The 72089-nt window shown below is 48.7% G+C and overlaps 1 long non-coding RNA gene across 3 annotated transcripts; it reads right to left on the bottom strand.

Annotated features, from left to right (window-relative positions):
* Positions 1–19247: 19247 nt before the first annotated feature.
* Positions 19248–54796, bottom strand: LOC113841112 (uncharacterized). Of its 3 annotated transcripts, none has more exons than XR_005266506.2 (5): positions 29482–29700; positions 29226–29395; positions 28968–29110; positions 28572–28699; positions 19248–19475 (listed from the first exon to the last, which is right to left on the bottom strand). It is a non-coding gene; the product is annotated as an uncharacterized lncRNA (long non-coding RNA). The 3 variants fall into 3 exon arrangements; XR_005266505.1 differs by lacking the exon at positions 19248–19475 and adding an exon at positions 26741–27205; XR_005266507.2 differs by lacking the exons at positions 19248–19475; positions 29482–29700 and adding an exon at positions 54577–54796 and having other exon boundaries at positions 28309–28699.
* Positions 54797–72089: the final 17293 nt, after the last annotated feature.

Raw genomic sequence — 72089 nt, forward strand, 5'->3', positions numbered from 1 at the left:
CAATAAAAGTTCCAAAGACTTTGAGTCACCCTAAAATATTTTTCCCATTGCTTAGATTGTCATAGTTTAATACGTTTGGATCTTAGGCATTATGAAACTGAGAGACTGAATATAGATTTCTCCATGAAATTTGTATGTAGACAAGTATGCGTTTCGCCATCACCCAGCTGCTACATTTCTTCTTTATAAAATATTGCTGCAATGTTGTCTGCTAAAAGTAGATGTAGAGGCTGATGTCAAATTAGGTGGTTCTCTGATATGATTTGTAAGTCTGCAGTTTCTGTAACTCATTAGGAAACAGCTCAAGGAAGTAAGATTCATTCAAAATGTAATTGAAATTCTTTTTTTCTCCAGGGAAGGTCTCTAAAAGAAACAATTCAGTCTTTACCAGTCAGTCCTGATCATTTACTTAAAAGAAGCTTACATTTTATTTCCTGCAGGTTTGGTTCAGTAACACACTGGAAATAGAATAGTATGAGAAACACCACTCCTGTGGTGATAACTTTTGAAGAAAGTCTGACTATGGAAAATCTATTCTGTCAAATGAAGAAGATTTCTGCTATAGTTCACTTTTTTTTTTTTTGGTAGAAATATCATTATCCAATAAAAATAATTTTAATATTTAATATTAAAATATACCGAAAGCAATGTACATAAAAGTCATTACATTCTACACTTTTAAATGCTCACCAGTGTAAGAGATTCATGTTCTCAAACTCCAATATGAACAGCTTCTGCAATCAACTCAGACAAATCCATTTGTGGTCATTAGTTTCAGTAGTCACCATTAAAATCCAGGAAACACTGGATGTGTTTAAAATATGAGATGGTTATTAAAGTTGTTGATACTATTTTTCAGATTGAAATAAGGAAGCTTGTATAACTGCTCTTGGACAATGTCCAAAAATAGCTCTTAGATAAATCTATACTTAAAGAAATGTCAAAGAAATGGAAAGAAAGCCTATTGTCCAAATTACTACTTACTGCTGCTTATTTCTACTGCTGAGCATAGGACTTTACTAAAGCTGCAGCTGCTCAATGCAAGATCCTCAAAAAGAGGTCAATTTTATATCTTTTAGACAAAATAAGAGAAAGTTAATTCTAGTGTGTCCAGCTGAATGTCTCTGTCCTTTTTCCAAAACACAGCATTCAAAGATACCTTTCAAATCCCTGAAAAATTCCTTTGTAAGGAATTTTGCATCTTTCACTACATTTTCAGTTCCTTAAATTAGACTTTTTTTCTCAAATCCTTCTCTAGTTTCTCTTACTTGTAGAAATTCTTTCTTCTGGTGTAGATGACAGTAAGACATCTATTTCCCAAGCATTAGGTTCATTTGACCAGATAAATATCTGGTCCCTAAATGTTTATGACCAAAGACTTCATTACGTGAATTAAATTTGAAAAACAACTTCATTATGTATTAATTTGTTGCTAAGTAAGAGGAATTAATTCTTTCAGAAGCAATTAAATACTTGCAAATACAAGGTGATAGTGTCAGTTCAGAGTCAATGCGTGATTAAGCCTCATGAAAGCCCAGCATTGCTTTCCCAGCAAGTACCTAGTTAAGATACAGTTTAATGTTGTTTGAAGTGTCCCAAAGCATAAGAAAGTAGTAGAAAATCATAAAAAAGCATTAGAAGTAGATACTCTTGTTGTAGCCCACAGCACAAATTATAATTAGTTTTTCACTGAACTGCTTCACAGAATTAATTATTAGCACATCAGCACCCAAACTGCTACTCAGAACAGTTTCTTAATGCCAATGGCTATTTTGTGTTGTTTAAAAAAATAGACTGTGTAAGAGAAAATTGCAGAGATGTAGAGTAGTAGAAGTATATGCAAGAAAGAAAGGCTTTCCAAATTGTTCCACTCTTGCCTTCGACTTTTTCATGACTCACTGTTCTACCAGCCCATCAATTTTCAGACCCATCACTGTCACATATTTCATCTAAAGTTTCCTACAGGGTTGAGAAAATAGAATAACTTAAAACTCTATGTCATTTTACCTGGGAGATGGGTTAGTCTCCTGTGGGATTGTGATTTCTGAACAAAGTCTGTTTCTGCTGCAGTCAGTCCAAGTGCTGCTTTGTTCCACGTTTACTTTCCTGCAGAAGGGCTCTCTGTGTTTGTGCATTCAGCACGGATTGGCTGTCAAGCCTAGATGTATATACATGTATATATTTGACCTTAATGTTCCTGTTCACTCACATTAACAGATCATCATCTTTACTGTGGAGACAGGTTTTGTCTCTTAATTACTGGTAATTTATCAAGTGTCCTACCAGTTTCCTCTTGCTCTCTGACCAGAACAAGAGACTTGACTTACCTGTTTTACCTTAAGGTGCTGGAAATCAACAGCAACGTTTCCACTAGACAGCTGGTTGGGCACATTTTGAAAAGGGCAAATAAGGTACTCCAACAAATTAACAGATGGTATGATTAGACTGATTCCAGTGTGTTTGGACCTGTTTGGAGGGATTGTCTTAATCAAAATGGCTTGATTCTGAGCAGCACAGCAGTCTGCTCACTCCAAAGTCCTAACGGTGAGGCAAACTTGTGCAACTTGTTACTTGTGCTTCAAGTAACAAGGCTGAGTGGGCAAGCTAATAGCCTATAACAGCAGTTCTTCTTGCAGTGATCAAACTGTCTTCTATAAATGGATTGTAGTTGTGTGTTTTGCCTTAACAACAGCATATAATGCGAAACTGAGAATTTAAAGATGGATGGGGTGATCTCTCTTTCGCATGTTAATATTACAAATCAATGACAATTTTACTATAGACATTCTAAAAGTCCCCCACAAGTCAATATGACATCTCACATGGAGACAATTATGAAAAGTTAAACATTAAAATGTGTTTAAAAAGAGAAGTACACTCAACACTGTGTGAAGAGTACATGGCAGTATTTCTGTCTAGAAAGAGAACAGAACATGAAACTGGTTAGTACAGGACAGTTAAGTTAATGAAAACAGAATTGTTGTCAATACTTTTATTTCTCCTGAGAAACTAACAATACAGTCCACCAGAGCCTGACATTAAAGAGTTTAATCATGTGGACTGTAACTCTGCTGAGATATTATACAGGATACAGCGGTGTATGGAAAACAGGCATTCTTTGCCCTAACAGAAAAAAAAAAGACATTTAAAAAGACATTTAAAAAGACATTAAAAGACATTTTTTTCCTTAAAGGAAAAGACCCCAGCTGCTTAGCATCTGAAAGGTCAAAGCTGGCTACAGAACAGGAGATTTGAGCATGTGGGACCCAGATTTGCTCACGGGCTAAACAAAAGTATAACTTTAGGGAAAAAACACCCTCTTCTAGAAAAAGCATCCAAATTCTGCAAAGGAGAGAAAAGACAGTGCAAGCAACACAATTCAATTCTTCTGTAAAGATCTGAATATTCATTCTGGTAGTTTTGGAGTGAGAATCAAGACTGGGATGTCAGTAATTCTGTACACCTCCAAAAAGTCTATGCAATTGCTGAAATTGCCGGACCTGTATAAATGCTTTGTACAGTTTTGTTGACCAGGAAAATGCATTTTGGCATCTTGCAAGCAATAAAAACTATTTATTTAGATTCCTGAAGAAAGAAAGAAAGATGTTATTGACAAAAATTATGATTAAAACAAAACTTGTTTTTCAAACAGAGATTTGCATGTTCCAGAGAATATGTGACCAAACTGAAAGTCAGAATGCCCTTGGGGAGTTGTTCCTGTTGCTGTGGAGAAAAGTTTAGTTCATGCCCTGTCTCACAGGTGCTGCTCTCTCTGCAGTCAGGGCACAGGTCTGTCTGCCTTTCTGGCTGGCTTGCAGATTGTTTGCCAGCATGTGTCCCCTTTGCTGGAAGGCTGCTTTCTTTGCCACAGGTTTCTGCCTGTAGGTATTCCTTGTATGCCACAAAGAGGTCTGTGGGAGACTTTCAATTCCAGCTTCCAATGTCTGGAAATCTGCAGGGGGAATTTTGAGTTTCCTTCTCCACTTTCTGAAGAAGGCAAGAAATGCTGAGATGATGGAAAAGAATGGACCAATGAGGGGAAACATTCTGTGGCCACTGCTTTTGCATCATGCTAAGTTTTTCATTGTTTACTGACAAAGGTATTGTTTATATTCTCCTTTGTTTTGATAATTACTTGAAGAGAATGATTCCAGATAGCTCCTCCTGAATTTTTTTTGGTAGAGTTACAGTTTCTGTCTATGCTTTGGAGAATGGAATATCCTTGTAAAAGGCAATCTATGTTAGGTTGTTGGCATACTTAGAGTAACCATCCATTAAACTTGTGTATTTTTTCTCTGTACCTGCACAGATATGGAAACCAATAAACTAGCTTCCCTGCAGAACAACTGTCACAAATTAATAAACCTCGCCTTCAGAGTGCTGGACAGCAGTTTCCTTCTGCATGCTTAAAAAGCTTTTCTATCTATTCTCTTCCAAATGAGAGCAGTGATTATACATTACAACACCATGCCAGACAAGCCCTATAAGATACAAAAGGCAGCTTTCAAACCTAGTTCTGCTTTACCTTTGCCACCAGAATTGCACTGCACTGTCAAATTAGCTTTGCAGTAGTAACTGGAGTGTTTTTGCTGTTGTGAGGATAGAGTGCCTTTGCATCTAGGTGTTTCCAAGTGATATGCCAGTGATGCAGTGACAGATTTTGTGTAGGGGTTTCTTGATGTGAGAGTATTGCTGTGGTGGTTTTCAGATCAGAACTTGATGATGGCTGTGAGTCATTGTAGAAAAAATGATTTTGTTTTGTGATGGCTTCTCTCTGAGAGGCAAAAAGGAATGTAGAAGGCTAGCCTAGTATGATGGATGAACACTGGATGCTTTTTTAGGTGATTGTTAGGTGCAGCACAGAGTGCAAGGCTGAGGTTGTGTACTGCAATAACATTGGTGTGGAAAGTTAATTGAGGATTGGCTTCAAAGTGACCCAGAAACTTGAGATCTACCTGGCTGCTTGAATCTCTTTTCTCCTGCCTCCTTGGGCTGAGGAGGGCGGGGTGTTGTTGTGGACCATAGTAGGCTTGAACCGCTGTGAACAAACGAGAGCATAATGAATTTAGAAAAGGTTTAGTCTCGAGCTATAATACCCCCTAAAAAGAGAGCAACTACTCCTCTGCCTGGAGCAGAGCCACTTCAGTTGTTCCCTGGCTGAAACACAGGGCTCATTTCACTCAGTGGCACTATAAATTCCCCTGTACGAGGTTTCATGTTATTTTACTTATGGTGCTATAATGTAATAAAAGCTTGGGTAGATGTGGGGGTTGTCTTAGTTAACCAAAATGAATGGGACAACGCCTGTAAAGTCTGTGGTGAAAATATGACAACAGCCTCCTCATGACCTGGGAGAGAGATTTCTTGTACTCATTTCCTCACAAGTACTGTGCAGAATAAAAGTTTTTAAACAACACATGTCTATGTCTCTAAGTTTGGGAAGACATAGTAAAATCCCCACAGAGGGCTATTGCATGTTGTAGATGCACTACAACACTATCAGGAATTTAAGAGTCAGTTTAAAACAAAGGAAGCAAACTTGCTATTACATGTTACTTTCATTGCATTATATCCACTGCATGTCACTAAACTCAGAATTGCAAAGAAAGATTAAGGGAATTCCAGTGTTGACAGACTTTGCTTTGCAGAGGAGGAGGTGCCTCTGCCATGATGACAGTGCATGTGTTCATGTACTAAAATAAAGAGCTGGAGGGGGGGATCATGACTGCAGGAAATTTATGCTAGTGATAAGCTTATGCTAATTTCTTATACTGTTCTATGTAGTTGGTTATTTGATCATTTGAGCCTATTCATTTTCTAATTTAATATTGTGTTTGTCCAGGATATGATCATTGTGATGTTTCATTTACAGTTACAGTAATACATCTTTCACAATTGTATCTGTTTAAAAAGAGAAAAGGAACAAGAAAAAGAGAAAAAAAAATAAAAGGAAAAAGAGAAAGAACAAAAGAAGGAGAAAGAAGAAGAAGAAGAAGAGGAAGAAGAAGAAGGAGAAGAAGAAGAAGAAGAAGAAGAAGAAGAAGAAGAAGAAGAAGAAGAAGAAGAAGAAGAAGAAGAAGAAGAAGAAGAAGAAGGAGAAGAAGAAGAAGAAGAAAAGAAAGAAGAAGAAGAAAAGAAAGAAGAAGATGATGTCTACCCAGGGTTGGTTTATCAAGTAATAACACAGGTCACAAACAACAACAGTAAGTTCAAAGCCATTAATAAAAACATTCCTTCTGGGTATTTAGAGGAGTTTTAATAATTAACAAATATTAATGGAGATGAAAAATGTTCCAAAGTCAGACTGGAAGCCTTCCTACATTTCTTTCCATTAGCAGTGAAGAAATAAGCGAACTTCTTCCCATATCTACAAAGGATCCATTCAGGGGAAATATCTGTAAACCTGACACCATATGTCTTGAAGGTTTACAGATCCAAAAATTGGCCAGTATGTGTCACCAGTGAAGACAGTATATTTCCCTTTCCCTTTCCCTTTCCCTTTCCCTTTCCCTTTCCCTTGCCCTTGCCCTTGCCCTTGCCCTTGCCCTTGCCCTTGCCCTTGCCCTTGCCCTTGCCCTTGCCCTTCCCCTTCCCCGTTCCCTTTGCCTTTGCCTTTGCCTTTGCCTCCTTCTCCCTCTCCCTGGTGGTTATATTGCAAAAGCTCCAAAACCTGCATGTTAAATTACAAAGTTAGTGGGGGTAGTTAGTGGAAAAAGTGATAAAAAACCTAGTGGTAGATTGCCAGACTACTGGCTTAGCTCTATCGGCTTTATTTTCCTTGTAAATCAAATAGGGAATAACACCACTGTCTAACAAATCAGTTCCAGAAAAGAGAGTCAAGAAAACAATACACAAGAAGGCTTGTCTCACAGCAGGGTCTGCATTTGCTGCTGCTGTATTTAGCTCCTTTGACTAAAGGGTTAGCTGGCTCTTGTTATTTTTCTGCTGCTGTTGCTGTTTCTCAAATTAGGCTGACAGCTCAGTTTCCACAGTCTACATCTTTTCATGCTGAGAAGCTCAGTAAAATGGTCCAAAAATTGTACTGCCCATGCAATGGGTCAAAAGTCATCTGAAAGCATTTGATCTCAAAACATGAATAGAATGGAATGTCATTTGTGTTTCCATGCCCCAGAAAAATCACTGAAGATAAATACACAGAAAGACAACCATGAAAGAGTCTGAACAGATCTGTAATATTTTATGTGAACAATATTTTTTGCAATTTAATAGGCTTTAATAGAAAAGCAAGATTTCTGATGGAAACCATAAAAGCGACTTTAAAACACTTTAATGAACTGTTTTCTGCTGTCCCATTTGAAACCCTGCTCTCCTGGCTAGGAGAACTGAAATGGAAGGGAAAGGCATATTACCTTGTGCAACTGCTACTATCCAGTGCCTGAAACAATCAGCATGAGAACTGTGTTATCATCAGCCTTTATGGTGTACCATCCTCGTTTTCAAACAAGGACACTATTTCTCTCATAGATATTCCCAAACTATGTCTGAAGTATTCAGAGCACTAAATGGTAGTCTGAAAACAGATGCTTTTTAAAACTTGACAACTATCAGACAGCTTAATGTAATGTCTGTCATGCTGACATGGTGACAATCATTGTCCTTGCTGTTCTCATTTCTCTCTTGTACTCATGATCGAAAATATGATCAGGAAAGGGTCAGCTTTGGTTTTGCATACATGTATGTGCTGCATCCAGCACACTCTGTGTTGTATAATTGTTATAGTAATGACACCAAGTGATTCCTCCTCCCCATTAGTTATGAGATAACGTGTTCTCAAATACTGGTATTTCACAAAGCACCAGAAATGCTACCTTAAGACCTCCATCATGTTCTAGATAGCCTATATCCTCTAAGTGCTATGTTACCACTTGCTGAATGCCTTACAGCTGATTGATGGCAGCTATAACCTTGCTTTCAACAAGCAATGTTTGTTATGTGTTCTTGTAGGTATCAGATGGCCAAGCAGGAGACATTGGTATGGTGTTTTAAAGCCTTCGTTCTATTCTCCCCTGTCACCCAGCAAATTCAAAATCACTTCAGTCTTGCTTGGGCAACCTTTGCCACACAGAAAACATTAATTTCTGGATATTTTAAATCATTAGAACAATCTGAAAATAGCCTTGATGAGGCCCAATGACCGAAGCTGTGCTCACACAAGCCCTCTACTTCCCTCTTCTGTTTGAATATGGGAATCTCAGTTTTATGAGTTTCATGTGATTTTTTTTTTCCTTTTCAATTTTTCCAATGAATATAGTCTTTCAATGGAGAAGTTGTTTGCAGTATGTTATGCAAATGTCTTATTTGGCCTCAGAGGTGACGTATGCAGAATAAAACATGCTCCATAACATATTTCAGATCAATGAGTTGCAGTATAGCATTATTTTTCAGTGGAACAAAAATTTCAAGGCAAGAAAATTAAATATGAGGTAACAGGAAGTATTCCTTCTAGCAGACAACTTATGAACCTATGATTTTGTTCTACTCTGTACTACTGAAAAATAATCATAAAAATATGGGCTCAGTTTTCCATCTTGCATATTCGAACACCGTATAAGTTTTTTCTTAGATCTATGATGTATTAATTTAGGCTTCAGTTTGCACAGAAGTTTATATCTTCTGTTGTCCATGCTAATGATGGGAGGATGGGAACTTGGGCTTGACTCTAGAACCATCCAGCTGACTTGCACAGTGCTCAGAGCTCACAGCAACCTCCTGTGGAAAATAAATAATAATAAAAAAATAAAATCACATATTTATTTATTGTAAAATAAAATACAAAGACACAAAGAGAATAAGTTTGTAACTTGATTCTATGATAGATTCATATACGATTTGACTACTATATAATGCCAGGTCATATTATGATATAATGCCACAGAGTGCAGGTGATGAGTTACTAATGTTGTTTACATTGTAGCTTCTTTGTGTCACATAAATTCTACTTATGAAGTCGAAATATTTTCATTTACTGTAGTAAAAATGACATAACAGAAGTCAAAAAATACAGTTGAAATAGATTTTAAACTTGCTAAACGGAATAATTTCCACAAATGTAATAAAAAAGTTCACAAAGCCAGTTGTTTCCACTTGAAAGACTTAGGTATTGTTAAATCAACTGTTTGCTGTAAAAAACTGGAAATCCTTATATGAAGTATTTTATTCAGCTGCATTACAGAACTTGGGCCAAAGCCTATAAACTGTTTCTCTGTAAAATTTGGTACATCTTAGTGATTAAAACATGTTATAATTATGCTCTACTTTTGCTGTTGATTACTAGCTGAACTCCAATATGATTAAGGATGTCCTGCTATCATCTTCAGGGTTAATTAGTTGTTGGGAGCGATGACAGTAGTTTCATTGCTTAGTCGCTTTAGTGCATAGCTAGGAAAGCATGGTGAAAGGATAAATATGGAACAACTACAAGTAGCACCTCCCCATAAAATTTTCCTGCTTCTCCTCCTCAAAATTTTACAGCTCAGGAACTCCAAAGCAGAAGTGGACACTTTACATCCAGTAGTCCTTAAATTATTTTTGTTCCATGAATGCAACCTTTGTCTTTTTCAGCTCATGTGTACTTTTAGTATCCCCAGCTGCTTGTGACAGATTGTATGAAGAACCACTTCTTTTCATCTGGTTCGACTATATCACCTGCTAGTTTCCCTCAAAGCCATCTGGTGTATCCTATTTGTAAATTGCCATATACCTTAATAAGTTAACAATGCAATAAGTAGCAATACACTGATATAGCAATGGGAATTATGATTTTTCTGTGGTTACTTATGAAATCAAAACTAACACAGGTTCTCAGACTAAGTGACTCTTAGGTTATTATCTGTGATCTCTAAAGTCAAATTAGTCTTATATTCTTTTTAAGACACAGTCATACTTAAAGTGACTTGAAATTTATTTTGATAATCAGTGAAGTGATACCTATGAAAAATCTCTTCAGTGAATACTGAGGCTAAATAGGAAGAGAGACTAACAAGACCACAGCATCAACATCTTTTGATGCTGCAGACTAGCACTAGCAGAATGTGCTAGTCCTTGCTCAACAGGTGTGAAAATCTCTGCCTGCTTCACAAAACTTAATGAAAAAGAAAAATTAATAGAGCACCAAAAATCTATGGAGCAGAGAAAACGTTAAGGAACCCATTTCTTTGGGGTATGTGTGTCAATCATCACAAATAATTTTGGCTATTTTTGTTTATAACAAATGTAGGGCAGAAACTAGAAACTTGATTGTCTTTAAGCAGTTGAGACAATCTTGTCGATAGATTTATTGCATCAGTCACGGCTGATAAACTCACTAATTAATAAAGTTTCATCTTTTTAATCTGCTTTACACGTTTCCATTGTTTCTGTGCTATTATGGTTCATTACATCTTCTTTTCATTCCATTCATTTTATTTTCTTTTTATTTTTCCTTCTTCACATTTAGAAAGACATCTTTTACTCTTTTTTTTTTTGTCCTTTCCAGCATTTGTCTTTGACTCATACTTATTTTTTTTTCAGTACTTTTTATTTTCCTTACCTCTCTTTTATATTTATTCCCAAGTAGTTGTAGTTATCAGTTTCATCTCTCTCTGTAATAGTTAACATTTGTGTAGTGCATTATGATAGTGAAAATATCTATCTTCTTGCCTGGAAGAGCGGAACAATGAAATTGAATCCACAGAAATAACAGGGGTCAGAACTGCAGGCCCTGGAGATTCTTGCTGCCAAGCCAGAGATATTATTGATATTTTATTCTATCCCTGAAGATATGTCCCTCTTTGTAGCCATATTACCAGATATTGAGAAAGAGTTGGCTGATAGGCAGACAGCTGTCTAGGAGCTGAGAGGAAACTTCTCCAGAGTCCTATCAATGGCAACTGAGTCAAAGGTATCACCCACAGCAATTCATTGTCCTGGATTTTCCTCATATTGTGAAGAAACCACTGGCACAGTAAATGACATAGGTGTCTACAGAAAATCAAGAGCTACGAACAGTCTCTGAAGCTGGAAAAAATATCATGGTGATCGATTTGTTAGACCTCCAGTCCTTTTTTATTAACAAGGACATTACATAGGTGAAGAATGCTCATAGAGGGCACTTTGAAAAGCAAACAAAAAGTGTTGAGTATCTGTGGTCCTCTATTTCCCAAAGAAACAGACTTTACTGATCTATTGCAATTCCTGTATCAAAGTACACTTCTTCAAAGAGGTTGGACACTTTCCCTTACAATACTTATTTCCTTGAAGTACTACAGTGGGCAAAGTATTCATGCAAATAGAATCCATTTTATTAAAGATGAAAACCTTCAGTAATGGGCATGTTTTAGGCAGCATGAGTTTAAAGTGTTTATAGTGAAATGTGCTTGTACGTACTGCAATGTAGCTATACACACCAGTAACCTCCAGTATTTCCAGCCCTAGGGAGATGGTTGAAAAATTTGTTAACACAATTGGGTGTTTTCATAAAATGTCATGTCAGACTTTTATCCTAATCTCCCTTTGAACTCAACAGAGAAAAATGTGAGATTTCAGGGAATGCTTTAGGATAACGTTTAACACTTTTGACCTCGCACCTCACGCACACAGTCTCTTTGTCCCCCGCAGGTGGTAGCAACAGGCTCAGGCACTCCCTGCACCTGGAGAACTGCTGCACTTTTGAGCGGGCGGTCAGTCTGGGTGTGTACAGACTTCCTGGAGAGCACTGTGCCTGGAGTACACCATTGCAGCTGAGCTAGCGGTAAACCGCCGTTAGAGGAGGTGTTCGTATGGGCGGGGGGGGGGGCGCTCTGCCCTTCCTGCTCGCCCTGCCTGTGTGAAACTGCTGCGCCACGCCCTTCTGATGCACCATGCCCTGTTTGCCTGCTTCACTAACTGCCGAGCCACTCCCTTCTGACGCGCCACGCCCTGTTTGTCCATCCTGGTCGCTCACGCTCCCCAGGGGCAGCTTATGAAAGGCCGGGGAGGGGGCACTGCTGGCTCTGGCTCTGCCTACGCCTCCTTCTCGCCTCGTTCGCCTCCCTTGCGAGGGCTGCCGTGTTCTGGCGGCTCCCTCGAGTGGGAGCCCTGCCTGTCCGATTCCCCTCTCTGCTACAGAACGCGTCTGCCCCGGAGCCGATCGCCTCGGCAAGTGGCTGCGAAATGGCGGTGGTGCCCGATTTAAATGGCCCGCCACTGACGCTATTGTCTCCGCCTACGCTGCTGGCTCCGCCTACGCCTCCTTCTCGCCTCGTTCACCTCCCTCTCGAGAGCTGCCGGGTTCTGGCGGCTCCCTCGAGTGGGCTCGGTGCCGGAAAAATTAGCCCTGCCTGTCCGATCCCCTGCTCCGCTGCAGAACGCATCTGCCCCGGAGCCGATTACCTCAGCAAGTGGCTCAATATATGTTATATATTCTATGTTTATATAACTTAAGTAATATGGCTATGTTCCTAAGAATATAAGCAAGGTCAACAAAAGCAGGAATTCTGTTGTTGACCTCAGTTAATCTCTGACATCTTCGCTTCAAACAGCTTGTCTCTCTTGAGCGATTTAATAGCAGGAGAACTCTGCCGTATGGAGCTTATTAACCCTGACCTCCTACCAAGTGAAGGAAAGGTTTTTCTGGCTGCATTTTAGCAGAGTTCTTAACAGACTTAGTAATAGTACTTTCCTCAGAGACCCATCCTGAGTCCTAATTAGTTTTTGTAGTACATGTAGAGACAAGTAAATTTAAACTTGCATCTTTTAATTGACAGCTAGGTTGTAATTAGTGATTTTGTTGTCACAGTGTGACAGCACATCAAATAGCATAGCAAAATAGAATATTTGCTTGTACTTCAAGTTTAAACCAACAAGTGCCAAAGGACAGTAAGGAGATTTCAGGCTCACACAATCTGCTTTAAAAGAGATAGCATCAGAAGAAACAAGCTTGAATTCTCTTCTCACACAGTATCTGTCACAGAATCATAGAATATCCAGAGTTGGAAGGGACCCACAAGGATCACCGAGTCCAACTCCTGGCACCACACAAGCCTGCCCAAAATTTCAGATCATATGACTAAGAGCACAATCCAAACACTTCTTAAACTTGGCAGGTTTAGTGCTGACTACGTTCCTGGGGAGCCTGTTCATGTATAGCGGAAGAATTGAACTACACAGTTTTGAGGTTATACTAACTCACCTGGGCCAAATAATATTTTAAATGTTTCCATCCATCTTTATAAATGATCTTGCCACAATATCATTTGGTAGGCATAATTAAAATACATAGATATAAAATATGTTTTGGGTCCTCCACCTTAAATCCTATTTAGAAAAAAAGGTTGCATGTACATTGCACGTTATAGACATAATACATGCTATTTCCTTGACAGCTGTCTTAGAAATATTCCCAGTTCTCATTTTGTATTCAGGAGGCCTTTCTTTTTACCTTCAGATTCTTAGCTAGGCTATTTTAGATAGCTAAACTATCTAGAAAGTGCTTTATTATTATTATTATTATTATTATTATTATTATTATTATTATTATTATTATTATTATTTTATGTCATGTAGGTTTTATACAGAGGAAAAATCCTCTGAGGAGACAAAAATAAATAAATAAATAAATAAGAGGAAGAGAGGAAGTCTGAGAACCAGGATTATGTAGAAAATCTTTAATAAATGTGTGCTAGAGGCTGGTCTTCAAATCTCCAACAACCAAATAAATACGAGGAGTGAGGAAAACAGAGACTAGAGAAGTTGTGTTATTAACCTGTATGGGACTGATGCCTTGTGAGGGCTGAAAGTGCCTCTATCCTGGCAGATTTCAAGATATGTTCTGTACCATTGTTCACTGATTCATCTGCAAAGTGTCTGAATCAGAAAGACTCAACTGAAACAAAACAAGTTTTTTTTGCTGCATAGACAAGCCAGCGCTTCTCAGACTAACAAAGGCTGTATTGATGAAGGGGCAACTGGAAAAGGCAGGCAGGTTCTGAAAGCTGATCACAGGTCCAAGAAGTACTTGAGCATGTGCTGAATTTGAAGCCATACAGTCAGTAACAAGAATCTACATTTCATGCTTTTTCTGTGGAAGACTTGAGGACTTGTTACTTTGTTTCACTGATATTTTGTCAAAATCTTCAAAAACATGAGTAATGTCAAAGTGTTTAAACCAGTACAGATAGAGTAGTAGTAGTACTTGTGCAGAATAAGCTCTGTTTGGTGGGTGGCAATAAAAGATAGTAATAAAAAAAGAAACGCATGTTTAGCACATACAGAGAAAATATTTCAGTATTTACAGAGAAGCTAAACAGCATCCATACTATAATTTGTATGGTAGAATAACATATATCTAGTATGCAAGCTGTTTAATTTCTATGTTGCTAGTTCTTTGTATTCATTATTTTCTCTGGATACTTATATACATATAAATATTTATATATACATACCTCCTCTGCCCCCACCAACAGGAACAATGTGGCCCAAAGTTGTTTAGCTGGGATCACACTTCTATCTTTTAAAATCAGCCTTGCTGATTCAGGAACTGAATTTAAAATCATTACTTTCACTTGCTCCTCTACAATATCTCCCATATCTGACCTCCCAGTCAACAACATTTTTAAATGCATGAACAGCATTTGATGTTTCAGTGATTGGAATGAACCATCAATTTGACTTGGGTGTGTGAGGTGAAATAAATGCAGAAAGCTAGCAATGGAAATGCTTAATAGTTTATTTGTCCTGTATTTAAAGCTAGACGTATGCTTACACTTCTGCTGAATTGAACCTGATGATTATATCACCCTTAAGGAAAATTAAAGGCAGATTGTTCAATGTGAACTATCTTGATTTTCTGTAGCTAGAAGCTTCAATTCAGCAGTCTGGGAATAAAACAAGAAGGCTGAAATGTTAAAAAAGCTGCACAAGTAAAAGAAGTTCAATGTTGTTCCTGTTTTGCAAAAGAGCATCTGTAAAAGTGGTATTTTGAAAATTAGGTATCCATTGTTCCCCCCAGATAGACACTCAGGAAACTTTCCTTTTCCCCTTCAGACATTTTCTTCTGTTTTCCTATTTCTGTCACTGGCTTTAGCTCTTCAGCAGGTGATTCACATTCCCCGCTGTATTGTTCCTGATAAGAAGATGTCCAGGGTTGCAGAGCATGCTGCATGTGGGTCAGGGTGCTGTTCAATCCTACGCTGCTCCAGCTTTCCACCACCTAAACGGATGTAAGATTAGCTATGCTATTCTCTTTTAGCATTAGCTTTAATAAATGACATTTTAAATGATAGCATTCAGAGCCTGAGTGTTTTTCTCACCGGGATCATAATAGACCAGCACCTCTTGAAGCAAAGCACCCTGTAGGACCGGGTGCCCTTGTTCCCAAGGCTACCAAAAGGGATTAAACTATAAACAATAATTGGAAAAGAGGCATGGTTGGAGTGTGACAAGTTTCGAGAAATCACATAAGGAGAAAGTTAAGAGAGAGATTAAAACTCTATTTGCTTCTTGGAATTGGTAAAACAGAAAGGAAGAAGGACATCTTGCAACACTCCTATTGAAATCAGAAGACACTTAGATTGCTAAACATGTAACATCTCCACAAACACAGGGAGAAAGCTGTGTGGAAAAATCTGGCTGTATTTCATGTCTTCTAATTTTGGTACTGTGAAGCACTGAGGAATTTCCAGGGCTTGGGCTCTTCCTATGAGAAGCTGACTCAGACAACAGAGGTTGTTGCAGCCTGCTGGAAGATCTCAAGATGAGGTATAATTTGCAAATGAATGGCCTGAAGTCTAGTAGGTGTAAAACAATGTAAAAATATTATCCCTCTCAACAGAATAAAGGAGGTGGAAAACCTATATTCCCTACCATTCTAACTTGCAATGTACAATGTCTGAATGAAAACTCTAGTTTGTCATTATCGTGACAAACTAAAATTTCAGAAGGTTTTAGGACTGCTCTCTGTAAGTCTCTCTGGGAACATATGTTTGTTCAATCTTCGCATGACATGAATGGGTTATATCCTTCCTCTTTGGTCCCTTCAGGAGAAATAAAAAGCTTAGTGCAGTATGCAGAAAATGTAGAAAATAATTCCCTAGGAGAATTTTGTACTTCTCTGGGATTTATCACTGACAGTCCTTGAGCACGGTCACATACAAAGCTAAGCTAGATGTTAAAATAATTTAACCACACTCATTATATGGAAAATATAAAAATAAAAATAGGTCTTTACTCTGTCTTTAGGCCAGCCCAATAAGGGAAGCATGGCAGTAAACTCATGGAGTATTACAGTGATTTTATAGAGATTCAGCTTAAAGCATTCAAAATTATACACAACCCCCAAATTGGTCATCTGAAATCATCCTAGGTCCATTACACACCTGTTTCCCATGAGGTTCACTTTTGAACTTGTAATTCTGCAATGAGGCCACAACTTGTCCTCCCCTAGCCCTGAGTCATGCACAAAAGTTATCTTTCTCATTAATAGGCTGTCTAGAGTTTTTTGTTCACTTGTTTGCTTAGTGACTTTGAGGAAACAAAATTAATGTGGAACATCTTTAAATCAAATGTGGTAATTGTGCATAGTTGGCAACCTTTTAATAACATTTAAAGTGAATTTTCCATCCATATTTACATGATTCCAGAGCCAAAAAAAAAAAAAAAAAAAAAAAAAAAGCTGATGTTAAAAAAGCTGAAGTTATTTTTAGGTCTGGAGAAAGGGAGAAAGCCTTGTTTAAGTGATAGTGTATTGTAGAGCCAAGACTGTCACATACTGAAGAGTAATTACAATCAAGCTCATGAAATTTTAACACAGAAGTGGCTACATTATTTAGAACATTCATGGGGTTTCAGGAAAAAGTAATTACTGGTTATCTATTGCCAGAGACATCATTTACTGTCTAATTCCAGGGGTGCTGTTTATGTAGGAATTAATGCAAATTGTTTCAAATATTTTAAGTAAGTCTACAGTAAATATTTTTTGTGTGCTTCAACTGCCTTTGGTTGAAGAAACTGGACTAGTACCAAATAGAACACATGTAATTTCTCTCTAATTATAGTGAATCACATTTCTTTCAGTTTTCTAGAGTGATTTACATTGCAAAAATTTCCCCGTAACAACAAGTTCCTCCATGATTCTGTTAGCATGCCAAGCTGAGAAAAATGTTGGGTTGCTCAATACATGAGGTTATAGCAGGAATAAGAAAAAAAAAGAAAAATGATAGTTACTCCTACTTGCAAATTATGTCCAACTGGCAGATCAGGAAAATAAATCCTGCCAGGTGTGTGACAGTAAGCACTTCCCAGGGAGCTGCTTCCAGTGCCACAGAGAGTCAGTGAACCCAGTGAACCTGGCTTCCTCAATGGAGAGCTCCAAGCCTCTGCATCACTACTAGATTCAGCTTAAACACTACAAAATTAATTAATTAATTAATCCAAAATAATATTGGATAGCATACACTAACTGTGGGTAGCAAAGCAGTTCATAGAGGATTCCAGTTTTCCACACCTCATTTCAGAAGCGTCCTACCATCTTTTTGATTTCCCATTGAAGAGAATTTTTTTTTCTTCATGTTACTTCAGCTTTTTTTGTTGTTGATTTCAGTTAAATATGCATATAATATCACAATAGCAAAACTGAAAATATCTTTGCTCTTCAGTAGAGGTATTATTTTATTATTATTATTATTTTAACATTGATCTGTCTTGAAATTTGATGGGCAATAATTTTTCACTAAAACTAGAATATACTAGTTCATTCAGAGACAACTTGGGTACCAGAAGGCCAAGTGGACATATTGGCACTGTTCCCAGGGTAATAAAAGTTGGGAAACAAATTAGTCCCAACCCATGTACATTATGTAAACCACCTAATTCAGTATTAGCTTCAATATCTTTAAGTGACACTGCAGTCTGCTATGTTAGCATACCTCTAACCTTCTAGTGCTAGGCAATGTGGGTATGTGGCTAGAATAATTTGTTTTGGAATGTTAGATTACCCTTTAACTCTACAGTGTACTTTTTTTTTTTTTTTTTACAAGGTATTATTTCAAAACACACATCAGGCTTCAGCTTGTTTTAAGCCTCATCAGTAGTGTCAAAAAGACTTAGACACCCGCTGACTATGCCTCCTTTGCTAATATTTGAACCAAAATTGTAGTTAAATAAGATTTTGCTGTAGACAAAGAAAGCAAATATCTTTGAATACAATTCTCATTACTGTAATTAGAAATGCAAATTGAGACTCTCTAATTATGGTTACCATATGATGCGGATTTTCATTAATGATAATTTTAGGGGTGTATTTTTGGTGAATCAGTGTTAATAAACCACGACTTATTCTTGCAGAAACCATTAAGTATAAAACAATTACTTTTGGTACCATTTTTGTTCTGCACCAATGATTTACAATTAAAAATAAAATGTCCCACCTGCCCTCTCTCCCTGCCTAGTTCTAGCTATTTCTATACATAACTAGGTAAAAGAGAGTTAACTTTAACAGTTTAAGCAGTGATGCTTAAATAAAGCTATGCTTTCGAGGCTCAATGTAGTGCTTCATCTAGGGGCCTTGAAAGCACAAACTGCATTGCATATCAATGTTCACAGGCATAGTCAGGCTGGCTTGACCAATGCCAGATGAAAGAAGAGTTCCCTCAAGCCTCAGGTTTGCACTTTACTGTGCATATTTCTGCTTTTAATGTAGTTGATTAAATTGGCAGACAAAATTTACAGAGGATCTGACATACTGACAATAACTCATTTCAATGAAGAGGTTCTCCTTTCCTGATGAATTTATGTTATGGTAACTTTTATTATTGCAATGTAATCACTGCAGGCTAATAGTAGAAATAGTTTGGATGTGGTATTGAATTCTGCTTTGTTTGTCTATGCTCTTGCTTTTGTTTTGTTTTCACTGATGCCATTAGTTGTACAATCACTGAGGAGAGAAATAGTTTAAGTAGAAGATTAATATGTAAATAGGTTCTTGAGTATGGTTTAAATATAGGATCTCAGAGAGTACCTTAATAACTGTCATAGGTTGCTTTCGCTATTTTTCAGCCACATTTCTACAACTGTCTGGCTTTCTGTAAGTGGCTGGAAGGACTATCCCAAACCAGCTCCTGCATAGCCTATTTATTTCAATTAATACTTAATTTCTAGAGACAGACATCACATAGAAAAAAATTAATCCAAGATTTTCTGATGAAATATGAAAAGAAACAAACAGACTGCAGTCTAGCATGCAAATTCTTTCACAGAAAAAATACTGCACATAAGAATATTTCACTCCATCCTTAAAAGGATAACTTGCATGAGCTTCTTCAGTAAGACAATGCACATACTTGAAGATTTTGAGATTAAGAAATGATGTTTTAAGTTGAGGAAAATTCCAACCTCATTTCCTCATTCCTCATTCTCTTCCTACACATAATGGCGTACCTCAAAATACTTATGCATACCTCAAAATTCTCAGTTGGTATAAAAGGCAGAAGAGCAATTTCAGTCTGAAAAAGTAAAACGTGTAATGTAATACATTGCTAGGAATTGAATGAATACATAGTTTTATCATGAATAGCAAAGGCAGTTATTTTGAATAAGCAACAGAAAGAAAACAAATGAATCTAAATTTTTACATTTCTTTCATGTAAAACATTTCAAATTAAATTATGCTGAGAAAAGATAAAAAAAAAAAAAAAAGCTTGAACAGCACTGAAACAAATTGATGAAATGCTTTTATCTTTCACTTCTACCAAAGTCCCAATTGCTGACTATAGATATATGTGAGATTTCACTTTCTGATGGGATCTGAAGGACATTTTCTGATCTGTGAGTAGCATTTCAGGTTAGTTCAGTCATGCTCTGGTTAGCCTAGCTTTAGAGACACCCTTGAAGGCTATTAGAAATGTCAGTGTACCTGTATTTTTCCATTCTGTGGACTAGACATTGCTGTTCTTGAACATAGCTAACAAAATCATTTCACTTCCCAGAAATGTACATTATTTGTATAGTAAAAATGCTAGAATGAAGTTGTTTTGCTTCTTTATATATTTAGGGGTTGATGCTTCATAAATGGAGAAAAAGGAAGACCAGTTAGAAGAGAGATTGAATTTATTTTCATCCAGGCTTGCAATTCTCAATATCAAATATTTTACTGTAGCAGTTCTGAAATTAGCTATCTCTAAATGAGCCCAGCTTAGAGATTAGTATTTTTGAAGGGCCACTTTGACTGTGAAATACGTGCATTTCTTTCCACTGGAGGAAATATATATTCTCAATAGTCAGCATATATTTTCTCAGTACTCTCAAACTGAGTATTTACTACTCAGTCACTTTTCTACTGAAATGGGATTCTGAGTAATTTTGGATTATGTTTTCTTTATTGCATTTGACCAATTTATCACTGTCTCTCCTCATTGTAGTGCAAACAGATTTTAACTGTGTTCCTGCCATGTGGTCGCTGGCTATCAGTAGCAGCCTATTGAGTAGCAACCATTATTATGCTAATTTAAGAAATAGAAAAGGTTGGAAAATTTTCATTGAACTGTAGCTTTTAGCAAAACTTATTTTTAAAAAATATGTATTTTTTTTGCTACATGTCTACTGCAAGACATATCTAGTAACTAGTTTAGGAAACTAGGAAACTTTTTCTGCAGGAAAAAAAAAAAAAAAAAGCCTCTACTTAAAAATTACATTCTTTGGGTAGGATTTTTGATATTTATATTTAATTTCTTTCATTTATTTTATGATGTTTTAGTTTAGCAATGTCTATAGTAAATGTAATGTCCCATTATATCCTAAGATAGATTGTGTGATGATGAAGCAAAAGTATTTAAATATATATATATATTAAAGTTTCTATTCAACTTAAAAAAGAAAAGGCATACATCACATAGAATGGGTCAAGACATTTTTTTTTTTTTTTTTGAAGTATCATGTTGTACAAATTATTGCAGAACAAATGCTTCCCAGAAACAGAAACTCTCAGCAATGGTTAAGTCTAGTTACATTGTAATGGTGCACATAGAATACATTAAATATTTTATTTTACAGGGGATAAAATCAGATATATACCGATATATAATTCGGTATATATCTATATAATTCGGTATATATCTATATATATACCGAATATATATATATTCGGTATATATATAGATATTATATATATATATATATAGATATATATAGATATAGATATTATATAGATATATACCGAATATATATTCGGTATATATCTATATAATTCGGTATATATCTATATAATATAGAGCATCCACCTCCTATACTACATAAAACATTATGGTTATGCATACTCAAGGAGGAAGAAAGAGGTAAAATCTGCTTGCACAGTGCAATTTTTGTTGACTTTGTCTGGTTTCACATCTTCAGCAATATGTGTTACTTTCCTTTTGCTACTCATGGCCTTGCATAAGCATACAAACTTGGACTTCATCTGACATTCCATGTTCCACACAGAGATGAGAGAGAGAGAAATTGAGAGAGGGCGAGGGTTCTTTCCAGCTCTCCATAAAAATGGCCTGACAACAAATGGCATAATAAAAGTGCCATTTTAATAGGACAGAATAAAAAGAGGAATATAGGTAGCAAATAAATGTTATGTCCCTTCAGGTCACTCAGTCCTGCATCACCAGACAGAACCCAGATGATTTCCCACAACATGCTGTGCAGACCCTGTTATGTAGGGAGGGTCTTCCCTCCTATACTGTGATGCCTTTTATTTTGTGTAACAAAGTCATGCATCTCAAAGCCATTTCTAGCCTGATAGTTACCCCTGTCATAATGCTCACCATTGCACAGCACAGGCCAGCATGGGGAATTCCAGCATGGGTTTCCTGTATAGTGCTGCTCATGCTAATGCATGAGCATGCTAATGGGCTTCTCAAGCCCTAAATACAAGGCAGAGAAGAGAGCAGACATGGCTTGCTCAATGTCACTGACCTCTTGAATACTATGTATTCCACAAGGCTCCAATTACAGTCAATTAAAACTCATGAAATTTTCATTTAGTAGGGCCATTTTGCAAGAAATATTTGTCAACTTTTTTCTTCCTATAATGGTATCAAAATTAAGCTCAAACATTTTTTGTAAATTTAACATCGAGTATTCATTTTTTTATTGTTATCTTTTTTTTTTTTTTTTTTTTTTTTTTTTTAAATAACCAGACATTTAGTTAAGCCAGCATTGAATAAAAACATTAGCCATGTAGGACAATTGATATATGTGCTTCTACTAGAAAATGAGAAAAAATTGGTGAGGCTAACTTTGTATTCACTTAGACTTTTTCATTTCACTGCTATCGTAGCAGTATGAGCTTTTAGTACACTGAAATAAATAAGTGTAGTGGTACATTAGATTTGTATGAGTTTCTATGAATTTTAATGGTCCAAGCAGTATTCAGAGAGAAAACAGGAGAAAATCCTTTGGGAGAATAGCTCATTAACTTCCTTTCTTCCTTCCAGAAATTGCTTTAAGGAAGATATGCCCAGATACACCTAAGGAACCTGGGACCCTCAGTGGAATTAGATATTCTGTGCTACTTAATTAGTTTTTAAGTACAGGAGTTGTGTATTCAATTTTAATGAGTCACATTGTAAAGCTTTCTTTAGAAATAAGGGAAAGAACTCTGAAGTATGAGAATACATGCATGTGAAAATGGGAGGATGTTTAAACTCTGTGTACATTTTCTTGGGGAAACCAAACAGGATTTTTGGGGTGAGCCAGTGGAAAAGGAATGGCAAGGTAAAAGAGGGGTCTTCAGGAATTAAATTAATGCTTTTAAATTTGGAAGGATAAAAATAAAGCATGAATGCAAAGTATCTTGCTGAGATTCACATTTCAGTGGTTTTTATTTTATTCAAGAATAGAACAAGCTCTGCTAGTTTTATAAATGCAAAAAAAAAAAAAAAAGGGGGTGGGGGAGGTGGGCAAGGATAGGATAAGTATAAAGCACATCTAAGACTAAAACCCACTCTCAATAGTGGAAATTCAGAAACTTTTAAAGGAAATAATAAGTAATTCCACAGAGTTAGATGGAGAATGGACTGATGTCTGGGTTTATTAAAGCAGAAATCCATGGAAACAGTGTAAGGCACACAAGACAGTGGGATAAATCAGTTTATATTGAAAACAGAGCTGAATAGAAAGTTACTTCTGGGAACTATCGTACTATTTTCACTGACATTGGCAGAAGAATTGGGATCTTATCAGTTAGAAATGACAGATAATCAAATTATTCCGAATGTGCTGACACTGACTGCTGTATTACAGTCTTTTTATGTGAAATTTCATTTTCCTTCTATCTTCTTCTTAACATTGCAGTCACCTTTATATTAAATAATTTACAATTTGTTACAATTTATTTTCAGAATCGGGCATATCAGTTAAAGAGTGAAGTCAATTAATCACTGGCACAGTTATGTTCTTCATTACTTGGTGACTTTAATTAAAACTAGATTTCCTCCTAGAAGTAATGAGGTAAAATTTCAACACATTTAAAGTGCTTAGACTCCTAATTTCCACTTTTGAAACTCTTGTGCACTCTAGTGGGGGAATATCAAATGCTTTGACAGCACCACAGACTCGGCCTGCTTGACTGGTCCCAGTCTGAAAAATGACAGGCTGCTTCACATGACTGCTGCTACTGTCAGCTTAGTAGTGAAGCAGAGTATAACATCCAGATAAAAGCTGTGCGTTTGACTTCTGGGTGGTGCTTTTTGATTTCACATCTTATAGTGTGAAATTAGATTCATAGAATCATAGACTTTTTTGGGGTTGAAAGGGACCTTCTAGTTTCAAGCCCCCTGCTGTGAGCAGGGACACCTCCCTTTGTGAGGATGTACAAAGCCCAATCCAACCTTGCCTTGAACACTTCAGGGAAGTATTAGACTTGGAATTAAGAATGTTAAGACATTATCTCTGAAGACACTTAAACAGTGTCTTAAGAAATGTGAACAAGCTCATTTAGCTAAATCAGGGATTTGATATCTACTAGCCAAGTCTTTCTGTCCAGCTGGTACCAGCACAGCAATTTCCAGAATGCTTCAGTGATTGCTACATGACAGATATGACTATATTTCTTCAATCTTTAGGTCTAGACAGCATAATTAATCTCTAATAAAACTGTGTTTTAACTAAGGTGTTATAGTCATATAGTTCCAAAAGTTTCTGCAGTCACAGAATAGTTGAGGTTGGAAAGGACTGTGGAGATTATGCAGCTGAATTCCCCTGCTAAAGCGAGGTCAGCTAGAACAGGTTGACCAAGACAGGTTTTACTTATCTCGAAGAATGGAAGCTCCACCAGCTCTCTGGGCAACCTGTGCCAGATTGACCACCCTCAGTATTGTTGTTGTTGTTTAAGTGGAATTTCCTGTATTTCGGTCAGTGCCAACTGCCTTTTGTCCTTTCTCTCTATACCACCGAGCAGAACCTGACTGCATCATTTTTACTGAGCCCTATCAGATATTTATATGCATTGATGAGCACCCCCACCACCCAAGATGTCTCTCTCAAATCTAAAAGATCCCAGTTCCCTGTCTTTCCTTATATAATAGTTGCTTCGTTCCCTGTCATCTTAGCAGCCCTACACATATGTGCCTTTTTTTTTTTTTTTTGTGTGTGATATCTCTACCTTGAAATAGTTATTTTTACCAAAACCTTTGAAGAGAAAGGTGTTCTCAGTCAGTAAATCATTCATGTGGCCAGAAATGATTCAAGACCTTGGTTTCACCCAAGTTGCATTTCTATTATTTTTGGACTATTTTCAAAGGATTGACCTTTAAGTAAAAGTGTCTATGAATTATTTATTTACATACTTTCAGAGAAAGTTGAGATAGAATATTAGCATGTTGCAAATAATGAAGAAATGCATTTAAGTATAGAGTTAATGTAATTTCTTTTGCAGAACTTGTCAAATATACTAGAACTTTGTGAGGTATAACGTCTGAGATTTAATTACACCAAAAATAGCTCCTAGTTTGAAAGGAAAGAAAAAATAAAGTCTTGAAGCACAGATGTCTTCTTTCTTGTATTTATACACATGCTAAATAATAGTCCTCACCTATGCTTAGGAAATGCATGACATCAGAAGACACTTCTGATTCAAGTATGTGCAGATACTTGGAACACAGTTAAATAACTGTAAAATACAGATTATAAAAAATAGCATAAAAAAATCTTGAGGAATTTAGAAGTTCAGGAAAGATAAGAAATTTGGGTCAGTAAGATAAGCTATTTTCTACAGAGGCATGTCTTTGTGCCTTTTAACTGCCTAACTCCCTTCACTTAGAATGTAAATTTTAGTGAAACCTTTTATGTACAAAGAACTCTATTCAGATTTGTGGTTATTGCTTAATCCTTTTCTGCATACCTTTTGTTTTGATTTCTACCCTGAAACAGGGGCTGGATATTTCCAGGAAAGAGGCATTAGATATCATATACTAATATGATAGTTAGGACAACAGTCTTTTCCAAATTTAGAGGTGGAACTGTTAATCATTATCTAAGCTAACCAGAATAGTGCTTCAAACCCTATATGTGAAAATGGCTGAAGTATTTCCTCTTGCAAATAAGACTTGGACTATTTCACATGTTTGTGCCCTTCAAAACTAATGAAGTAATTTTATCTAACTTTTCAAAAGTTTGACTATTTCTCAATACTCAATTTCCATGAGCAATATTCCACATTTATGTCTTCCTGAAGATCTGTGATTGTTAGCTGGTCTTTTCATCATGTCTTAATCAATGCATCTCATCAGCTTGAGAAAATAGAAGAAGGATCTCTTAGGACAAATTAACAAAGCATCTCAAAAATGTATCCCATTGATTTCATAATTTCAGACAACATAAATTTCCCTGAGAAATTTCAGCTCATAATATTGCACTACAGCACAAAAGATATCTTTTCCAACTATCTATTATTAAAACAACACAGAAATCATTTGTGTTCTGGAAACTGACTCTTCTGCAATCAGTGATATGAGTGATGGGCTGTATGAATGAACTATAACTACACAGAGTCATCAGGCAATCACTGATTGCAACTGGAAGATGGAGAAGCAATCCAATTAACTCCAAATATGTTAAACATGAAAGTCAGTATTAACAGCTTATCCTGCCAATGGAGAGAGTGTAGAAGCATTCTTAGGAACACCTTAAGCTGCTGCCAATATCAGAACTTACAAATACAGTTATCATTATTAAAATAAATTATAAAAAAAAAAATCACAGAAAGAATCAATGTGAATCCTGACTGTCTGCTAGGCTTCTAGCACTACCTGGCACTAACAGCACCTGCTTCGAACCAGAAAGTTGTTAAATCTATTAAACTGAAGGAATATGATCTAGGACCACAAAAGTGACGTATGTGCCTCTGTCCTGACAGGCCCACTATACATGCTGGTATAAAACTATAAAATTTCAGTCAGAGTACACATCAGGAAAAGAGTATAACCTCATTGCTCATCCTATCCCAAATTCATATTGCAAAGACCACAGCAGGGACAAATGTAATTCATGCCTCACTACATTCTCTCACAAAGAGATGGCATTGTTGTTTTTTATTTTTGCCAAAAATTACTCTTGAAGCTGGGGAAGATTCTCAGCAGGTGTTGAACAGTGGTGCAGAGAAGTGATGTAGCATAGGAAAAGAATTGCTTTGGTGCTGCTCATCTTGAACATTCAGAAGTCATGACTAAGGTGTCATAAAGATCATTAAAAGGCATAAAATCATCAGACAAAAACAAGCAAACAGTTTGTAGAAGTGGATGGAATTTTAATTACCTCACTAACTGTGAGGTAATGAATCTCTCAGCCTCACTGAGGTCACATGTTCTAGCTTATCTTGGCAGCTGCAGAAGCTAGAATTTATTATTTGTTTGTTTTTAATGAAAGCTGGCATGCCCTATAGACAGTGAATAATACACAGATACTACAAGTGTTTGAAATGAATTGTAGCACTGTTTTTTGTACTATGGCATCTCCTTTGTTCAGTATTGAAGAAAATGACTGCTTTTCTGTTTCTTTCCTCACAGTTCGTATTGCTAAAAGATGTCAATACATCCTTTAAAAAGGAGGTACAATTGCTTTTACATGAGCTTTCTGGATAACTGTGGTCATCTTCTGCCTGTCTCTGCCCTTCATGGGCACACTACTTCAGGCATCCATCTCCCGGATGTGACAGAAACAGCACTTCTTTTGGTCTCTGAATAGTGCTTTGCTGTATTTCAAAAAGTACAACAGAGCTGGATGAAATATGTCACTAGAAGTGCTTCTCCTTATGTTAGCTTAAAATATATAACACCAAAATATTTTTTTTTTTTTTTTTTTTTTTAACTTCACTACACTGATTTTTAATTTCAAGTATTCCTATGTTGAATATAAAATTCAGGTATGTACCAAATCATTGTGTTTCTGTGGTATATAATACTTTATATACCACTTTATACAGTGGCATCTGTAGTGGTATTTATGAATCATACAATAGACAGACCCTTCAATTTTCAGCATGTTGTAATACCTCTGCTAGGCCAAAGCTAGTTTCTAGAAAATCAATTTCTAGATTTCTCTACTGCACAGTAGGGCAATAATGGAAAATTAAAATAAGTTTTTCCAACACTTTGTAAATATGATTTTTACAATAAGAGGAACTTTATACAAGAAATAACTGAAAATATTCAAATCCTTTTACTAAAAGGATTTGAATACTAACACATTACTATAAGATTTTTTTTTAAATGTATTAATGCTTATGTAAGTGGCTTTCTACCTCTTTACTCAGTAGTCTAAAAATTAGTTCTACAAGTAATTTAAAATATATATATATTTTTTGGATGTATAGATAATACCTCTCTGATGAGGCTGTGATTAAGAAGCTACTAACTGGCTTTGAAAGTTGGTGATGCATAACACTGATCAGCTCTCTTTTGTCAGTTCCTCTTTACTTATTGTTCCTGGCAAGTACTTTGGTTGGTTACTCATTTCAGATTTTAACACTGGAATTCCTGTTCCTTGGCAGAAATGTCATCATATGGACTACATCCAGGCAGTCCTAGCTTTGAAAGGGACTGCCATTTTTTTTTTTTTTCCTTTCCTTCACTAGAAGTTCTGCAATATTAAAATGACATCTGTGACCTCATCTGTGATCCTCATGCCTGTTGACCATACATTTCATAACACAAATATTTAAAACATTAATTCCCTCCTATTTATAGTTGTATGTAGCACAAATGAACCCCTGATATGAATAAAATCTCCTTATAGATTCCTATTAGAGTCAAAACACTTTTTGAGGATAAACTTGGAGTTCTCCCACTATTTGTCTAATGCTTACATTTTCCACTTTATTAGCACAGTTTATAATGGGAAACACATTGTGTTCATATGAAAGTACATATGTGCAAGTTCACACAGAGAATGAGCAGCTCTGCTGTAACCTATAATGCAAATATTTACCAAGATCTGACCATTTAGCTGGTGCATTGCCAAAGCTGTTAGGCAATTGTGTAACTTAAAAGCATGCCTGTACTTAAAAACATTATAAATATTTCTTTAAATATTGATTCAGTTCTGAAATATTGTATTACCTTTCCAAGGCACCAGCTTCTGCTAGTTTGGTGTTGTGGCAGTGTGTCACTCTGGTCTATATTTTCTTCTTCACCTCTTCTGAACTCCAGGCTTTGTTTTATATCTTTCTGAACACTTCTGATTTTACCTAAGTGGGTGTCATTGGAAATTTATTTTCATTACTAGCACACAGAATTCTCTCCACAACATGGAGCATTGTAGCTCTAAGTGTTGTATACTAATATTTTATGTGTTAAATCCTTAAGGATTTTTTTTTCCCCTGTAATGTACCTTCATAGGATAAAACCTATGGGCAAAGACTGTCAACTCATTACTAGTTTACAGATGACCTGCGCCTCAATTCAGTTCTGCGCCTCAATTCTGATGTCATCTTTCTTGCACAGAAAGATGCTTACCCCTGATAGCTGAGACTCTGGTTTATAGAGCTTGGGAGGAAGTTCAATTCTCTTCAGGTTGCTGGACCTATTCAGGAAGCAGTCCCCAGCTGAGACCCAGACCTGAAGGGAAGATGACAGACTTTCTTCATATTGCTTTTGACCTGCATATTGTGAAAACAGCATTTCTTTGATGAACAACAGCACATTCTCATGATTTCCACTTAGTCAAAGTAGCAATCTTTCCACCAGTATCCATCCCAACCTGTTTCTACTTACCACAAGGCAAAATCTGCATTCACATTAAGGCACCTTTTTCACACAGCCCATTTTTCAATCTTCCAAATACTTAAGAACCTTCTTCAACGTCAGGCTGACCTGTGTGCACTTGGGCTTCTGAGGCCTTTTTTTTTTTTCCTCCAGTGCTTGGAAGGGAGCTTAGAATCCACCTAAGTAATTTCACAGAAAACAGACAAGGTGAAGGAAGTACTCAAACTCCTCAACAGTAACAACCACAGAACCCAGGAACACTTACCTGCTGTCTTCTGAACTTGAGTCAATTCCAAAGTGCTTCGCAGTGAAATAGTGCCACCAGGGTTTTTCCAAAGAAGGCACCACCAATGTAACTAGCTCATAGAGTCTCTAAAACTATTTCACAGCGAGGGCAGAAAACATGAAGGAAAAGCAGCCTAGTAGGGAACACTGAGCCCAATTCACCACAAGAGAAAAACACCCTAGGCTACCCAAGCCTCAGTCTCAGGCTTCCTATATAGCAAAGGTCAAATGACCCACACCTGGCAGGTGTGGGTCATTTGACCTTTCACTTAACAAGGGTGGAGCCAAGAGACCTTGTGGAATAAGCTCGTCTACCTGGCTTCAAAGTTTTAAGGTCTATTGCTCCTTATCACTAGTAGAAATAACCTGACAAGGGGCTTAGTGGTTACAGTTGACCTAATGAATTAACTACAAAAGGTGCACAAGGGTCATATTTCTGTTAGTCATTCTGTGAGCAAAATTAGTACAGAGCCTGTTAAAAATATAAATACAAATAAATAAAAGAAATGAATAAAAAAAAAAATGACCTTAAAGGCAAACTTGCCATCATAGATTTTCATCTGTCTAGTCATGACAGATAAAGAATTTAGCAATCAGAATTCCTTTTCTTGATATTAATGTTATTTACATTTTCTTCTCTGAGATCCCTTCTTTATGCAGGACTTTTCTAAATCTAGCCCCATGACCTCTGACTACACTATTTATAGAATCATAGAATACCCTGAGCTGGAAGGGACCCATAAGGATCATCAAGTCCAACTCCTGGCACCGCACAGGTCTACCCAAAAGTTTAGACCACATGACTAAGTGCACAGTCCAATCGCTTCTTAAATTCAGACAGGCTTGGTGCAGTGACTAGTTCCCTGGGGAGCCTGTTCCAGTGTGCGACCACCCTCCTCTCGGTGAAGAACCTCTTGCTGACGTCCAGACTAAACCTTCCCTGCCTCAGCTTAACACCATTCTCATGGGTCCTATCACTGGTGATTATGGAGAATAGGTCAGCACCTGCCTCTGCACTCCCCCACACGAGGAAGTTGTACGCTGCAATGAGGTCCCCCCTCAGCCTCCCCTTCCCCAGGCTGAAGAGGCCCAGTGACCTCAGCCGCTCCTCATACGGCTTCCCCTCTAGGCCCTTCACCATCTTTGTCGCCCTCCTCTTGACACTCTCCAGCAGTTTAATGTCCTTCTTGTACTGTGGTGCCCAGAACTTCATGCAGTACTCAAAGTGAGTCCGCACCAGCGCAGAGTAGAGCGGGACAATCACTTCCCTTGATCGACCAGCAATGCCGTGCTTGATGCACCCCAGGATATGGTTGGCCCTCCTGGCTGCCAGGGCACACTGCTGGCTCATGTTCAACTTGCTGTCAACCACCACCCCCGGATTCCTGTCTGTGGGGCTGTTCTCCAGCATCTCGTCACCCAGTCGGTACGTATAGCCAGGGTTGCCCCATTTCAGGTGCAGGACCTGGCACTTGCTCTTGTTAATCTTCATGCGGTTGGTGATCGCCCAGCTCTCCAATCTGCCCAGATCTCTCTGCAAGGCCTTTCCACCCTCATCTGAGTCTACAACTCCTCCAAGTTTGGTGCATCAGCAAATTTGCTCAAAACACCTTCTAGTCCTACATCTAAATCGTTTATAAAAACATTGAAGAGGACCGGCCCTAAAATGGAGCCTTGAGGGACCCCACTAGTAACCATGCGCCAGCCTGATGTGGCCCCATTTACCACAAACCCTTGAGCCCTGCCTGTCAGCCAATTGCTCACCCATCGCATGATGTCTTTGTTAGGTTGTATGCTGGACATTTTGTCCAGTAGGATCCCACGGGAAACCATGTCGAAAGCTTTGCTCAAGTCCAAAAAGATCACGTCAGCCGGTTTCCCTTGATCAACCAGATGGCTGATCTTATCATAAAAGGAATTCAGATTTGTTAGGCAGGACCTACCCCTCATGAACCCATGTGGGCTGGGACCAATGACTGCATTGTCCCCCAGCTGCGCTTCAATACCTTCAAGGATCATCTTCTCCAGAATTTTACCAGGCGCTGATGTGAGACTAACAGGCCTGTAGTTGCCACGGTCTATTTTCTTGCCCTTCTTGAAAATTGGTACGACATTTGCCAGCTTCCAGTCTACTGGGACCTCTCCAGATTCATAAGGTCATTGAAAAATAATTGAGAGAGGTCCCGCGATGGCGTCAGCCAGCTCCTTAAGCACCCTGGGATGAATCCCATCCGGACCCACGGACTTGTATAGATCCAGGTGGAGCAGCAAATCCCGCACACGTTCAGGGTCGGTTGGGAGTTTATCGTGCCCACCGTCGTGGTCCTCCAGCTCAGGGCACCCAGGGTGCATTTACTTCGACTGCGTAGAAGCTATCGCGCATAAATGCCAGGATCCGGATCCTCACTCACTATTCAGGTCAAGGACTGGGCTGGCAAGTTTTGGCTTTAATTTGGTTACCTGCCTACATTGCTGTTTCATGGCAGGTCATGGGAAGAAGATTGGCTGGCTTGCGGCAGCTTACATACACGTGGCTTTTAGGCCGCAGTCAAAGCGTTCCTCTAGATCTGGAAGTTTGAAGCTGGTTGGAAAAGCCATCTGAGTGGTTAGAAAGCTGCCTGGCAGAGAAGGACCTGGGAGTACTGGTGGCTAGTCGACTCAGTATGAGCCAGCAGTGTGCTCAGGTGGCCAAGAAGGCCAACAGCATCCTGACTCCTACAAGAAATGGCATGGCCAGCAGGACTAAGGAAGGTGATTGTCCCCCTGTACTTGGCTCTGGTGAGGCCGCAGCCCAAGTACTATGTTCAGTTCTGGGCCTCTCACTACAAGAAGGATATTGAGGGGCTCCAGTGAGTCCAGGGAAGGGCAACAAAGCTGGTGAGGGATCTGGAGAACAAGTCTTATGAGGAGCGGCTGAGGGAGCTGGGATTGTTCGGCCTGGAGAAAAGGAGGCTCAGGGGCGGCCTTATCGCTCTCTACGGTAAGATACCTGCTTTTGGTTTCAGTGAGAATTCAGGCCCAAGCAACTGAAGTTTCTTCTGGATAGCTTTTCTTCTAAATAAGATAACTTCACTTCCCTTTCATCTGCAATGATTTCTAAGTGCCTTACACCATTCACGCTTGAGACAGAAAAAAGGGATTCCCATGTTACGTAAGAGGAGCACAACCCCTCTCAAAATAGGAGAGCCTGAGGTACACTACCGAACACTAAAACTGTTAAGAGTAGGAGGCAACGGACTCAAAAGACAAAGGAGGCTGACCCTCTCCGGCTGTTCACGTAACAGAAAAGAAACACAGATTTGGGCCCAGGAGCTGTGATTTTAGGGAACGGGGCCACTCCCCAACATGAAACAACTCTAGAACCCAGGAACACTTAGCTGCCAGCTCCTGAACTCGCGGCACTTCCAAGCAACTTCACAAGCCGTACCACCAGGCTCTACTGCACGGAGAAGGCACCACCAATGTAACTAGTCATAGAGTCTCTAGAGCTATTTCACAGCAAAAGTAGAAAACAAAAAGAAAAAGCAGCCTGCTGGGGTTCAATTATCAATAATAAGTTCCATTGCTCCTTATTGATAAAAGAAATCACCTGACACAGAGTTTTGTAGTTAGAATAAATTTCATGAATTAACTACAAGAGGTGCGTAAGGGTCATATTTCTGCTACTCATTCCGTGAGGAAAACTAGTTTAGAACCCGTTAATATAAGAGAAATAAAAATATATAAATACATGAAAGAAGAAAGGGAATGAAATTACCGGCTAAATTGCTCTCACATTTTCATCTGTCTAGTAACAGCAAAAAAAACCAAAAAAAAATAAAAAAAAATAAACAATAAATTAAAAGGATTTTCTTGAAATAAATGGAGCGACTCTGCGCCCCAGCGACTCTGCGCCCCAGCGACTCTGCGCCCCAGCGACTCTGCGCCCCAGCGACTCTGCGCCCCAGCGACTCTGCGCCCCAGCGACTCTGCGCCCCAGCGACTCTGCGCCCCAGCGACTCTGCGCCCCAGCGACTCTGCGCCCCAGCGACTCTGCGCCCCAGCGACTCTGCGCCCCAGCGACTCTGCGCCCCAGCGACTCTGCGCCCCAGCGACTCTGCGCCCCAGCGACTCTGCGCCCCAGCGACTCTGCGCCCCAGCGACTCTGCGCCCCAGCGACTCTGCGCCCCAGCGACTCTGCGCCCCAGCGACTCTGCGCCCCAGCGACTCTGCGCCCCAGCGACTCTGCGCCCCAGCGACTCTGCGCCCCAGCGACTCTGCGCCCCAGCGACTCTGCGCCCCAGCGACTCTGCGCCCCAGCGACTCTGCGCCCCAGCGACTCTGCGCCCCAGCGACTCTGCGCCCCAGCGACTCTGCGCCCCAGCGACTCTGCGCCCCAGCGACTCTGCGCCCCAGCGACTCTGCGCCCCAGCGACTCTGCGCCCCAGCGACTCTGCGCCCCAGCGACTCTGCGCCCCAGCGACTCTGCGCCCCAGCGACTCTGCGCCCCAGCGACTCTGCGCCCCAGCGACTCTGCGCCCCAGCGACTCTGCGCCCCAGCGACTCTGCGCCCCAGCGACTCTGCGCCCCAGCGACTCTGCGCCCCAGCGACTCTGCGCCCCAGCGACTCTGCGCCCCAGCGACTCTGCGCCCCAGCGACTCTGCGCCCCAGCGACTCTGCGCCCCAGCGACTCTGCGCCCCAGCGACTCTGCGCCCCAGCGACTCTGCGCCCCAGCGACTCTGCGCCCCAGCGACTCTGCGCCCCAGCGACTCTGCGCCCCAGCGACTCTGCGCCCCAGCGACTCTGCGCCCCAGCGACTCTGCGCCCCAGCGACTCTGCGCCCCAGCGACTCTGCGCCCCAGCGACTCTGCGCCCCAGCGACTCTGCGCCCCAGCGACTCTGCGCCCCAGCGACTCTGCGCCCCAGCGACTCTGCGCCCCAGCGACTCTGCGCCCCAGCGACTCTGCGCCCCAGCGACTCTGCGCCCCAGCGACTCTGCGCCCCAGCGACTCTGCGCCCCAGCGACTCTGCGCCCCAGCGACTCTGCGCCCCAGCGACTCTGCGCCCCAGCGACTCTGCGCCCCAGCGACTCTGCGCCCCAGCGACTCTGCGCCCCAGCGACTCTGCGCCCCAGCGACTCTGCGCCCCAGCGACTCTGCGCCCCAGCGACTCTGCGCCCCAGCGACTCTGCGCCCCAGCGACTCTGCGCCCCAGCGACTCTGCGCCCCAGCGACTCTGCGCCCCAGCGACTCTGCGCCCCAGCGACTCTGCGCCCCAGCGACTCTGCGCCCCAGCGACTCTGCGCCCCAGCGACTCTGCGCCCCAGCGACTCTGCGCCCCAGCGACTCTGCGCCCCAGCGACTCTGCGCCCCAGCGACTCTGCGCCCCAGCGACTCTGCGCCCCAGCGACTCTGCGCCCCAGCGACTCTGCGCCCCAGCGACTCTGCGCCCCAGCGACTCTGCGCCCCAGCGACTCTGCGCCCCAGCGACTCTGCGCCCCAGCGACTCTGCGCCCCAGCGACTCTGCGCCCCAGCGACTCTGCGCCCCAGCGACTCTGCGCCCCAGCGACTCTGCGCCCCAGCGACTCTGCGCCCCAGCGACTCTGCGCCCCAGCGACTCTGCGCCCCAGCGACTCTGCGCCCCAGCGACTCTGCGCCCCAGCGACTCTGCGCCCCAGCGACTCTGCGCCCCAGCGACTCTGCGCCCCAGCGACTCTGCGCCCCAGCGACTCTGCGCCCCAGCGACTCTGCGCCCCAGCGACTCTGCGCCCCAGCGACTCTGCGCCCCAGCGACTCTGCGCCCCAGCGACTCTGCGCCCCAGCGACTCTGCGCCCCAGCGACTCTGCGCCCCAGCGACTCTGCGCCCCAGCGACTCTGCGCCCCAGCGACTCTGCGCCCCAGCGACTCTGCGCCCCAGCGACTCTGCGCCCCAGCGACTCTGCGCCCCAGCGACTCTGCGCCCCAGCGACTCTGCGCCCCAGCGACTCTGCGCCCCAGCGACTCTGCGCCCCAGCGACTCTGCGCCCCAGCGACTCTGCGCCCCAGCGACTCTGCGCCCCAGCGACTCTGCGCCCCAGCGACTCTGCGCCCCAGCGACTCTGCGCCCCAGCGACTCTGCGCCCCAGCGACTCTGCGCCCCAGCGACTCTGCGCCCCAGCGACTCTGCGCCCCAGCGACTCTGCGCCCCAGCGACTCTGCGCCCCAGCGACTCTGCGCCCCAGCGACTCTGCGCCCCAGCGACTCTGCGCCCCAGCGACTCTGCGCCCCAGCGACTCTGCGCCCCAGCGACTCTGCGCCCCAGCGACTCTGCGCCCCAGCGACTCTGCGCCCCAGCGACTCTGCGCCCCAGCGACTCTGCGCCCCAGCGACTCTGCGCCCCAGCGACTCTGCGCCCCAGCGACTCTGCGCCCCAGCGACTCTGCGCCCCAGCGACTCTGCGCCCCAGCGACTCTGCGCCCCAGCGACTCTGCGCCCCAGCGACTCTGCGCCCCAGCGACTCTGCGCCCCAGCGACTCTGCGCCCCAGCGACTCTGCGCCCCAGCGACTCTGCGCCCCAGCGACTCTGCGCCCCAGCGACTCTGCGCCCCAGCGACTCTGCGCCCCAGCGACTCTGCGCCCCAGCGACTCTGCGCCCCAGCGACTCTGCGCCCCAGCGACTCTGCGCCCCAGCGACTCTGCGCCCCAGCGACTCTGCGCCCCAGCGACTCTGCGCCCCAGCGACTCTGCGCCCCAGCGACTCTGCGCCCCAGCGACTCTGCGCCCCAGCGACTCTGCGCCCCAGCGACTCTGCGCCCCAGCGACTCTGCGCCCCAGCGACTCTGCGCCCCAGCGACTCTGCGCCCCAGCGACTCTGCGCCCCAGCGACTCTGCGCCCCAGCGACTCTGCGCCCCAGCGACTCTGCGCCCCAGCGACTCTGCGCCCCAGCGACTCTGCGCCCCAGCGACTCTGCGCCCCAGCGACTCTGCGCCCCAGCGACTCTGCGCCCCAGCGACTCTGCGCCCCAGCGACTCTGCGCCCCAGCGACTCTGCGCCCCAGCGACTCTGCGCCCCAGCGACTCTGCGCCCCAGCGACTCTGCGCCCCAGCGACTCTGCGCCCCAGCGACTCTGCGCCCCAGCGACTCTGCGCCCCAGCGACTCTGCGCCCCAGCGACTCTGCGCCCCAGCGACTCTGCGCCCCAGCGACTCTGCGCCCCAGCGACTCTGCGCCCCAGCGACTCTGCGCCCCAGCGACTCTGCGCCCCAGCGACTCTGCGCCCCAGCGACTCTGCGCCCCAGCGACTCTGCGCCCCAGCGACTCTGCGCCCCAGCGACTCTGCGCCCCAGCGACTCTGCGCCCCAGCGACTCTGCGCCCCAGCGACTCTGCGCCCCAGCGACTCTGCGCCCCAGCGACTCTGCGCCCCAGCGACTCTGCGCCCCAGCGACTCTGCGCCCCAGCGACTCTGCGCCCCAGCGACTCTGCGCCCCAGCGACTCTGCGCCCCAGCGACTCTGCGCCCCAGCGACTCTGCGCCCCAGCGACTCTGCGCCCCAGCGACTCTGCGCCCCAGCGACTCTGCGCCCCAGCGACTCTGCGCCCCAGCGACTCTGCGCCCCAGCGACTCTGCGCCCCAGCGACTCTGCGCCCCAGCGACTCTGCGCCCCAGCGACTCTGCGCCCCAGCGACTCTGCGCCCCAGCGACTCTGCGCCCCAGCGACTCTGCGCCCCAGCGACTCTGCGCCCCAGCGACTCTGCGCCCCAGCGACTCTGCGCCCCAGCGACTCTGCGCCCCAGCGACTCTGCGCCCCAGCGACTCTGCGCCCCAGCGACTCTGCGCCCCAGCGACTCTGCGCCCCAGCGACTCTGCGCCCCAGCGACTCTGCGCCCCAGCGACTCTGCGCCCCAGCGACTCTGCGCCCCAGCGACTCTGCGCCCCAGCGACTCTGCGCCCCAGCGACTCTGCGCCCCAGCGACTCTGCGCCCCAGCGACTCTGCGCCCCAGCGACTCTGCGCCCCAGCGACTCTGCGCCCCAGCGACTCTGCGCCCCAGCGACTCTGCGCCCCAGCGACTCTGCGCCCCAGCGACTCTGCGCCCCAGCGACTCTGCGCCCCAGCGACTCTGCGCCCCAGCGACTCTGCGCCCCAGCGACTCTGCGCCCCAGCGACTCTGCGCCCCAGCGACTCTGCGCCCCAGCGACTCTGCGCCCCAGCGACTCTGCGCCCCAGCGACTCTGCGCCCCAGCGACTCTGCGCCCCAGCGACTCTGCGCCCCAGCGACTCTGCGCCCCAGCGACTCTGCGCCCCAGCGACTCTGCGCCCCAGCGACTCTGCGCCCCAGCGACTCTGCGCCCCAGCGACTCTGCGCCCCAGCGACTCTGCGCCCCAGCGACTCTGCGCCCCAGCGACTCTGCGCCCCAGCGACTCTGCGCCCCAGCGACTCTGCGCCCCAGCGACTCTGCGCCCCAGCGACTCTGCGCCCCAGCGACTCTGCGCCCCAGCGACTCTGCGCCCCAGCGACTCTGCGCCCCAGCGACTCTGCGCCCCAGCGACTCTGCGCCCCAGCGACTCTGCGCCCCAGCGACTCTGCGCCCCAGCGACTCTGCGCCCCAGCGACTCTGCGCCCCAGCGACTCTGCGCCCCAGCGACTCTGCGCCCCAGCGACTCTGCGCCCCAGCGACTCTGCGCCCCAGCGACTCTGCGCCCCAGCGACTCTGCGCCCCAGCGACTCTGCGCCCCAGCGACTCTGCGCCCCAGCGACTCTGCGCCCCAGCGACTCTGCGCCCCAGCGACTCTGCGCCCCAGCGACTCTGCGCCCCAGCGACTCTGCGCCCCAGCGACTCTGCGCCCCAGCGACTCTGCGCCCCAGCGACTCTGCGCCCCAGCGACTCTGCGCCCCAGCGACTCTGCGCCCCAGCGACTCTGCGCCCCAGCGACTCTGCGCCCCAGCGACTCTGCGCCCCAGCGACTCTGCGCCCCAGCGACTCTGCGCCCCAGCGACTCTGCGCCCCAGCGACTCTGCGCCCCAGCGACTCTGCGCCCCAGCGACTCTGCGCCCCAGCGACTCTGCGCCCCAGCGACTCTGCGCCCCAGCGACTCTGCGCCCCAGCGACTCTGCGCCCCAGCGACTCTGCGCCCCAGCGACTCTGCGCCCCAGCGACTCTGCGCCCCAGCGACTCTGCGCCCCAGCGACTCTGCGCCCCAGCGACTCTGCGCCCCAGCGACTCTGCGCCCCAGCGACTCTGCGCCCCAGCGACTCTGCGCCCCAGCGACTCTGCGCCCCAGCGACTCTGCGCCCCAGCGACTCTGCGCCCCAGCGACTCTGCGCCCCAGCGACTCTGCGCCCCAGCGACTCTGCGCCCCAGCGACTCTGCGCCCCAGCGACTCTGCGCCCCAGCGACTCTGCGCCCCAGCGACTCTGCGCCCCAGCGACTCTGCGCCCCAGCGACTCTGCGCCCCAGCGACTCTGCGCCCCAGCGACTCTGCGCCCCAGCGACTCTGCGCCCCAGCGACTCTGCGCCCCAGCGACTCTGCGCCCCAGCGACTCTGCGCCCCAGCGACTCTGCGCCCCAGCGACTCTGCGCCCCAGCGACTCTGCGCCCCAGCGACTCTGCGCCCCAGCGACTCTGCGCCCCAGCGACTCTGCGCCCCAGCGACTCTGCGCCCCAGCGACTCTGCGCCCCAGCGACTCTGCGCCCCAGCGACTCTGCGCCCCAGCGACTCTGCGCCCCAGCGACTCTGCGCCCCAGCGACTCTGCGCCCCAGCGACTCTGCGCCCCAGCGACTCTGCGCCCCAGCGACTCTGCGCCCCAGCGACTCTGCGCCCCAGCGACTCTGCGCCCCAGCGACTCTGCGCCCCAGCGACTCTGCGCCCCAGCGACTCTGCGCCCCAGCGACTCTGCGCCCCAGCGACTCTGCGCCCCAGCGACTCTGCGCCCCAGCGACTCTGCGCCCCAGCGACTCTGCGCCCCAGCGACTCTGCGCCCCAGCGACTCTGCGCCCCAGCGACTCTGCGCCCCAGCGACTCTGCGCCCCAGCGACTCTGCGCCCCAGCGACTCTGCGCCCCAGCGACTCTGCGCCCCAGCGACTCTGCGCCCCAGCGACTCTGCGCCCCAGCGACTCTGCGCCCCAGCGACTCTGCGCCCCAGCGACTCTGCGCCCCAGCGACTCTGCGCCCCAGCGACTCTGCGCCCCAGCGACTCTGCGCCCCAGCGACTCTGCGCCCCAGCGACTCTGCGCCCCAGCGACTCTGCGCCCCAGCGACTCTGCGCCCCAGCGACTCTGCGCCCCAGCGACTCTGCGCCCCAGCGACTCTGCGCCCCAGCGACTCTGCGCCCCAGCGACTCTGCGCCCCAGCGACTCTGCGCCCCAGCGACTCTGCGCCCCAGCGACTCTGCGCCCCAGCGACTCTGCGCCCCAGCGACTCTGCGCCCCAGCGACTCTGCGCCCCAGCGACTCTGCGCCCCAGCGACTCTGCGCCCCAGCGACTCTGCGCCCCAGCGACTCTGCGCCCCAGCGACTCTGCGCCCCAGCGACTCTGCGCCCCAGCGACTCTGCGCCCCAGCGACTCTGCGCCCCAGCGACTCTGCGCCCCAGCGACTCTGCGCCCCAGCGACTCTGCGCCCCAGCGACTCTGCGCCCCAGCGACTCTGCGCCCCAGCGACTCTGCGCCCCAGCGACTCTGCGCCCCAGCGACTCTGCGCCCCAGCGACTCTGCGCCCCAGCGACTCTGCGCCCCAGCGACTCTGCGCCCCAGCGACTCTGCGCCCCAGCGACTCTGCGCCCCAGCGACTCTGCGCCCCAGCGACTCTGCGCCCCAGCGACTCTGCGCCCCAGCGACTCTGCGCCCCAGCGACTCTGCGCCCCAGCGACTCTGCGCCCCAGCGACTCTGCGCCCCAGCGACTCTGCGCCCCAGCGACTCTGCGCCCCAGCGACTCTGCGCCCCAGCGACTCTGCGCCCCAGCGACTCTGCGCCCCAGCGACTCTGCGCCCCAGCGACTCTGCGCCCCAGCGACTCTGCGCCCCAGCGACTCTGCGCCCCAGCGACTCTGCGCCCCAGCGACTCTGCGCCCCAGCGACTCTGCGCCCCAGCGACTCTGCGCCCCAGCGACTCTGCGCCCCAGCGACTCTGCGCCCCAGCGACTCTGCGCCCCAGCGACTCTGCGCCCCAGCGACTCTGCGCCCCAGCGACTCTGCGCCCCAGCGACTCTGCGCCCCAGCGACTCTGCGCCCCAGCGACTCTGCGCCCCAGCGACTCTGCGCCCCAGCGACTCTGCGCCCCAGCGACTCTGCGCCCCAGCGACTCTGCGCCCCAGCGACTCTGCGCCCCAGCGACTCTGCGCCCCAGCGACTCTGCGCCCCAGCGACTCTGCGCCCCAGCGACTCTGCGCCCCAGCGACTCTGCGCCCCAGCGACTCTGCGCCCCAGCGACTCTGCGCCCCAGCGACTCTGCGCCCCAGCGACTCTGCGCCCCAGCGACTCTGCGCCCCAGCGACTCTGCGCCCCAGCGACTCTGCGCCCCAGCGACTCTGCGCCCCAGCGACTCTGCGCCCCAGCGACTCTGCGCCCCAGCGACTCTGCGCCCCAGCGACTCTGCGCCCCAGCGACTCTGCGCCCCAGCGACTCTGCGCCCCAGCGACTCTGCGCCCCAGCGACTCTGCGCCCCAGCGACTCTGCGCCCCAGCGACTCTGCGCCCCAGCGACTCTGCGCCCCAGCGACTCTGCGCCCCAGCGACTCTGCGCCCCAGCGACTCTGCGCCCCAGCGACTCTGCGCCCCAGCGACTCTGCGCCCCAGCGACTCTGCGCCCCAGCGACTCTGCGCCCCAGCGACTCTGCGCCCCAGCGACTCTGCGCCCCAGCGACTCTGCGCCCCAGCGACTCTGCGCCCCAGCGACTCTGCGCCCCAGCGACTCTGCGCCCCAGCGACTCTGCGCCCCAGCGACTCTGCGCCCCAGCGACTCTGCGCCCCAGCGACTCTGCGCCCCAGCGACTCTGCGCCCCAGCGACTCTGCGCCCCAGCGACTCTGCGCCCCAGCGACTCTGCGCCCCAGCGACTCTGCGCCCCAGCGACTCTGCGCCCCAGCGACTCTGCGCCCCAGCGACTCTGCGCCCCAGCGACTCTGCGCCCCAGCGACTCTGCGCCCCAGCGACTCTGCGCCCCAGCGACTCTGCGCCCCAGCGACTCTGCGCCCCAGCGACTCTGCGCCCCAGCGACTCTGCGCCCCAGCGACTCTGCGCCCCAGCGACTCTGCGCCCCAGCGACTCTGCGCCCCAGCGACTCTGCGCCCCAGCGACTCTGCGCCCCAGCGACTCTGCGCCCCAGCGACTCTGCGCCCCAGCGACTCTGCGCCCCAGCGACTCTGCGCCCCAGCGACTCTGCGCCCCAGCGACTCTGCGCCCCAGCGACTCTGCGCCCCAGCGACTCTGCGCCCCAGCGACTCTGCGCCCCAGCGACTCTGCGCCCCAGCGACTCTGCGCCCCAGCGACTCTGCGCCCCAGCGACTCTGCGCCCCAGCGACTCTGCGCCCCAGCGACTCTGCGCCCCAGCGACTCTGCGCCCCAGCGACTCTGCGCCCCAGCGACTCTGCGCCCCAGCGACTCTGCGCCCCAGCGACTCTGCGCCCCAGCGACTCTGCGCCCCAGCGACTCTGCGCCCCAGCGACTCTGCGCCCCAGCGACTCTGCGCCCCAGCGACTCTGCGCCCCAGCGACTCTGCGCCCCAGCGACTCTGCGCCCCAGCGACTCTGCGCCCCAGCGACTCTGCGCCCCAGCGACTCTGCGCCCCAGCGACTCTGCGCCCCAGCGACTCTGCGCCCCAGCGACTCTGCGCCCCAGCGACTCTGCGCCCCAGCGACTCTGCGCCCCAGCGACTCTGCGCCCCAGCGACTCTGCGCCCCAGCGACTCTGCGCCCCAGCGACTCTGCGCCCCAGCGACTCTGCGCCCCAGCGACTCTGCGCCCCAGCGACTCTGCGCCCCAGCGACTCTGCGCCCCAGCGACTCTGCGCCCCAGCGACTCTGCGCCCCAGCGACTCTGCGCCCCAGCGACTCTGCGCCCCAGCGACTCTGCGCCCCAGCGACTCTGCGCCCCAGCGACTCTGCGCCCCAGCGACTCTGCGCCCCAGCGACTCTGCGCCCCAGCGACTCTGCGCCCCAGCGACTCTGCGCCCCAGCGACTCTGCGCCCCAGCGACTCTGCGCCCCAGCGACTCTGCGCCCCAGCGACTCTGCGCCCCAGCGACTCTGCGCCCCAGCGACTCTGCGCCCCAGCGACTCTGCGCCCCAGCGACTCTGCGCCCCAGCGACTCTGCGCCCCAGCGACTCTGCGCCCCAGCGACTCTGCGCCCCAGCGACTCTGCGCCCCAGCGACTCTGCGCCCCAGCGACTCTGCGCCCCAGCGACTCTGCGCCCCAGCGACTCTGCGCCCCAGCGACTCTGCGCCCCAGCGACTCTGCGCCCCAGCGACTCTGCGCCCCAGCGACTCTGCGCCCCAGCGACTCTGCGCCCCAGCGACTCTGCGCCCCAGCGACTCTGCGCCCCAGCGACTCTGCGCCCCAGCGACTCTGCGCCCCAGCGACTCTGCGCCCCAGCGACTCTGCGCCCCAGCGACTCTGCGCCCCAGCGACTCTGCGCCCCAGCGACTCTGCGCCCCAGCGACTCTGCGCCCCAGCGACTCTGCGCCCCAGCGACTCTGCGCCCCAGCGACTCTGCGCCCCAGCGACTCTGCGCCCCAGCGACTCTGCGCCCCAGCGACTCTGCGCCCCAGCGACTCTGCGCCCCAGCGACTCTGCGCCCCAGCGACTCTGCGCCCCAGCGACTCTGCGCCCCAGCGACTCTGCGCCCCAGCGACTCTGCGCCCCAGCGACTCTGCGCCCCAGCGACTCTGCGCCCCAGCGACTCTGCGCCCCAGCGACTCTGCGCCCCAGCGACTCTGCGCCCCAGCGACTCTGCGCCCCAGCGACTCTGCGCCCCAGCGACTCTGCGCCCCAGCGACTCTGCGCCCCAGCGACTCTGCGCCCCAGCGACTCTGCGCCCCAGCGACTCTGCGCCCCAGCGACTCTGCGCCCCAGCGACTCTGCGCCCCAGCGACTCTGCGCCCCAGCGACTCTGCGCCCCAGCGACTCTGCGCCCCAGCGACTCTGCGCCCCAGCGACTCTGCGCCCCAGCGACTCTGCGCCCCAGCGACTCTGCGCCCCAGCGACTCTGCGCCCCAGCGACTCTGCGCCCCAGCGACTCTGCGCCCCAGCGACTCTGCGCCCCAGCGACTCTGCGCCCCAGCGACTCTGCGCCCCAGCGACTCTGCGCCCCAGCGACTCTGCGCCCCAGCGACTCTGCGCCCCAGCGACTCTGCGCCCCAGCGACTCTGCGCCCCAGCGACTCTGCGCCCCAGCGACTCTGCGCCCCAGCGACTCTGCGCCCCAGCGACTCTGCGCCCCAGCGACTCTGCGCCCCAGCGACTCTGCGCCCCAGCGACTCTGCGCCCCAGCGACTCTGCGCCCCAGCGACTCTGCGCCCCAGCGACTCTGCGCCCCAGCGACTCTGCGCCCCAGCGACTCTGCGCCCCAGCGACTCTGCGCCCCAGCGACTCTGCGCCCCAGCGACTCTGCGCCCCAGCGACTCTGCGCCCCAGCGACTCTGCGCCCCAGCGACTCTGCGCCCCAGCGACTCTGCGCCCCAGCGACTCTGCGCCCCAGCGACTCTGCGCCCCAGCGACTCTGCGCCCCAGCGACTCTGCGCCCCAGCGACTCTGCGCCCCAGCGACTCTGCGCCCCAGCGACTCTGCGCCCCAGCGACTCTGCGCCCCAGCGACTCTGCGCCCCAGCGACTCTGCGCCCCAGCGACTCTGCGCCCCAGCGACTCTGCGCCCCAGCGACTCTGCGCCCCAGCGACTCTGCGCCCCAGCGACTCTGCGCCCCAGCGACTCTGCGCCCCAGCGACTCTGCGCCCCAGCGACTCTGCGCCCCAGCGACTCTGCGCCCCAGCGACTCTGCGCCCCAGCGACTCTGCGCCCCAGCGACTCTGCGCCCCAGCGACTCTGCGCCCCAGCGACTCTGCGCCCCAGCGACTCTGCGCCCCAGCGACTCTGCGCCCCAGCGACTCTGCGCCCCAGCGACTCTGCGCCCCAGCGACTCTGCGCCCCAGCGACTCTGCGCCCCAGCGACTCTGCGCCCCAGCGACTCTGCGCCCCAGCGACTCTGCGCCCCAGCGACTCTGCGCCCCAGCGACTCTGCGCCCCAGCGACTCTGCGCCCCAGCGACTCTGCGCCCCAGCGACTCTGCGCCCCAGCGACTCTGCGCCCCAGCGACTCTGCGCCCCAGCGACTCTGCGCCCCAGCGACTCTGCGCCCCAGCGACTCTGCGCCCCAGCGACTCTGCGCCCCAGCGACTCTGCGCCCCAGCGACTCTGCGCCCCAGCGACTCTGCGCCCCAGCGACTCTGCGCCCCAGCGACTCTGCGCCCCAGCGACTCTGCGCCCCAGCGACTCTGCGCCCCAGCGACTCTGCGCCCCAGCGACTCTGCGCCCCAGCGACTCTGCGCCCCAGCGACTCTGCGCCCCAGCGACTCTGCGCCCCAGCGACTCTGCGCCCCAGCGACTCTGCGCCCCAGCGACTCTGCGCCCCAGCGACTCTGCGCCCCAGCGACTCTGCGCCCCAGCGACTCTGCGCCCCAGCGACTCTGCGCCCCAGCGACTCTGCGCCCCAGCGACTCTGCGCCCCAGCGACTCTGCGCCCCAGCGACTCTGCGCCCCAGCGACTCTGCGCCCCAGCGACTCTGCGCCCCAGCGACTCTGCGCCCCAGCGACTCTGCGCCCCAGCGACTCTGCGCCCCAGCGACTCTGCGCCCCAGCGACTCTGCGCCCCAGCGACTCTGCGCCCCAGCGACTCTGCGCCCCAGCGACTCTGCGCCCCAGCGACTCTGCGCCCCAGCGACTCTGCGCCCCAGCGACTCTGCGCCCCAGCGACTCTGCGCCCCAGCGACTCTGCGCCCCAGCGACTCTGCGCCCCAGCGACTCTGCGCCCCAGCGACTCTGCGCCCCAGCGACTCTGCGCCCCAGCGACTCTGCGCCCCAGCGACTCTGCGCCCCAGCGACTCTGCGCCCCAGCGACTCTGCGCCCCAGCGACTCTGCGCCCCAGCGACTCTGCGCCCCAGCGACTCTGCGCCCCAGCGACTCTGCGCCCCAGCGACTCTGCGCCCCAGCGACTCTGCGCCCCAGCGACTCTGCGCCCCAGCGACTCTGCGCCCCAGCGACTCTGCGCCCCAGCGACTCTGCGCCCCAGCGACTCTGCGCCCCAGCGACTCTGCGCCCCAGCGACTCTGCGCCCCAGCGACTCTGCGCCCCAGCGACTCTGCGCCCCAGCGACTCTGCGCCCCAGCGACTCTGCGCCCCAGCGACTCTGCGCCCCAGCGACTCTGCGCCCCAGCGACTCTGCGCCCCAGCGACTCTGCGCCCCAGCGACTCTGCGCCCCAGCGACTCTGCGCCCCAGCGACTCTGCGCCCCAGCGACTCTGCGCCCCAGCGACTCTGCGCCCCAGCGACTCTGCGCCCCAGCGACTCTGCGCCCCAGCGACTCTGCGCCCCAGCGACTCTGCGCCCCAGCGACTCTGCGCCCCAGCGACTCTGCGCCCCAGCGACTCTGCGCCCCAGCGACTCTGCGCCCCAGCGACTCTGCGCCCCAGCGACTCTGCGCCCCAGCGACTCTGCGCCCCAGCGACTCTGCGCCCCAGCGACTCTGCGCCCCAGCGACTCTGCGCCCCAGCGACTCTGCGCCCCAGCGACTCTGCGCCCCAGCGACTCTGCGCCCCAGCGACTCTGCGCCCCAGCGACTCTGCGCCCCAGCGACTCTGCGCCCCAGCGACTCTGCGCCCCAGCGACTCTGCGCCCCAGCGACTCTGCGCCCCAGCGACTCTGCGCCCCAGCGACTCTGCGCCCCAGCGACTCTGCGCCCCAGCGACTCTGCGCCCCAGCGACTCTGCGCCCCAGCGACTCTGCGCCCCAGCGACTCTGCGCCCCAGCGACTCTGCGCCCCAGCGACTCTGCGCCCCAGCGACTCTGCGCCCCAGCGACTCTGCGCCCCAGCGACTCTGCGCCCCAGCGACTCTGCGCCCCAGCGACTCTGCGCCCCAGCGACTCTGCGCCCCAGCGACTCTGCGCCCCAGCGACTCTGCGCCCCAGCGACTCTGCGCCCCAGCGACTCTGCGCCCCAGCGACTCTGCGCCCCAGCGACTCTGCGCCCCAGCGACTCTGCGCCCCAGCGACTCTGCGCCCCAGCGACTCTGCGCCCCAGCGACTCTGCGCCCCAGCGACTCTGCGCCCCAGCGACTCTGCGCCCCAGCGACTCTGCGCCCCAGCGACTCTGCGCCCCAGCGACTCTGCGCCCCAGCGACTCTGCGCCCCAGCGACTCTGCGCCCCAGCGACTCTGCGCCCCAGCGACTCTGCGCCCCAGCGACTCTGCGCCCCAGCGACTCTGCGCCCCAGCGACTCTGCGCCCCAGCGACTCTGCGCCCCAGCGACTCTGCGCCCCAGCGACTCTGCGCCCCAGCGACTCTGCGCCCCAGCGACTCTGCGCCCCAGCGACTCTGCGCCCCAGCGACTCTGCGCCCCAGCGACTCTGCGCCCCAGCGACTCTGCGCCCCAGCGACTCTGCGCCCCAGCGACTCTGCGCCCCAGCGACTCTGCGCCCCAGCGACTCTGCGCCCCAGCGACTCTGCGCCCCAGCGACTCTGCGCCCCAGCGACTCTGCGCCCCAGCGACTCTGCGCCCCAGCGACTCTGCGCCCCAGCGACTCTGCGCCCCAGCGACTCTGCGCCCCAGCGACTCTGCGCCCCAGCGACTCTGCGCCCCAGCGACTCTGCGCCCCAGCGACTCTGCGCCCCAGCGACTCTGCGCCCCAGCGACTCTGCGCCCCAGCGACTCTGCGCCCCAGCGACTCTGCGCCCCAGCGACTCTGCGCCCCAGCGACTCTGCGCCCCAGCGACTCTGCGCCCCAGCGACTCTGCGCCCCAGCGACTCTGCGCCCCAGCGACTCTGCGCCCCAGCGACTCTGCGCCCCAGCGACTCTGCGCCCCAGCGACTCTGCGCCCCAGCGACTCTGCGCCCCAGCGACTCTGCGCCCCAGCGACTCTGCGCCCCAGCGACTCTGCGCCCCAGCGACTCTGCGCCCCAGCGACTCTGCGCCCCAGCGACTCTGCGCCCCAGCGACTCTGCGCCCCAGCGACTCTGCGCCCCAGCGACTCTGCGCCCCAGCGACTCTGCGCCCCAGCGACTCTGCGCCCCAGCGACTCTGCGCCCCAGCGACTCTGCGCCCCAGCGACTCTGCGCCCCAGCGACTCTGCGCCCCAGCGACTCTGCGCCCCAGCGACTCTGCGCCCCAGCGACTCTGCGCCCCAGCGACTCTGCGCCCCAGCGACTCTGCGCCCCAGCGACTCTGCGCCCCAGCGACTCTGCGCCCCAGCGACTCTGCGCCCCAGCGACTCTGCGCCCCAGCGACTCTGCGCCCCAGCGACTCTGCGCCCCAGCGACTCTGCGCCCCAGCGACTCTGCGCCCCAGCGACTCTGCGCCCCAGCGACTCTGCGCCCCAGCGACTCTGCGCCCCAGCGACTCTGCGCCCCAGCGACTCTGCGCCCCAGCGACTCTGCGCCCCAGCGACTCTGCGCCCCAGCGACTCTGCGCCCCAGCGACTCTGCGCCCCAGCGACTCTGCGCCCCAGCGACTCTGCGCCCCAGCGACTCTGCGCCCCAGCGACTCTGCGCCCCAGCGACTCTGCGCCCCAGCGACTCTGCGCCCCAGCGACTCTGCGCCCCAGCGACTCTGCGCCCCAGCGACTCTGCGCCCCAGCGACTCTGCGCCCCAGCGACTCTGCGCCCCAGCGACTCTGCGCCCCAGCGACTCTGCGCCCCAGCGACTCTGCGCCCCAGCGACTCTGCGCCCCAGCGACTCTGCGCCCCAGCGACTCTGCGCCCCAGCGACTCTGCGCCCCAGCGACTCTGCGCCCCAGCGACTCTGCGCCCCAGCGACTCTGCGCCCCAGCGACTCTGCGCCCCAGCGACTCTGCGCCCCAGCGACTCTGCGCCCCAGCGACTCTGCGCCCCAGCGACTCTGCGCCCCAGCGACTCTGCGCCCCAGCGACTCTGCGCCCCAGCGACTCTGCGCCCCAGCGACTCTGCGCCCCAGCGACTCTGCGCCCCAGCGACTCTGCGCCCCAGCGACTCTGCGCCCCAGCGACTCTGCGCCCCAGCGACTCTGCGCCCCAGCGACTCTGCGCCCCAGCGACTCTGCGCCCCAGCGACTCTGCGCCCCAGCGACTCTGCGCCCCAGCGACTCTGCGCCCCAGCGACTCTGCGCCCCAGCGACTCTGCGCCCCAGCGACTCTGCGCCCCAGCGACTCTGCGCCCCAGCGACTCTGCGCCCCAGCGACTCTGCGCCCCAGCGACTCTGCGCCCCAGCGACTCTGCGCCCCAGCGACTCTGCGCCCCAGCGACTCTGCGCCCCAGCGACTCTGCGCCCCAGCGACTCTGCGCCCCAGCGACTCTGCGCCCCAGCGACTCTGCGCCCCAGCGACTCTGCGCCCCAGCGACTCTGCGCCCCAGCGACTCTGCGCCCCAGCGACTCTGCGCCCCAGCGACTCTGCGCCCCAGCGACTCTGCGCCCCAGCGACTCTGCGCCCCAGCGACTCTGCGCCCCAGCGACTCTGCGCCCCAGCGACTCTGCGCCCCAGCGACTCTGCGCCCCAGCGACTCTGCGCCCCAGCGACTCTGCGCCCCAGCGACTCTGCGCCCCAGCGACTCTGCGCCCCAGCGACTCTGCGCCCCAGCGACTCTGCGCCCCAGCGACTCTGCGCCCCAGCGACTCTGCGCCCCAGCGACTCTGCGCCCCAGCGACTCTGCGCCCCAGCGACTCTGCGCCCCAGCGACTCTGCGCCCCAGCGACTCTGCGCCCCAGCGACTCTGCGCCCCAGCGACTCTGCGCCCCAGCGACTCTGCGCCCCAGCGACTCTGCGCCCCAGCGACTCTGCGCCCCAGCGACTCTGCGCCCCAGCGACTCTGCGCCCCAGCGACTCTGCGCCCCAGCGACTCTGCGCCCCAGCGACTCTGCGCCCCAGCGACTCTGCGCCCCAGCGACTCTGCGCCCCAGCGACTCTGCGCCCCAGCGACTCTGCGCCCCAGCGACTCTGCGCCCCAGCGACTCTGCGCCCCAGCGACTCTGCGCCCCAGCGACTCTGCGCCCCAGCGACTCTGCGCCCCAGCGACTCTGCGCCCCAGCGACTCTGCGCCCCAGCGACTCTGCGCCCCAGCGACTCTGCGCCCCAGCGACTCTGCGCCCCAGCGACTCTGCGCCCCAGCGACTCTGCGCCCCAGCGACTCTGCGCCCCAGCGACTCTGCGCCCCAGCGACTCTGCGCCCCAGCGACTCTGCGCCCCAGCGACTCTGCGCCCCAGCGACTCTGCGCCCCAGCGACTCTGCGCCCCAGCGACTCTGCGCCCCAGCGACTCTGCGCCCCAGCGACTCTGCGCCCCAGCGACTCTGCGCCCCAGCGACTCTGCGCCCCAGCGACTCTGCGCCCCAGCGACTCTGCGCCCCAGCGACTCTGCGCCCCAGCGACTCTGCGCCCCAGCGACTCTGCGCCCCAGCGACTCTGCGCCCCAGCGACTCTGCGCCCCAGCGACTCTGCGCCCCAGCGACTCTGCGCCCCAGCGACTCTGCGCCCCAGCGACTCTGCGCCCCAGCGACTCTGCGCCCCAGCGACTCTGCGCCCCAGCGACTCTGCGCCCCAGCGACTCTGCGCCCCAGCGACTCTGCGCCCCAGCGACTCTGCGCCCCAGCGACTCTGCGCCCCAGCGACTCTGCGCCCCAGCGACTCTGCGCCCCAGCGACTCTGCGCCCCAGCGACTCTGCGCCCCAGCGACTCTGCGCCCCAGCGACTCTGCGCCCCAGCGACTCTGCGCCCCAGCGACTCTGCGCCCCAGCGACTCTGCGCCCCAGCGACTCTGCGCCCCAGCGACTCTGCGCCCCAGCGACTCTGCGCCCCAGCGACTCTGCGCCCCAGCGACTCTGCGCCCCAGCGACTCTGCGCCCCAGCGACTCTGCGCCCCAGCGACTCTGCGCCCCAGCGACTCTGCGCCCCAGCGACTCTGCGCCCCAGCGACTCTGCGCCCCAGCGACTCTGCGCCCCAGCGACTCTGCGCCCCAGCGACTCTGCGCCCCAGCGACTCTGCGCCCCAGCGACTCTGCGCCCCAGCGACTCTGCGCCCCAGCGACTCTGCGCCCCAGCGACTCTGCGCCCCAGCGACTCTGCGCCCCAGCGACTCTGCGCCCCAGCGACTCTGCGCCCCAGCGACTCTGCGCCCCAGCGACTCTGCGCCCCAGCGACTCTGCGCCCCAGCGACTCTGCGCCCCAGCGACTCTGCGCCCCAGCGACTCTGCGCCCCAGCGACTCTGCGCCCCAGCGACTCTGCGCCCCAGCGACTCTGCGCCCCAGCGACTCTGCGCCCCAGCGACTCTGCGCCCCAGCGACTCTGCGCCCCAGCGACTCTGCGCCCCAGCGACTCTGCGCCCCAGCGACTCTGCGCCCCAGCGACTCTGCGCCCCAGCGACTCTGCGCCCCAGCGACTCTGCGCCCCAGCGACTCTGCGCCCCAGCGACTCTGCGCCCCAGCGACTCTGCGCCCCAGCGACTCTGCGCCCCAGCGACTCTGCGCCCCAGCGACTCTGCGCCCCAGCGACTCTGCGCCCCAGCGACTCTGCGCCCCAGCGACTCTGCGCCCCAGCGACTCTGCGCCCCAGCGACTCTGCGCCCCAGCGACTCTGCGCCCCAGCGACTCTGCGCCCCAGCGACTCTGCGCCCCAGCGACTCTGCGCCCCAGCGACTCTGCGCCCCAGCGACTCTGCGCCCCAGCGACTCTGCGCCCCAGCGACTCTGCGCCCCAGCGACTCTGCGCCCCAGCGACTCTGCGCCCCAGCGACTCTGCGCCCCAGCGACTCTGCGCCCCAGCGACTCTGCGCCCCAGCGACTCTGCGCCCCAGCGACTCTGCGCCCCAGCGACTCTGCGCCCCAGCGACTCTGCGCCCCAGCGACTCTGCGCCCCAGCGACTCTGCGCCCCAGCGACTCTGCGCCCCAGCGACTCTGCGCCCCAGCGACTCTGCGCCCCAGCGACTCTGCGCCCCAGCGACTCTGCGCCCCAGCGACTCTGCGCCCCAGCGACTCTGCGCCCCAGCGACTCTGCGCCCCAGCGACTCTGCGCCCCAGCGACTCTGCGCCCCAGCGACTCTGCGCCCCAGCGACTCTGCGCCCCAGCGACTCTGCGCCCCAGCGACTCTGCGCCCCAGCGACTCTGCGCCCCAGCGACTCTGCGCCCCAGCGACTCTGCGCCCCAGCGACTCTGCGCCCCAGCGACTCTGCGCCCCAGCGACTCTGCGCCCCAGCGACTCTGCGCCCCAGCGACTCTGCGCCCCAGCGACTCTGCGCCCCAGCGACTCTGCGCCCCAGCGACTCTGCGCCCCAGCGACTCTGCGCCCCAGCGACTCTGCGCCCCAGCGACTCTGCGCCCCAGCGACTCTGCGCCCCAGCGACTCTGCGCCCCAGCGACTCTGCGCCCCAGCGACTCTGCGCCCCAGCGACTCTGCGCCCCAGCGACTCTGCGCCCCAGCGACTCTGCGCCCCAGCGACTCTGCGCCCCAGCGACTCTGCGCCCCAGCGACTCTGCGCCCCAGCGACTCTGCGCCCCAGCGACTCTGCGCCCCAGCGACTCTGCGCCCCAGCGACTCTGCGCCCCAGCGACTCTGCGCCCCAGCGACTCTGCGCCCCAGCGACTCTGCGCCCCAGCGACTCTGCGCCCCAGCGACTCTGCGCCCCAGCGACTCTGCGCCCCAGCGACTCTGCGCCCCAGCGACTCTGCGCCCCAGCGACTCTGCGCCCCAGCGACTCTGCGCCCCAGCGACTCTGCGCCCCAGCGACTCTGCGCCCCAGCGACTCTGCGCCCCAGCGACTCTGCGCCCCAGCGACTCTGCGCCCCAGCGACTCTGCGCCCCAGCGACTCTGCGCCCCAGCGACTCTGCGCCCCAGCGACTCTGCGCCCCAGCGACTCTGCGCCCCAGCGACTCTGCGCCCCAGCGACTCTGCGCCCCAGCGACTCTGCGCCCCAGCGACTCTGCGCCCCAGCGACTCTGCGCCCCAGCGACTCTGCGCCCCAGCGACTCTGCGCCCCAGCGACTCTGCGCCCCAGCGACTCTGCGCCCCAGCGACTCTGCGCCCCAGCGACTCTGCGCCCCAGCGACTCTGCGCCCCAGCGACTCTGCGCCCCAGCGACTCTGCGCCCCAGCGACTCTGCGCCCCAGCGACTCTGCGCCCCAGCGACTCTGCGCCCCAGCGACTCTGCGCCCCAGCGACTCTGCGCCCCAGCGACTCTGCGCCCCAGCGACTCTGCGCCCCAGCGACTCTGCGCCCCAGCGACTCTGCGCCCCAGCGACTCTGCGCCCCAGCGACTCTGCGCCCCAGCGACTCTGCGCCCCAGCGACTCTGCGCCCCAGCGACTCTGCGCCCCAGCGACTCTGCGCCCCAGCGACTCTGCGCCCCAGCGACTCTGCGCCCCAGCGACTCTGCGCCCCAGCGACTCTGCGCCCCAGCGACTCTGCGCCCCAGCGACTCTGCGCCCCAGCGACTCTGCGCCCCAGCGACTCTGCGCCCCAGCGACTCTGCGCCCCAGCGACTCTGCGCCCCAGCGACTCTGCGCCCCAGCGACTCTGCGCCCCAGCGACTCTGCGCCCCAGCGACTCTGCGCCCCAGCGACTCTGCGCCCCAGCGACTCTGCGCCCCAGCGACTCTGCGCCCCAGCGACTCTGCGCCCCAGCGACTCTGCGCCCCAGCGACTCTGCGCCCCAGCGACTCTGCGCCCCAGCGACTCTGCGCCCCAGCGACTCTGCGCCCCAGCGACTCTGCGCCCCAGCGACTCTGCGCCCCAGCGACTCTGCGCCCCAGCGACTCTGCGCCCCAGCGACTCTGCGCCCCAGCGACTCTGCGCCCCAGCGACTCTGCGCCCCAGCGACTCTGCGCCCCAGCGACTCTGCGCCCCAGCGACTCTGCGCCCCAGCGACTCTGCGCCCCAGCGACTCTGCGCCCCAGCGACTCTGCGCCCCAGCGACTCTGCGCCCCAGCGACTCTGCGCCCCAGCGACTCTGCGCCCCAGCGACTCTGCGCCCCAGCGACTCTGCGCCCCAGCGACTCTGCGCCCCAGCGACTCTGCGCCCCAGCGACTCTGCGCCCCAGCGACTCTGCGCCCCAGCGACTCTGCGCCCCAGCGACTCTGCGCCCCAGCGACTCTGCGCCCCAGCGACTCTGCGCCCCAGCGACTCTGCGCCCCAGCGACTCTGCGCCCCAGCGACTCTGCGCCCCAGCGACTCTGCGCCCCAGCGACTCTGCGCCCCAGCGACTCTGCGCCCCAGCGACTCTGCGCCCCAGCGACTCTGCGCCCCAGCGACTCTGCGCCCCAGCGACTCTGCGCCCCAGCGACTCTGCGCCCCAGCGACTCTGCGCCCCAGCGACTCTGCGCCCCAGCGACTCTGCGCCCCAGCGACTCTGCGCCCCAGCGACTCTGCGCCCCAGCGACTCTGCGCCCCAGCGACTCTGCGCCCCAGCGACTCTGCGCCCCAGCGACTCTGCGCCCCAGCGACTCTGCGCCCCAGCGACTCTGCGCCCCAGCGACTCTGCGCCCCAGCGACTCTGCGCCCCAGCGACTCTGCGCCCCAGCGACTCTGCGCCCCAGCGACTCTGCGCCCCAGCGACTCTGCGCCCCAGCGACTCTGCGCCCCAGCGACTCTGCGCCCCAGCGACTCTGCGCCCCAGCGACTCTGCGCCCCAGCGACTCTGCGCCCCAGCGACTCTGCGCCCCAGCGACTCTGCGCCTCTTCCCACAGCTCGTTTTTCAATCTTTCAAATACTTAAGAATTTTGTTCAACTTCAGGCTGACCTGTGTGCACTTGGGCTTCTGCAGCCTTTTTTGTTTTCCTCCAGTACTTAAAAGGGAGCTTAGAAGCCACCTATGTAATTTCACAGGATACAGACAAGGTGAAGGAAGTACTCAAACTCCTCAACAGTAACAACCACAGAACCCAGGAACTCTTACCTGCTGTCTCCTGAACTCGAGTCACTTCCAACGTGCTTCGCAGTGAAATAGTCCAACCAGGGTTCTTCTGAAGAAGGCACCACCAATGTAACTGGCTCATAGAGTCTCTAAAGCTATTTCACAGAGAGGGCAGAAAACTTGAAGGAAAAGCAGCCTAGTAGGGAACACTGAGCCCGATTCACCACGAGAGAAAAACACCCTAGGCTACCCAAGCCTCAGTTTCTCCTGGGGAGGCAATTCCCCCACCCGTCCTCAGGCTTCCTATATAACAAAGGTCAAATGACCCACACCTGGCAGGTTGCACTTAACAAGGGTGAAGCCAAGAGACCTTGTGGAATAAGCTCGTCTACCTGGCTTCAAGGTTTTAAGGTCTATTGCTCCTTATCACTTGTAGAAATAACCTGACAAGGGGCTTAGTGGTTACAGTTGACATAATGAATTAAATACAAAATTTGCACAAAGCTCATATTTCTGTTAGTCATTCTGTGAGCAAAATTAGTACAGAGCCTGTTAAAAAAATAAATACAAATAAATAAAAGAAATGAATAAAAATAAAATGACCTTAAAGGCAAACTTGCCATCATAGATTTTCATCTGTCTAGTCATGACAGATAAACAATTTAGCAATCAGAATTCCTTTTCTTGATATTAATGCTATCTACATTTTCTTCTCTGAGATCCCTTCTTTATGCAGGACTTTTCTAAATCTAGCCCCATGACCTCTGACTGGACTATTTATAGAATCATAGAATATCCTGAGCTGGAAGGGACCCTTAAGGATCATCAAGTCCAACTCCTGGCACCGCACAGGTCTACCCAAAAGTTTAGACCACGTGACCAAGTGCACAGTCCAATCGCTTCTTAAATTCAGACAGGCTCGGTGCAGTGACTAGTTCCCTGGGGAGCCTGTTCTAGCGTGCAACCACCCTCCTTTCGGTGAAGAACCTCTTCCTGACATCCAGCCTAAAACTTCCCTGCCTCAGCTTAACACCGTTCCCGTGGGTCCTGTCACTGGTGATTACGGAGAATAGGTCAGCACCTGCCTCTGCACTCCCCCTCGCGAGGAAGTTGTACGCTGCAATGAGGTCCCTCCTTAGCCTCCCCTTCCCCAGGCTGAACAGGCCCAGTGCCCTCAGCTGCTCCTCATGCGGCTTCCCCTCTAGGCCCTTCACCATCTTCGTAGCCCTCCTCTGGACACTCTCCAACAGTTTCATGTCCTTTTTATACTGTGGTGCTCAGAACTGCACACAGTACTCGAGGTGAGGCCGCACCAGCGCAGAGTAGAGCGGGACAATCACTTCCCTCGATCGACCAGCAATGCCGTGCTTGATGCACCCCAGGACACGGTTGGCCCTCCTGGCTGCCAGGGCACACTGCTGGCTCATGTTCAACTTGCTGTCAACCACCACGCCCGGATCCCTCTCTGCGGGGCTGCTCTCCAGCATCTCGTCACCCAGTCGGTACATATAGCCAGGGTGGCCCCGTCCCAGGTGCAGGACCCGGCACTTGCTCTTGTTAATCCTCATGCGGTTGGTGATCGCCCAGCTCTCCAATCTGTCCAGATCTCTCTGCAAGGCCTTTCCACACTCAGCCCCTCATCTGAGTCTACAACTCCTCCAAGTTTGGTGCCATCAGCAAATGTGCTCAAAACACCTTCTAGTCCTACATCTAAATCGTTTATAAAAACATTGAAGAGGACCGGCCCTAAAATGGAGCCTTGAGGGACCCCACTAGTGACCGTGCGCCAGCCTGATGTGGCCCCATTTACCACAAGCCCTTGAGCCCTGCCTGTCAGCCAATTGCTCACCCATCGTATGGTGTTTTTGCTAAGTTGTATGCTGGACATTTTTGTCCAGTAGGATCCCATGGGAAACCATGGGTTCTTCACAGAGAGGGTGGTTGCACGCTGGAACAGGCTCCCCAGGGAAGTGGTTACTGCACCGAGCCTGTCTGAATTTAAGAAGAGATTGGACTGTGCACTTAGTCACATGGTCTGAACTTTTGGGTAGACCTGTGCGGTGTCAAGAGTTGGACTTGATGATCCTTAAGGGTCCCTTCCAGCTCAGGATATTCTATGATTCTATGTCGAAAGCTTTGCTCAAGTCCAAAAAGATCACGTCAGCTGGTTTCCCTTGATCAACCAGATGGCTGATCTTATCATAAAAGGAATTCAGATTTGTTAGGCAGGACCTACCCCTCATGAACCCATGTGGGCTGGGACCAATGACTGCATTGTCCCCCAGCTGCGCTTCAATACCTTCAAGGATCATCTTCTCCAGAATTTTACCAGGCGCTGATGTGAGACTAACAGGCCTGTAGTTGCCACGGTCTATTTTCTTGCCCTTCTTGAAAATTGGTACGACATTTGCCAGCTTCCAGTCTACTGGGACCTCTCCAGATTCACAAGATCATTGAAAAATAATTGAGAGAGGTCCCGCGATGGCGTCAGCCAGCTCCTTAAGCACCCTGAGATGAATCCCATCCGGACCCACGGACTTGTATAGATCCAGGTGGAGCAGCAAATCCCGCACACGTTCAGGGTCGGTTGGGAGTTTATCGTGCCCACCGTCGTGGTCCTCCAGCTCAGGGCACCCGGGGTGTATTTACTTTGACTGTGTAGAAGCTATCGCGCATAAATGCCAGGATCCGGATCCTCACTCACTATTCAGGTCAAGGACTGGGCTGGCAAGTTTTGGCTTTAATTTGGTTACCTGCCTACGTTGCTGTTTCCTGGCAGGTCATGGGAAGAAGATTGGCTGGCTTGCGGCAGCTTACATACACGTGGCTTTCAGGCCGCAGTCAAAGCGTTCCTCTAGATCTGGAAGTTTGAAGCTGGTTGGAAAAGCCATCTGAGTGGTTAGAAAGCTGCCTGGCAGAGAAGGACCTGGGAGTACTGGTGGCTAGTCGACTCAGTATGAGCCAGCAGTGTGCTCAGGTGGCCAAGAAGGCCAACAGCATCCTGACTCCTACAAGAAACGGCATGGCCAGCAGGACTAAGGAAGGTGATTGTCCCCCTGTACTTGGCTCAGGTGAGGCCGCAGCCCAAGTACTGTGTTCGGTTCTGGGCCCCTCGCTACAAGAAGGATATTGAGGGGCTCCAGTGAGTCCAGGGAAGGGCAACAAAGCTGGCAAGGGATCTGGAGAAGAAGTCTTAGGAGGAGCGGCTGAGGGAGCTGGGATTGTTCGGTCTGGAGAAGAGGAGGCTCAGGGGCGACCTTATTGCTCTCTACAGATACCTCAAAGGAGGCTGTAGCGAGGTGGGGGTTGGTCTATTCTCATATGTGCCTGGTGATAGGACGAGGGGGAATGCGCTAAAGTTGCACCAGGGGAGGTTTAGGTTGGGTGTCAGGAAGAACTTCTTTACCGAAACGGTTGTTAGGCATTGGAACGGGCTGCCCAGGGGAGTGGTGGAGTCACTATCCCTGGAGGTCTTTGAAAGATGTTTAGGTGTAGAGCTTAGGGATACGGCTTAGTGGAGGACTTGTTAGTGTTACGCCAGAGGTTGGACTACGTGATCTTGGAGGTCTCTTCCAACCTAGGTGATTCTGTGTTGTGGTCTCCAAGCTGGGATACAACCACCTGTTAGTTCGGCATAACTGAATTTTGCGTTCCTTGCACTAGCTGTTCCTTCGCCTCCTCTTCAGAGACAAGGACATGCATCTCTTTCACGCTCCTTCAGTACTAAACAAACCAGGATAGATAAAGCCCCTTTCTTCACGTCAGTAAGATACCTGCCTTTGGTTTCAGTGAAAATTCAGGCCCTAGCACCTGAAGTTTCTTCTGGATGGTGTTTCTTTTGTATAGGGTAATTTCATTTCCCTGTTGAAGACTTACAAGGATGTAGTAACAAAAGCAAAGGCATAAAACAGACCAGGAGGCATAGGCTGCTTTTGAGCCTGCAGCAGACTATAGGTATGATATTATCATTTCAGACAAATACAGTCTACGTAACGTGAATGGTTCCAGCATGCTTGCAATCTGCCAAAAGCCAGAAAATGGGACCTTCATTTTATGACCAGATGGAAAAGAAAAACAACAACGACAAAAATTAAGAGAAGGAACTTTTCCTTCACCTAAATTTTATTATTTTGCAACTCCTTCAGGTGTCCACAAGGAATTATCAACACCCTCCTCTCCTCTCCCTTCCCCAGCCCCCCCCCCCCCCACCAAAAAAAATAAATAAATAGAGGGACATTGTGGCATAGAGGTATAATTTCAGTTCACACCAGAAGATATTCTTCTCACTGAAGTACAGCTAAGCCCCACAAAGCATCAAAACAAAACAAAAAAAGCCAAAAAGAGATGTATTTATGAGTTAGTTTTACGTGCCGGCATTATTTCCTTGTCTTGTCTCGCATTCAGGGCAAGATCTATCTGGGGGGAGAATGTGTAATGCCGTGCAAGGTTGTTTGGTGGTATGAGCGACAACATGACTTTAAAATTTTGAGCTGTTTGTATAGAAGCAAAGTACAGAAGAGTACACTATCCCCGAGGGCAACGTAGAAACTACCTGTTACTTCTCAGGTTTAAAAGTTAAAAGGTGTAAGCAACTGTTTGAGTACCATACTGATGTATACATGAACATTTTCCTCTCCAATGTCCAAGTTGGAGTGCAACATTTTTCATCGTGCTCTCAGATCAGGATTCTGATTCTAACAATGGTTCCTAGTGCAAATTTCCAGAGAAGGGGGAAGCAAACCAGTCCTGACTGCTTTGAATGAGATGGAGAGAGCAAACAAACATAGACAAAGAAGATAAACCTGTAGGAATGTTTTCAGATAATTGCCACTGTGCAAAACCTTTAGAGTGGTTGAATCCTTCAAAGTTGATTACTGAAAACTCTGGCAGCATCACTGAATTTGAAGGAGTAAGATAGACTTGCACCATCGCAGAGCCTCGGCCACAGTTTAAATGGGCACTGCCTCTAACTTCACAAGAACGAAAGAGAAGAGGTCATCTTTCTACCTTGTCAGCTACTGGCAGACCTAGAGAAAGAAAAAACAAGAGTTGTTAACATTAGGATTTAATGCTTTTTTTAGGACATCTCACCAAACATGTAATATTGAGTAGTAACTGGACAACAAATGAAAAGGAAGAAGAAGGAGTAGAAGGTACTTGCATGACCTTAATTTCCGTGGCAGTTGACAACAACCACAATCCGCAATGATTTCTAAGTGCCTTACACCATTGACCCTTGAGGCACAAAAACGGGATTCCCACATTAGGTAAGGGGAGTACAATCCCTCTCAAAACATGAGAGTCTGGGGACCGCAACTGAGTACTGAAAATCTTAAGGCTAGGATGTTCACGTACCAGAAAGGAAACTCACATTTTAGCACTAAACAACTACCTTTCGAGGCAGGCTGGGAACCGGTTCTTTTTAACCCAGGGTCCATTTCAGCATCTTCAAAGCTAAAGAAATGGTTGACTGCTCTGTTGAATTGTGCTCCAGGCAGAAAGACTCACGTTCCTATTAACAGAAAGAGCTTAATACCTTGCTTCTATCCTAAAGATGAGTTTTGGATTCAAACGTACCCCGTCCAAGATGAACAACTAGCTTAACTTTGTGGGGTTTATATTCTGCATAAGAGATTTGTAACGTCAAGCTTCACAGCTTCTCCTCTGGATGCAGGAAGGAGGCTACAGATGTAGAAAAGGGCAAGACAACTTCCAAAACTAAATTGCATTGCCACAAAACTAATGTAACGTATCCCTGCAAGCACAGAAACTCCTTTGCAAACCACCACAGATTAGACATTAGGGCTAAAGAGTGCGGAAAGGATAGTTTAACAACTGTATGGATACTCCCAACTTTATGAACCAGTCAAATGGAGATGAGAGCTTGAGATGCCAACTGTGGCTTGGATATGCTGTGCACCATAGAACTTCCTCCGCAGAAGACATCTTGTTTGGAAGCACCTCAACTCTGTGCCTCAATTCTGTCCTAGTCTATATGAGAAAAGGAAAACGGACTATGTACATTAAACTAGGTGTTCAAGAACTATTCAGGACCTATTAAGATGTTCAGTAGCAAATACGCTTATTTAGCACATTTTTCTAAATGTACTTGTTAACTCAGCCATCAATGTATCCTTAAATTAGTCAGACATGGGCCTTCAAGACTTCAAGCTTGTACAAACTCATACAAATTGCCATGTTAGAAATATTAAAGCCCTTTCTCACCATTATAGTCCTGATTTAGGAGAAAGAAACCATAAACTTATCTCTAATGAAAAGATAATGCAAATACTAATGATAGAATAACTAAAGTAATAATAGCAGAAGAAAGAATTTATCATGAGTCTAAGAATTTATAACTGTCACAACAAAGAGGGCATGGGTCTCCAGTCAGCTTTTAGACAGATTTTGTTTGAAATAGTTTTTCTTTTATTTTTACTCTGATGAAATTTTTATTTATTATTATTATTATTATTATTATTATTATTATTATTATTATTATTATTATTATTATTATTATTATTATTATTATTATTATTATTTCTTTTATTTTTACTCTGATTTATTTTTTAATTTGTTGATACAATGTGAACAAAATGTGAATTCCATGGGAAATCTTGACTTTTTACTACTTGGTTAATTAAGATCAAAATTTCAGGAAGAAATAAGTTTTGAATCTCCATCATTTCTTGAGGTAATAAAACTTTCATTGCTGGAATTTTAACCCCTTGCTGTATGTTGAACAGCTGTGTAAGCTCTGAGGAATTAAGCTAGGTTTTCTTAGCAGATTATTATTACTGAGTGTTGGTTTTGAAAAGATCTAATGACTATGATGTGGCTAGGCCCAGAGGTTCTCATTTTATAGAAACAATTCATGTGTAAATTCTGTTGGAAACTGAATACTTTCTCTCTCATTCACAATGGTCTCACTGCTCTCACCAGTGGAGAAGCTGGTAGCTTCCCTGACTGTCTGTCTTTCTTGTACCTCATAAAGGGTCCAGCTAAATGAAAAAGAATTGTTAAATTAAAAATTATCACTTGGAAGGGGTATGCCAAACTTTCAGGCTTCTGAGGAAGCTTCACTTGGTAAGGAGCATTAGCCCCCTCTTGTGGAAAAGTGCCTTTGTTTCTCCAAGCATTTAACAGTGAATGTTAGCGAGAGCACACACGTTATGTCAAACAACATGCACATCAGCAGAATATCTACATAAAAAGATCATAAAAAGATCTAAAAAATCTTTTAGGCATATAATACAAGACTTATTATGTTAAGACTTATGTTATTAATCATTATATATATCCAACTAAAACTAGCTTACTACTTACTTATGTAGATGAATAGGAATGCATTTCAGTCTTGTTCTTTTCAATTCTTTTATTTAAAAGATTGTAGTGTGCTGCTGATCATCCGGAGATGGTCGAACCACCAGTGATAATTATATCATTTAAGTTATTTTGGAAAGGGAATAGGGATAATGTTTAATTAAAATGATAAAGATACAAATTTTATTGCCTAATCTGGTTAGGTGGAACTAAAGTTGAAGTCTAACACATTTTTTGTCAATAAAATTGAAGAAAAAATCTTTTAGTGAAAAAGAATGTGTATATAACATTAACATTAAAATACACAGTGTAACTCTATTTACTGAAAAGGTATTTGATATAAGATTGAGAGGAGTTAAACTGAACATAAACTGCAGTTTTGCTGACCCAAATCAGCAAAGCAGAAAAATCCTACTGCTGGCTCACTCCAACAAGAGCATAACACTGTAACAAAGCATAAGGAACTTTTTAAAGCTCACTCTTGTTTGGGTTAGTATTTGGAAATGCAGATTGTGACGCTCTGTCTGAAAGTCATCTGGTACAAAGAGATAGTAAGTATTCTGTGCACTGAAAACCAGCGTTCCGGATACTATAGTTTGTACTTTATAATTAGACTAAGTACCGGATACTATAGTTTGTACTTTATAATTAGACTAAGTACCACACTAACAATTTACTCTGGGAGGAGCCCGATCATACTAAATAGGCCTATGCATTGCCATGTTTCACTGAGATATGGTCTTGCAAAGCTCAATTAAACCGTATTGTGTGTTTCATAAAAAAGCAGAACATAACATTCAATAGAACTACAGCAGAGGTTCTATGTTAAATATATTGACTTAAATAATTCCTACCCTAAATGTTTTCTCTTTTGTTTATTTAGAGATATCAGTCAACTCCCTACTCAATAATTTGTAAGCTAAACTTAGTCTCTTTTTGGTCATGAGAAAGTCATCGTTTTGGTAATCACAACCAAGGTCCCTTCTACATGTTTCTTTCAGATTTAATTAGTCTGTTCTCAGTATCAGCAACAAGAATTACATGCTGTATGCTAAACTTGGTTTCAGTGAAGCCTTATACAATGATTTTCTTTTGTAAGTAATAACACTGATATGATTGGCAAATTATATTTGCCTTTGTAATGCTGGTTATATAATGACAGCTCATGATCATTCTAAGATCATCTGGAACAGTCAGATTACTGAGATTCAAGGTTCTATAGTGTATTTTTTAAAAATAAAAATATATATATATATGGTAAAATATGAATACTTTGATATATCTACAGACAGGGATATGCCTTCCCCTTGTAAATGTAGATTCTAATTATATATTAACAATGACCTCCACATGGAGGTCCACATGGACCACAGTATATGATTTTCAAAGCATGACAAGCTTTTTTTCCGTGTTAACTTAAGGCAATACTAGAAAAAAATACTTAGGCAAAAACTTAGCATCGCTAACAGAGATAAATAGTGGAATAGCGTTAAAATTGTGTCTTTAAATGTGCATAGGCCTGGGTTCTTTATTTGCTTTAGAAAGACTAAGAAAGCTTTTTTGTTGTTGTTGTTTTCTTTTTCCTTTTCTTTTATTCAGATTTTTTACATGTTTTCTACACTTTTAAGGTGTATTTCCATAGCTGCAGCCTGGAAAGAGAAAAATACATCCAGAAGAACTTGAGAAGAACATAACCAGGCATTGCATATATCATTCCATATTGCAGAAAGTCTCCCATAAAGTCCCTCTAGTGGGCAAAGTGTAAAACTGCTAAGATTTTGCCAGATTTATTGTAAAAAATTATACAAAAAAAAAAAGGAAAAACAAAAACAAAATCACAAAAGCCCTAAACCCACAGGACCCTGTAAGTGAAGCTGAGAAAGTATTTGAACATATTTTTATGCATTTAAATAATTTAAAATGTTACTTTCAAGCATTACTCCTTATTAAAATTTAGGACATTCAGAATTATTTTTCATAAGCAAATATTTTAGGCCTGAGAGATAATTGTGATAGTATAAAAATACTTAATTTGAGAGAAAATGGAAATATTCTGTTTGGGAATACTTCTGTTTAGTAATAATGCTATTCTGTTTATTCTGCTTCTATCCACATAGGAAGTAAATTTCACTGAAAAAAAAAATAATCTTAAATAATATATACAAACTAGTTTTTAAAATTCCCTAAATCATCAAGGAGAGTACCAGTGTGTTTGAGTGACAGCATTACCAATATGTACTTTGAGAGTTATGACTCCAACCATGAAAGACAACTGCTTTTGTCCATCTAGTAATTTGTTGGATGGCAGCTCAGCTGCTCTATCTTGAAGTAAAATAATGGTACAGAACCTAAATGATGTTGCTGGGCACAGCAGTGCATCCATGTAAGACTGATTGTGAGGCACATGACATAGTGTACCAAAGCAAAGTCGACAACTGTGTGAAGGTAGGAAAGAACTATGAGAACAGGGCTACCAAAAACATCTCTTGATCCATAGTGCAATGCTTTCAAAGGTTATGTCTTTATGTTTTATAGCTCCTGATAGGCACATTACTGATTTCCGCAGTTAGTCTATAATTAGACTTTCTGCTTTGGTCTCTACTAATCTTCCCAACATTCAGACTGTCTTTTTAACTTGTCACTGAGAATTGATGTTCTGATGTTCTTTAAGACCTATTATAATTCTGAGGTCTCTTATCTGACTAGCAACAGCTTGTTCATAGCTCATCTTTGCAAATATATAGTTAGGTGTTTTTTCCCCATGCAGAACACATTTATCTAAATTGAACTCCGTCTGCCATTTTATCATCTACACAATCAGCATGGCTAGTTCTTTCTGCAAGTCTCCACAGACAGCTTTCTCTATAACATAATGATGTATTTTTTTCCATTCACAATTAAGTTTCAGTTGGTGAAGGGATGAATCCAGATATTATTATTTTTATTTTTTTTTTTTCCACTGGCAGAAACTGACAAATTTTAGAGCAGAAAAGACCAGAAATGCGTGTTTGGCCTATAATAAATTGCTGGCTAGAGACAGAGTCTCATGTAAATTAGAGAACATTGAGCCTTGCATTTTGTCTTAGTTCCACAACAAAATTTAAGGAGTTGACTGTTCCCTCTCTTCTTCAATGACATAGTAGGTTCTCAGATTATAATAGAAAACACAACATAGCTGTAAATGGCTGTATTTTGAACTTGGAATAGACTGATTGAAAAGAAACATTGACAGAAAAGAAATCAAAATAGAAAACAGACTTTAAAACAACAACAACAACAAAGTAAAAAGCAAAACAAACAAAAACAAACAAAAAAAGGAAATGGAAGATTAAGATTTCAGGTGTTTAATCACCTCTTGATCACCCCACATAAGAATCTCCTGTGATCTGCACAGGGATCCTAGGTTATTACTCTCATCAATGTACTTTTTGGTTGTACACGTTTTTATTTATTTATTTTTGCATCTAGTTTGCAGGTAGTTCCCATTTTTCAGCTGAAACTGTTTTTTGAAAGAAGATTTAAATGTTATCTGGTTTTCATTTAGCTCTTTGTCTATGGAGAAAATTGAGCTTCATAGAAAATCAAAAATGTCTACGATCTAGCATATTCAAAATGTGTTTTTGTAGGGCCTCATTGGTTGTATGAGCACATTTTTCTCTGTGGTTCACTCTTATCTTTCGACTCCATTTCTGTGCGTATTCATTGTCAAGGGCTCCTAAGATTCATAGCCTCCCTCACAGAGGTGGAGACACTGAGCAACACTGTATGACATGAAAGGCTTTTGTTGACAGTGACTGGAGATACATGATGTTCTACTATAGCATTTTCCAGTAAGGCCAATTTCTGCCTGAATGTTTATCAGCAAAAGTTTATACTTTTCATTGACACCTGAGATTAAAACCATTTTTATAACTCATTAAATTTCTCCACAAAGTCTAAATGTTTACAAACATTTTTCATACAGAGTAGTGGAAGTGATTCAAACCAAATAAATAAACTCATTTCTTATTCACATCTGTGATAGTTTTTTTTTTTTTTTTTTTTTTTTTTTTTTCCCCAATGTAGAAACATGTGAAACTAAGTGAAAACAACCTCCTCCCCCCCTCCCAAATATATAGTCTTAGGAAAATAAATATTTAATAATTTCCTGTTTCTTTCTTTTTTTTTTTTTTTCATTCACTTTACTGTCTTCTGGTTATCAAAGTCAGTTGTAAACAGAAGAGAGATTTTTAGCTCTTCCCAGATTTTCTAAGCTTTCAAAAATATTACTGTCCTTTAGCTAAGTTAAAATGTAGCAATTAATCCACACTAAGGCTACAGCTGTATCAGTGACTGTTGGCCTCTCTCCCTCCTTAGACCTTCTGCAAGAAGATTTGCATGTAGTATTAATAGTGAAAAAAACAATGAAACAAAAAATCCCTGGTGAATACCATTTAGGGTCTAAACAAAACTTTTGTAATATTTTTGTTTTAGATTAGTAAAATCTAAAATAAAAATTGGAATAGCCATGGTACTGTTTCCCAGAATTGAACAGGGAATAATTCCAGAGAATACTAGACAAATAAAAGAAATATATATGACATTGCATAATTAAAAATTATATCCATAAAAAAATTATTTCAAGTACTCCTGCACACTACTATTGTTTGGAGTTATCTTATATGACAGCAATATTACAGAACTACTTAGAAATCTTCCACATGGATAATTTATGTATTTCTGAAGGTACGATATTTCCTTTCATTGTGTTCTGACAGCTACCCATATGATTATGCATTATGATTATTCAGTATTTCAGAGCTGTTATCAGCCACTGAAGTTTACCCATTACCAAAAATCGTTGCTTCCTGGTCTCTTGCCTGTAATTCTGTTTTCCCCAAACAGCGTGTGCAGCCAAACAAATCTGTTATATTCCTTAACATTTTGATATATTTTTTTCAGAGTTGCTGAGTTATCTGGGTGGATAGAGGGAAATGGGGGGAGGAGGGGGAAGTCCTGAATTATAAGAATAAATTAGATGTAAAAATAATGATAAAATTTTCATTTACAAACAAGGTGAAAATTAAAAACTTGGGGAAAAAAATGTTCCTTGTTTATTCAGAAGTCTATGAAGTCTTCCATTAGGGTGCATTTCCCTGCCTGTTAAAAGCTTCTTGAAGGGCATCCAAGGAAATGTTACCATAGTGTTTTCTATGTCATGATCCTGAAAATTGAATTGTGAACCAATCGCTTCTCAATGGACTGATTTCCAGCTGGGAAAATTGCTTTACATAATAATCCAAGCAAAGTCAGGGATGGGGTTATGAACTGCCTCCAGTTCTATTGCTATGAGATAGTGCTGTAGTGTAGGTTATAATGTTTACAATAAATATTAATTATCTTTTGCAGCTCATGCAAACTGCTTGTCATTCTTGTAGTGAAGATGTGGCCTTCTGCAGTCCAGTGGATTGCACTGTTAAGAATGGCGCAGAATAAGTAAGTGAAGAAAGTTATCTACCTCTTGCTATGCATGAAGTACAGGACATCCAAGGTAGCAGATATCAAATGAACAGTATACATAGATTTTTCATGTATTATAGATAGTTTACACTATTAAAATGTGAAACTCATTGCTAGAGGATGAAGTTAAAAGTATTTCTGATTTCAAAGTATTGTTTATAATAATTATTAATATTGCATCTTTCCATATTTTGAAATGGAATCAGCACTCAGTCAGTGGCTATGAAACAAGACAGTCTAAATTCGATCTTCGTGTTAGGGAACATCTACAGTGCTGTATGCATTTCTCTGGTCTGTGAGTGTGCCAGAGAAAAGATAAATATTCCTGGTTTCCTATACACCTTTTCCCTAAGCACCTGTTACTGGACACTGATGAAAAAGAAGCAGGGCAAAAAGAACGTTTGTGTTGACCGTGTTCTTGTCTTTGTATTTTATTTGCTATATACTGTTAAATAACCATCTTAGTACAAAATGTGTCTGGAAAAGCAGAGCTCATTTATTTTATCTGACTACAAGGGTGCTGACAGAATGGCTTTCTCCTCCTCATAAATTATATACAGACACCAAAGAATTACAATACACTTTGAGAGAAGGAAAATACTGGCAGTGGTTTGTTTGACTGTCTCAAGAAGTTACTATAAAGGACCTAGATTGCTATGTATACATAAGCATGCTGCTGCTCTCTGATACTGCTAATGTAATGCATGTCAAACAAAACATTCATACTGGGCATCAGAGAAAGTAAACTCATTATCTGACATTTTTAAAGTCCTTGAAATCTCAGTTATTTAAATACTTACCTCTCAATAATTAACCTTTGGACATTTCTGATGTAGAATTTATAAAGGCAGACAAGTGAATATTTACGCACTTATTCATTTTAATATACAGGACAATTCACATACACTAGGTGTTGGAACATTATGAATTTCTGAATTAATTTAGCTTAAAATCATGGTCTGACATATCTAAATTTAATGAAGACAAAAGAAAGCTTTTGCATACACAACACCTAGTGTACTTTTCTCTTGAAGATCTAATTACTTTCCAGCTTTCAAAGTCATCTATCTTGCACATATTTCTACCTACAAAATTAAGGAATGACTCAACATTTTACTTCACCCAACTTCAGAGAGTATAGAATTTTTGTAGTTAGATTATTTTTCTCTCTTTTTCTGTAGATAGAATTACTGAAACATGTCTAATACTTCAAGTTCTAGATCTCAAGTACCCAGTGATTCACTGGATATTTTGAAAGAGAAATGATTGATTCACTAAAAAATAACGGTCATTTTCTAAATGTGGCCTTCGATAAGTGTTGCTGTAGTCAGAGAGGCTGTTTGCAACAAAAGCCGGTCTGCCTGTCTGCCACCAATGCTGCACCCCATCAGCCGTACTATTTCTGTCTGTCTGCAAGTACCCAACTCACAATGGGCATGCCCAGGACAAGGAGAGCAAGTGTTCATCTCAGACTTTGCAAGCTTTTCGATATGTTGTATACTCTTCTGTTCTCTTTATTACTATGCAAAGCCATGTAAGGCTCAGGTGAGAATCCTGCAGAGCCTCAGGAGTTCATTACATCTTTTACATTCTGATATTGTTCACCATTTTCCTTGCTATTATTTCAACTCAGTAGTAGCACTTGGCAATTGTCCTAGTCCCATCTTAATTCTTTGGGCAGCTTGCACCTATACACCACTCTAATGCACCTTTAAAAATGAACTCTAGAAGCTGCTCTTTCAAAATCATCAGGTTTTTAACATCCCCAGAATTTGCATCCATCTGAATCTCACATTCCCCTGGCTGAATTCTAATCCTATCCTCTAAGCTCTGTCAGTTCATTGGAGTGATCGAGATATCTCTCACAAAATATAAACACATGCAACTCTTATTTACTAAAAAAAAATAAATCATATTTATTTCAATATTTTTACTATTCCTTTGCAGAACCTCTTGACTTCATTTTACTGATTCCTCTTCTAAACCTTTTAAAGAATAAGAAACAAATTTAAAGAATAAGAAACAAATACCTCCCATCATCTCTCTCTTGCAAACCCTTTGCTTTCATTTCCATATCTTTCATAACATCTCAATAATTACCTACATTTAATCTGTGCTTTAAATGTAAGGTTGGGAGAATTTGGAGGTTGGGAGAGTTTGTGCAAGATAAAGCAGTAAAAGCAAACTGACAGTACCTGTCACTAATAAAATGATTCCTAAAACAAACAAACAAACAAACAAACAAAACCAAAACCAAAAACAGTTTTCCATTTAATTTTATTATATTTATGAATAAATATCAATTTACAATGACTTTTACATAGTTGAAGGACATAAACCTTTTACTTTACAGTGTATTTAATACACTCTTGCTTGACTGTAATGAAATCTATAAGTTGTGTTTTATACCAAACAACTGCTCAATGAGTTTTATTCTGTCAACTGAGTACTTCAATTTAATTTCAGTGTTTGTTCTAAGTACATCTAAAATACTTGTATTTTTTGCAACTAAGACAGTTTTGAATTTAAAATAAGAGCTCTTTTCTCAGTGGATAGTGAAAGTTTTGGAACTTATTAAGAAAATAGTATTCCCATTGGGAAAGGAAAAACATGCATTTTCTAGCACTAAAAATTTAACTTATTTTTCACTTAGTATTCCAGAGAACTGTTACCCATTGCAATATCAAGCAGTAACAAACAAAAGGACAAAGCACAGTCTTTGATTCACGACTTTAAATTTATTACTCACAAATTTTTAATTTTTTTTTTTTTCAGCTTTATGGTTATACAGTGATTTATTTTTTATTATTTTTTATTTTATTTATTTATTTTTATTTATTTCTGTGAAACAAGGTCTCCTACATGAAAGAGAGGGAATATGTGCCCTTGTACACACATAAACACTGTTAGTAAAACTTGCAGTATACCTGTCTGAGATACATTATTTTTATATTTTATAAAATAAAAAAATATTTATTTTATTTTATTTTATTATTTTATTTTATTTTATTTTATTTTATTTTATTTTATTTTATTTTATTTTATTTTATTTTATTTTCGTCTGTCCTCTTTCTCTTCTCAAAGAGCCTGGGGAATAACAACTACTGAATTTTTCAAAACTTGTGTTGAAAAGGCTCTGAGCAAGCTGATCTCATATCAATGTTGGCTCTGCTTTGAACAAGGAGTTGGACTTGATGACATCAACAGATCCCTTCCAACCTACTTTATTCTGTTATTCTTACCCACATCTAGGGTGCATTTCCTCTTGTATGAAATGATGCATGGTTCTACATGAAATACCAGGATCACCTGCCAGCCTTCTCCTTCAGTGTTCTCTTTAGGCAACTGATTTTCATTTGTAAATATGAACACAGTAATAGTTGTTCTGCAACAAAAAAAAATAAGCAGTTTCAGTGCTGGAGAACACCTTCAAACCAATGTTAATAGTCTGCTCAAAGTAAAGGTACAAAAAAAGAATCTGACCTGGCAGGCACTTCTTCCTTAGACCATTTCACGGCTTAATATTGTCTGTGTTCATCTCTTCCGTGTTTTGGGGGCACTTGGTTCATTGTGACACTGATTTTAATTCATTTAGCAATAAAAAGGAATTTAAGTGCATTTTTCAGATAAAATTTCATTACATTAAAGAGACATGGAACAACCTTTCTTGAGCACTAATGGGAGAAATACCAGTCATACCTATCTGGTTCTAAGGTAGAATGGCATGTGGTTGCCTTAACGGGGAAGTGGCCTTGATATTCAGAGGTAGGGATCAGCCCTTCTCTATAAAGACACTGAGAGTTATGCAACTAACTTTAATGGAAAGGGAGTTAATCCATAATGATTTTTGCTTGTCAAAGTCTTTGCTGAAAAGCTTGCTGCAGTTTTGCTCCTATAATCAGCTCCTCCTGTTGCAATGCAGTACTGGCAGATGCTGCCATCTATTGCCTATAGGGGAAAGCAGTGTGCAACTGCATTTATGATTTTCACGAATGTTGAAAGAACAATCCTTGCTCTTTGCTACTGTGATGTCTTTCTTATTGCCTCGATTTTAACCTTAACGATTTTAATCTTGCAACTAACCTTATGAAAACTTGCCTTCTTTAGGACAAAATCCTGCCGTACAAGTGTGGATGAGGAGGGCAGAGGGGGGAGGGAGGAAGGATGCTGGAGTGGACAGGAGGGGAGAAAAAGAAGTGATAAACAAGGCTGAAGGCAGGAGCCAAGCAAAAAAATACACTGATAACAGTTGCAGCTACCTTGCTGCTCAAAGAATTGCAACAAGTGCAGTGGAGTGGCCCTCTGAACTAGAATAAATACAGCCAGGGATGGAAGTGGAGAGTATTGTGACCTTGAGGGCACAAAACTGCAAAGGAAAGAAGGCAGAAAAGATGAAAGAGAAGTGTTTATGCAGTAAGTGAAGGGTCTGTGCTTAGCTGGCAGCCTAATAGTGGTTAAATAATATAAATAATTCATATTTTCCAAGTAGTACTTTAATAAATATGCATACATTGGTAAAACCAAATTATTAAAAGTATATGGTATTAACTAAATCATGAAAGACTGCTCAATTAACTGGCCTCATATCTGCAAAACAACTGGATTCCTCCAAACTGTCAGTGGGCTCAAATGCAGTAAAAAGCCATACACATGAGACACCATTCAAAATAAATATATGGTGCATAGAAAGAGTCTCCAGAGCATAGAATATAATTCACATGAAACACAACATA

This window comes from Anas platyrhynchos, chromosome 5 (genome assembly GCF_047663525.1).
Source record: "Anas platyrhynchos isolate ZD024472 breed Pekin duck chromosome 5, IASCAAS_PekinDuck_T2T, whole genome shotgun sequence".
Lineage (NCBI taxonomy): Eukaryota > Metazoa > Chordata > Aves > Anseriformes > Anatidae > Anas > Anas platyrhynchos.